The following is a 72,089-nucleotide window of genomic DNA, read 5'->3' as shown; positions in this document are numbered from 1 at the left end:
GGGACCTTATGAGAGGTAAAAATGAAAGCGTGAGAGCGTGTCTATGAAAAAGTGCCCATTTCATTCCCCATTATGTATTTTCAGAAGGTCTCAAGGGAACTCAATTTGCAGAAAGATCTTGCCTGAAGTTAGAGCGGTTCTTTTTTATATGAGAAACTATTAGATATTCCGTATTCCACTTCTGTTGCACCGTGAAATCTGTCGAGGAAGGGGTGGATAGCAGCAGGCAATGGGGAAAGATGGGAAAGCAGGCAAGGTTTAACAGCAAACCCAGGCATGCTGTTAAAGTGACTTGAAGTCAGAGAGTATCAAAAAAAAGCCTTCGGAATGAGCCTATGATCAAATCCCCCGTCACTGTTCCCCTCAAAGCTCTCCTGCAGCCATCGCTCGCTCATTTACCTGAACCGCCTTCTGTAACAGACCTCAGGCAAGTTTTGGGCTCCTCCTGTCTCTTTGCAACACTGGCCCTCAGTTTGGCCCAAGGTTTTCTGAGGTTTCCTTTGAGGCCGAACTCTCTTTCTGTTCCCTGGCATGTTAGTCATTTTTCTTGAATCGCTCAATCGCTCCGTTCATTTCTCCTGCTGCCTCTTGAATGGCTCAGTATGAAGCACAGCTTCAGAGAGCGCTCTGATATTTGGAGTCTTACATTTATTTGATTTGTAACCTTGAAGGTTTCCCCCGGGGGGGATTTATAGATCCCTGGGCAATGTTAGATTGCAGCCTGATCAGAGAACAGTGCGGTGAACATGTGAATGCAAGACACCAAAGGACCGAAAGGACAAGCAATCCATGCAAAAGTAAATAAAATAAATTTCAGGTGAGAAAGGACATCAAAAAAAGTCAGGATTGAAGGAAGCACACTGTGAAGCGGTGATAAAAGATACATGACAGCTGTAGTCAGGCTAGCAGGAAGCCTGGAGGTTGGGTGGCTCGGTTTGCATAAAAGCTCATGACCATGGGCAGGTTCAGAGGAATTTCCCCTCAAGTCAGGATACGCCTCCAGGCCCAGTAATTACATGTAAGCCACTATTTAATTTAGCAACCAACAGGAAAAGAATAAATAGTGATAGGCTTTCAGCTTAATTTAAGTAAACGTAAGAGAAATGTTTCTAGTAAGCGTGTGTAATAATATCCAGGATAACAAAACAAGCAACAGCTTAAATCAGGTAGACAGTCCTGGCCTTTTAGATTTAGCCCTTCATCATCATTTCTTTCTTTTTTAATCCTTACCTGAGGATATGCTTATTGATTTAAGAGAGAGAGAGAGAAACATTGAAGTGAGAGAGAACATCGATTGGCCTTCTGTACCTGCCCCCACTGGAGACTGAACCAGCAACCTAGGTATGTGCCCTTACCGGGAATCGAACCCGCAACCCTTCAGTATACAGATGACGCTCCAACCAACCAAGCCACACCGGCCAGGGCCATCATTTATTTTGACAATAATAATAATGATAAGTTAATATTATTATTTGATTTGGTTTGGGTTAATCTACAGGAATACCTAGGAGATGTTGTGGGTTTGGTTTCAGACCACTGCAAGAAAGCGAACATTGCAATAAAGCCAGCTGGAATATTTTTGCTGGTGGAGGGTCTTGTCTTCAGTTTGTAAAAAATGCAACATCTGTGAAGCACAGTAAAGCAAAGGGACTGAAACGACGTATGCCTGTGAATGGAAAGTCCTTCATTCGCTCCTGTCGCTACTGATTAACTGCTTATAAAATACCTTCTCAGTATTAGACTAGATGGAGCGCAGAATATAGCATTCGGCAGGTACAGTGGGTTGTCTGCCTCACACCATCTCCCCCTGTTCTTACTCTCAGAACCCCATTTCCTTTTCACCTGGCAATGTGCCCAGCTCCAGGGAATGATGAGATTGGCCTCCATCAATCATGGTTTTAGAATTTCCCTTTGACAAGAATTGGCCTAGACGTGAGACCCACTCAGTTCACTAAGACTTAAGCTGCTGAGGAATTGTGGGAAAAATGTTCCCCTCTAATTACAGGGAGCAGCATCACGAGAAAGGCCTTTTGTTACCTCCCATTCCTTCCTATTTGGATGTAGTTGTGTGAAGACATGAAGTTTATAGCTGTTAGCCAGTTTGTGGTTATAAGAGGAACTATTGCCGACTTATTGGGAGAGGAGAGGAGAGGAGAGCAGAGACATAGCAAGAGCCTATCCTTGGCTGATACTATGAGCTGTACGAATTGCCTTTTTTAAGCGTCTTGTTTTGTGAAATAAACACCTATTATTTGGACTACTTTGAGTCAGTTATTTCCTTTCTGGTAGTTGAAAGCATCCTACCTGATATATGTTGCTGTGGTCTGAATGTCTGTGTCCCCCCTAAATTCATATATTGAAACTGAGTGTTCAGTGGGATGGGATCAGGAGGTGGGGCCTTTGGGAGGTACTGAGGTCAAGAGGGTGGAGCCCTGATGAATGGAATTAATGCTCTTACAAAAGAGACCCCAGAGGGATCACTTCCCCTTCTGCCCTGTGAGGTTATAGAAAAAGATGAACTATGAACTGGGAACGGGGCCCTCACCAAGATGAATCTACCAGCCCCTTCACCTTGGATGTCCCAGCCTCCAGAACTATGAGAAATCAATGTTTGTGGTGTAAGCCACCCAGTCTATGGTATTTTTTTTTTTTTTATAGCAGCCCGAATGGACTAAGACATGGGTAATTTAGTAATTTAACATTTTGCTGTTATAAACGTGAAAATACTGAAGACAACCACCTGGGATATAAGCCATTAATTTGTCCCAGTGTCCCCTGAGACTGAGCTATCTGTCTTCTTTCTGGCATTTCATTCACTTTAATCATCTATTTTGTGCACACACATTCCAGTTTTACAAATAAAGTCCCTGAAGAGAAAACAAAACCAAATTAAAAGTTTGCTTAAACAAATCGATCCTATAAAATCCGTTTGGAGTAGAAGCTGATGAAAGAAATGTGTCTATAGTACTGGGGTGCTCAGGGCTGTTAAGCAGGGCAAAGGTCCAAGAATGGGGAAAACCCCCCAAAAACCTCCAACAAAAGAAGCCCACAGCAGTAATTAGGGACGTAGGAAAGGAAGCTCAGATCTCAACTCCAAAGCTGTGCTTTTGTGCCAATAAAACGCCTCAGAGCAATGGGGCGCATTGATTTCCAGGCCACATTTTAAAAATTGGCACCTCTTCAACTTGCCTGCACTCCAAACAGCAAACTACCAACCAGCACCTTCCACACAAAACAGAAAGACAAAACAAATCTTTGATGTGCACCCTCAATGGACAGCTAAACAAAATGCCACAGTAATGGCCTTGGTGGAAGTTCAGTAATGGCCGGGCTGCAAGTTCTATGTGGGACGAAATACTTAACTAATTAACTCAACAAACAAACTGCCAATGGAGGGCAAGACACCGTATTAGGAGGGAAGATGCCATGCTAGGAGCTATGTGGAATTCCAAGACAAGGCCCCAAACTTTGTGGTTTAGGAGTTTTTATTCCTGACACATGCAAATACCAATTAGCACAAAATGTAAGGTAGTTAAGTTCTACAAGAGAGATACAGGTCGTGTGCTATAGGAGACAGATACCAGGTGGGAGAAATTCCATCTCACCAACAGGAATTCATGGAAGTGTGGGCATTTGGAGTGAGCTTTGAAGGGTGGGTAGTATTTGACCATGAGGAGAGTTGGAGAAAAGGGCTCTTAGAGTAGAATAAATCTGTTGCTGTAGAAGGATACTATTTTTAATTTAGCTATAACATGAAGACAACGTAGTAGGCATTATAGTTAGAAAAGCAAGTTAGTGCCAGATAATAGAAAGCAAAAGATTTGGGAAAGGTTGTCATTCCAGAGGCAATGGGGAGCTACAGGGTGATCAGGAGCAGGACATGGCATGTTCAAAGCTGTATTTTAGCAAGATGGGTCAGCAACAATGAGTGAGATGACTGAAAAGGTAGGGGGAGACCACATGACCAGTTCAGAAGCTATTATGATATTTCAGATAAAATGTAGTAAAGTCCTTATTAGGATTATGAAAATGAAAGTGAGTAGGAGAATGGGTTTAAAGCTTAAATATAAAGATAGAGTTGATAGAAGGTGACAAGTGGATAGAACACAGAGGAACAAGTTCACCCAGGCTTTCGTCTAACGTGAATTTCTGAAAGGACAGAGTACCCTCCCAGCCTACAGGTTTTGTTTTCATTAAAATCAAACAGTTCAAGTGAATGTCTTTCCTGTTAAAAGAGTGAACTAAAGCCCCTTGTGATTCTACAATCTCCACCAGCCTGCACAATGGGCAGCTTTGGAGGAGTCCTGGCTCACTGCCTTTCCCCAGCAAGCTGTCATTGACGATGCTAACAATGGCGCTGGTCTTGGCGACACTGGATATCCTTCCATGGGAACCTGGACCGGGACCAGCAGACCTCTTAACTTCCATATTCTTTATTATTCATTGCTTTCAGCTTTAATATTTCCTAAGCTCTTTTGAAGGCAGTCTCATAGAGAATGTCAAGGAGCATTCAAGAAAAAGGTGTGTGTGTGTGTGTGTGTGTGCTCACCTAGGGAATAAAGTCCTAGCTACTCAACTCTGTGGACAAGGGTCCCCTGTGGCTTTAGTATTGAGAGTTACCAGTGGGTGGGAAAACCTGCAAGGGAACAGTCGGGCTCTGTGAGGTCCTGTTCATCAGGAAAGCATTTTTCCAGGGATAGATTTTACTATCCTGGGCTTTCGTTTTACTAAAGAAAAATGAATTTTCCTTATACTTATCCATACAATCTGATCCTTGCTACTGTCCCAATACTATTTCCTGCCACTATCTGATAAACACCCTGAATTCTGGTCACACCAAATTGAGCCCTCAGAACTTGATCTGCTGGCTCAGCATCTCGGCGCCTTGCATCTGTTGTTTCCTCTACCTGGAATGACCTCCCTTCCTTTGTTGCCTCAAGAGCCAGTGGGGAAATTACCTCCTTGGTGGCCCTCAGGCCCGAAGCATGATTTGCAGACTGCCACAGAGAGCGTATCACCTGTTCTGCCATCGAGCGTCTCCCTTACCTGCCCTCTGCAGACTGCCTTCCCTCTCGGTGGGGCTGCCCCTTCCTCATATCTAGCCCTCTGGCCTAGCCTAGGGGTTGAGTATCAAAGGAAGGCAACACAAAAGGATAAAATCTTGATATATCTGTTCTAATTTTTAAAAATTTGTGGCTCTTCCCCTTATTAAGCATTGACATATCCCCTAGCCTTTGTCCCAGGGATATGTCATTATTATGACATATAATAATGATTTAGATTCCTATAAGCATTGATTTAGATTCCTCTGTGTGTTCTGGGATAGCCCTTTGCTAGTAATGAAAAGAAGCTACTCGAAGGAGGTCAAGGAAAAGGAAAGGTTATTATAAGGGCATGACTATTTTACAACAGCCAAGGGCAGAAAACAAGCTATAGTCACTTCCTGTGAACTAGAACCTGGACCTGGGAAACCATCCACCAGAACCCACTAGCAGCATTTCCTGAGGTCCCACTGCACCAGGTGCTGTCCCAGGGGCTGGGGAGTGAGCATGAAAGGGACAGGCAAAGCCCTGCAGTCTGGGAGACTGCATCCTAGAGTGTGGGGTGGTGGACTTGGAAACGAATGACAAGTTCAGAAGATGGTGCTTTGAAAACAATAAAAGAACATAATGTGGTAATGAGAACCTGGGTGCTATTTCAGATTGGGTGGTCAGGAAAAGTTCTCTTTGAATGGATGGCATTTAAGTGGGTAGTTGAAAGACACAAAGGAGATAAATTGGGGTGGGGGGCATTCCAAGTTAGGAAACAGAAGGACAGGGGACTCGGACGGAAACACACTCGATGTGTTCCAAGAACAGAAAGAAAGCCTGTGAGGCCACGCTTCAGGCCTCTCGGGGGCCATGGGACGCTTGTCTCTGTTTTGCTCTTTGCCTTTGCTTACCTTCCTCCTGCCCTGAGGCCTGCCTGGCAGTTAGTTCTAGCGGTGCATTGTGACATCTCAGCTATATCCACTTCCACCATCTGGTCTCAGTTTCTCCTTTCAGGAGAGATAATCTAATTGGCCCAGTTCCTCCTCCTGACAGAATTCTTTATGGTTGCCCAGAAACCTAGGAGGCATTCTTGGCACTTTCCTCTCCCTTCTGTCCCGGAGGAAAACCTTACTAAGACTTCTTCCATCTTTCTCCAAAATACTTATTTAATCTTTTCACTTCTCTCCATCTCCACTGCTACCACCCATCCTGCTCAACTCTAAATCATCTCTCACTTTATCTGTCGCATTAGTGTACTCATGAGTCTCTCTGTTTTCATCTTGCTCAACTCAAATCCATTCTCTGTAAAAAACAGTCATCTTCAAAAAATTGCCAGTTGAGGGACAGACTCATTTGTGGTAGTGATACATATTAGAAGCTTTGGGGTGGATTTTTCAAACCCTATCTTCTTGTCGGGAGATTTGAAAAGCCTCTGAAGAAATACAGAGTGAGGTATTACTGATTGGAAGGTTTGGTTTTGTGAATGGTATGGAGGCAGAAACACTGAGAACCATCCCTCTACCCCACTGCTTTGGGACTCAGCATTAGTTTGCTTTTGTTAGTGTGGCCTTGATCTTGTGCCCAGTTCTAATGACAGTGGTCTTCATCTCCTCAATCTTGCCAACATCTGCCCCTACCCCCTTCACTGACCACTAACCTGCACTACCCTTAGAGCCGCTGGCTAAGATCATGTTGACTGTAGGTATCGTTCTGCCCATTAGAATGGGCTCTTCCTCGGAGCTGCATTTGCACCTGTTGAAACCCTCCCTGTGCTCTCTGCCTAGGGTTCACTGATTTAGCAAATAAAAATAGAGGATGCCCAGTTAAATTTGAATTCTAAATAAACACAAAGAATAATAAGTTCTAATATCTGTAATTCCCAAATATTGCACATCCTGTGTTTTACCTGGCAACTCTACCTGCCTTTTGCCTGGAGTCAGCTCCACCCCACTGAGCAGAGCAGAGCCTGTTTCAGATCTCCACTTCTGCCTAAATCTGCCACAGCTGGCTACAGCTGACAAGCCCAGGTCTGGGTGTTTCCTGGGACCTGTGCCTACCTAGCAAAGCAAGGTAGGCTCTCAAAGTGATGGTGAGGCGTCAGTGGACATTCTGCCATGAGTCTTTCCTTTGACACAGTGTACCTCATCCACGAAGAGCCCGTGTGGTCACAACCACCTTCGCTTGCCTTTGATGGTGTGCAATTATTCATTTATGATGTTCGAAATATCTAGTCACAAAGAGGGCCTTTAAAACAGTTTTACTATTATAATGAAGTGTAGAGCACGGTTTCCCTTTGATACCTCTTCTAGTCTCTCACTCCAGTAGTATTATGGCATCAGAGTCACACAGAACCTTTGATCAATGAGCTTTACTGAACAATCTAATTCAGACTTATGAAATCCTTTCCTGGGGATAAGGGCAGGCTTCAACACCCTCATTTTATAGATGAGAAAACTAGAAACAAATGATTTCCACTCTGCTAAGAGCTCATTTGCAGCTGTGTCAGGAATCAATAAGTAAATAAACTATGAATTTAAAGCAGATAATATTGGAACTAGTTCATGTTCTGACACATTTTTGCTACTGAAATGAGATAAACTGTGAGTGTGGAGAAGGTCTGATGCCAGGGAGCCCTAGAAAGAGATGAGAACCTCTAATTAATGACCCAAGAAAAGGAAGCAACATCTTTACATTCCCTCTCTGAATACAACATTTTCAACACAGCCGAAAGTTAATTTAATTAAAATAAAATTTATTTAAACCATATTAAAGCACATCAAAAGTCTACTGCTATCTGATCAATATCAAATTATACTTTTGGCTGAGATATCATGTTGGATCTCTCCATAGGGAGCTTTTGGCAAAGAACTGTGAAGCATTTGTTTCTTTAACTCTCTGTTTCCCTGCCATTTTCCTCACTGGCAAATAAGATGTATATATTTTTAAAAGGGCTGCCTGATAAATACAAGGAGATAAAAAGCAATGAGTAAGACAGTCGCTCTCAATCCCATCGACTTTTGGCTGTGTTCTCTAGGATTCTTAGAAGACACATTTCTCTAGTTAGCACCACCTTTCTCACACTGATACTGGCTGATGTGTCAGATAGCTCGGTGGTGAAACATATGGCCACTACCAATTATTGACAATATATTTTGCAATACTTGGTTAAACAGCAAGGTAATTTCAAAATTCTTCTTATCTTTGTGGACTACATTGCAGTGAGATGTTCATTTCCTTCTGTTCTATAAGCAATTATGGAACCGTTTGGCATTGATAAGAAAGCTGTCTTTTTATTTCTTTACTGCTAAGGCCATTAGGTAGTGCATAGTCTACTGTGAGCCAACACATTATACACGGAGCTCATTTCAGGTTAGGGGAAATTCTTGTCACTTAGCTGGATCTTTTATTTCTCTAAGAGATTAACTGTGATGTTAATTGGGTATCTCTTGGAGATGTTGAAACAAATATGATTTAAACTCTCCTGTTTGGCCATAGGCTTTTTAGTCCAAGGGACCAATATGCCTTCTTTGAGCCAGGATAGCCATACTGCTTAGGAGCAGCGTATGATATTGAAAGTCATTATCTGCCTTGTAGAGCAGATTTGCCTACTGCCCTAGGGAGGGCTATAGGGAGGAGAATAATTTGTGAGTTCTGGATTTTCAGCTGCTATAGACTTGGCAGGGTGTTGTTTTTCTTTTTCAAGCCTTCTGAATGGCCAGAGCTGGGTTTTTCCAATCAAATTAGAAAACTATCCATGAAGGAAACTAATTTTAAGACATAGACAACAGAAGTATCTCTTCATGTGTTTTGAGTGTGTTGATATCACCCCATTAAACAGCGTTGGAACATGACTAGAAGGGTTGAAGAAGTTGTTACTTCATGAGGTTGTAATAAGAGAACATTGGAGTTTGCTTTTTTCTCGGCCTGTTCCAAAACTCATGGCTTAATGGGATAAAATATATTTGAACTCAAGCTCTCAAATAAGGTATTTCTTAGTGTGCAGTGATTAATAGTCTAGCAATTCTGCTACTAAATAACTGTGTGACCTTAAACACAGTGTGTAATATATATTAGCTATTATGACTTGTAATTGAGAAAAAAATATGGACTTGGGTAGACCAATTCCAAATAATAGAACACGAAAATTTTTATACAAATGCTTCAGTAGGGAAAGCTTCTTTATTTTACACGTTAGGGATTTGATGATGATAAACAGAATGTAAACCACTTTAGATATGTGTTGCACTTTGCTAAACCTGGAAATTTTAATATTTATCAAAATGAAATGATTATCAATACAGACGCAGTGATTAGAACTTTTCATTTATTTTGCTAACTTAAAATGGATCAAAATATCTCTGCTTTTGTAATTATTTTATAATCAGTTCAGGGGCGAGGAGAGTTAAATTTTGATGACTCAGTCATAGTTCCAATCAGCTTATTTAAAGGAAGATGAAAAAATTATTATAAATATAGGCTAACCTGAATTGGAGGTTAATAGAATGTGACAGACCTGACAAAGTGGAATAATAATAGTAATAATAATAATAGCTAAAATTTATTCAGCATTGTATACAATCAGGCATTGTAATTAGAGTTTTTCATGCATACATTGATCCCATGCTCACAATGCAATGAGGTAAGCACCATTATGATCCCCATTTTACAGATGTGGAAATTGAGGACCAGATGTGGTAAACTGCTTGCCTAGGTCATGTAGCTGATAAACAGTAGAGCTGGGACTCAGGACCAGGTAATACAACTTTAGAATCTGTGGTAAAATCTTCCTAAAATATAAACAAATGTTTGTATATAATATTTTTCTAGTAAGTTGAAATTATTTAACATAAATTGCTATATTATGGCACATCTATGAGTTGGGAAGCATTAATGAGGTAATAATATTTTGTTTTAACTAAAAGTTAAGAATAGCTAACTCTGGATTTCCTAATGATATTTTAGCATAAACACCAATTCTAAAATAGAGCTGTTCAATATGCAGTTTAAAATTTTCTAGTAACCATGTTAAAGTGAAAAGAAACAAATGTCATAATTTTAACTATATATATATTTTTAAACAATATATTTTATTTAATTCATTATATTAAAATATTATTTCTATATATAATTAATATAAACATTATAAATGAGATATTATACTTTTGGGGGGCTATTGTTCCAAGTCTTTGGAATCCGGTGTGTATTTTTCACTTACTGAACATGTCACGTTAGCACCATTTTAAGTGCCCAATAGCCACATTGGCTAGTGGCTACTGAATTGGATAGTAGAAGATCTTTTTAGGAAAGTAGATTCATTATTTTACAGATTTCAAGCATGGTGAGACTAGGAAAGGCCAGTCATGCATCCATACAATAATTTCTCAGCTCTAGAACCTTAATTTCCAAATTAACTAATTGGATTAATGACCACCACTTAACCTGTTGAAATGATATACCCTAGTAGGTAAGGTGACAAATTTTAGAAGGATGGTTTCCTTACAACCTTCTAATTTTGTTTAAGAGCTAGATTGGAGTTGACCTTAAGTTAAAACTAAATCTCCTCGGGAAAAGTGAGTATCTGCAAGAACACCTACCTCACAGAATAATGCTGAACCAGGTCACTAAGGACTTCACCAAGCGAGGACCCAACTCGAACTTTCCAAGCCTTCAGCGTCTGAGGGCAGGACTGTACAACTCAGTAGCTTCTTGCTGTTCTGTATCCAGTTCTCAACCAGGCAGTTGACCAATATTTGATTAGGATCTTTGTTTCTGATTCTTCATTGGAAAAACTATTCCATGCTCATTGGAAAGAAAAGTTAAACAAACCAGACAGTCCTGGGTTGTGTCTTCAATTCTTACACTAGTTCCAGAGATAACCACTGTGAATGATTAGCTGTGGACTCGCCCAGGCCTTTATCTGTACGTCTACATCTATGTTTCTAGCCTATCTAGAATATTTTTTTTTGTACAGAAATAGGATTACCCCATACATATTGTTCTGCAGCCCCTTTTTTTAATTTAAAGGAAATCAATCTCTTTCTATGTGTCTTATGCATTTTATTTCTTTTAATGGCTGCACAGCATTATGTGGAGTGCACATGCCAAACTTATTTAACCTCATCACTGTTGATGAACAAACAAGTTGTTTCAATTTTTGCTGTTGCAAAACTGCTGCCCTGCACATTCTTGTACATCCATCACTGCACACTTGTGTGTTCTGCTTGAAACATTTCTAAGAACTGAGATAGCTGGGTGAAAGGCATGCACATTACAAATTTTGACAAATACTGCCAAACCGCTTAGCAGCCTGCGGGGAAGGCCTTTGTTTCCCGACTTCATCTACAAGTACCAATGTTCCCACTACAGGAAAGTGGCCAACCTTTTTGAGAAACAAGCTGTTTCTATTCTCCACTCTAAAAGGGATCTTATATTTTCATTCATTAATATGTGTGCCTTCGGTTGGTAATAACATTGTCCTGCTTTATGGCTTCTCAGATAGGTAGCAAACACAGAGAACGTCAACTACCCTGGAGCTTCATTGTAAGTTTTTGACATTCCTTGGGCGATTCACAAATGCCAGAAAATAAATGCCACGCTCCCCAGGGTCCACATGAAGACCCTGCAGGTTTTGGATTCAATAATTGATCTTTCAGGAAGGTGTCCTATGGGGTGATGACTCATTCACCCCATGGTAGCTGTCCTCTAGCTCTGTCCTTTAGAGGAAGCATTGCTGTGGGTCTGCTAGTACTTCCCCACCCCCACCCCATCTCCGAGGATTTCCTTAGGAGAGGTGCCCAGCACGCGCCGAGGTTACCCGTGCCCCGCTCTCTCCGGCGCGCCAGGGTCTGCAGTGCGCAGCGGTCCTGGCACGGAGCGCGCGGGCTCGGGGCGGATGCCGAGCAGTCGGGCGGTAGCCGAGCGGCGGCGGCGGGGACTCAGTGCAGCCCGAAAGTTGTGCTGCAGCCTGTGAGGTTACAAGTGCACCCTGTGTTTACAATTAAAAAACTACCCCCCCGCCCGGTCCTACTGGAGACCTCAACGAGGCCGATGCAGGCTTCGGTGGGGGGAGAACGAGCGCGGCCGGGGCGCAGCTCGCGAGGGGAGGCGGGTGGCGGCCCCGGGCTCCGCCGCGCCGGCTGCGGCAGCGGCGGCGGCGGCGCGGGGACCAGTTGCTCGACACTTTATCAGTTTGCGCCGCTCCGTCTTTTCTCTGCGGTGAATTTCCGTTTGGAGGGCTCAGTTCCGTAGAAGAAAGGTGTGCTGGGGGGGCGCTTTCGGAAGGTCCCGCGTGGGAAAGCAAAGGGGGCGCCCCCTGGGCTGGAAGTAAGCCTCGGCCCGGGCTGCCCCTCTCCTCCGCGGGGTCCCCGCCGGCTGGGGGGAGACACACGACTCGGCGAGGCAGGCAGAGGGGCGTGTTTGTGGCCGTGCGGCTCCTTGGGGGGTCCTTGCCCCCCGCCCCCCGCCCCCAGCCTGCCGAGAAGAGCGGGAGTTCCGGCGCCTGCGGCGGCCCGGAGGGTCCCGGACCCTGGGGGTCCAGGGGTTCCCCACTGGGCGCCGGGCCCGGCCCCCCGGGCGGTTGCCATGGTGACGCAGGGTCGGCGGCTCGGCGCAGTGGAAACAAAGCCGCCCGCCGGCCCGCCCGCTCCTCGCCCGAGCTCCTCCTCCGCGGCCGCCTCCCTCCCTCCCTCCCTCCCTCCCTCCCTCCCTCCCTCCCGGCGCCGCCGCCGCCGCCGGAGCGGCTCGGGCCCCGCGCCCGCCGAGGCCGCCGCAGGCCAGGTAAGGCGGGCGTGCCCGCGGCCGGGAGGGGCCGGGCGGGCGCCCCGGGGTGGGTCCGCCCGCCGCAGGGAGAGGGCGCCGGGCCCCCCGCACCCGAGTCCCCGCGGGGCGCGTCCCCGCCGGGAGGCGGCCTCCCCGGCGCCGAGGAGCCCTCCGCGCGGTCGCCGGCGCTGGGACCCGGGACCGCGGTGGCAAACTTCGCGGCCGGCGGCGGCGGCGGGCTGAGCCTCCTCCCGGCCCGACGGCGGGGCCGCGGTCCAGCCCCCCGACGGTGCGCGCCGCGCGGGCTGCGAGCTCCGGCCGCTGCTGGTCCGGTGGGATTTTGCAGAGGCGGTGGGTGGCACCCTCCCTCTCTCCCTCCCTCCTTTCCTCTCTCTCCGTCTCTCTGTCTCTCGTTATCGAGGCTTTTACGAAAAAAACAACCACCTATGGAAATATTTCCCTTTGGGTTCCCATGTTTTGCAGTTTCTCCCGTTCGAGGATGGGATGGGAGGGCTGTCCAGGGGGATGGCGAGGCGTTTTTACAGGCTCTGGACAGTGACCGTCCTCTGCGCCCGTGCCCGAGACATCTCGAGGTGCTCCTGAAGTTCGCCTGGGTGCTGAGCCAGCGACCGCAGGTGCCTCGGAGGGTGCAGCGGCCCCTGTAAGTGGCGGGAGAGGCGGCCGGGCTTCCCACCCGGCCACGCCGGAGTTAGGCGCGGGACCGGCACGTCGCGGGTCAGATGCTTGGCACGCGTGTCGTTGCTATTGTTTCTGGAAGGTGTCGGGCTCGTCCTTTCAGGGGCTGGAAGCTGCCCCGCGTTTTCTGTGCGAGGAAGCGACCAGACGCGCCTCCGCAGGCAGGTGGCTGGGCCGGGGGTGCGTGGTCAGGAGCGTGATGGGGGTTAGATGCCGCTGTGGGGAATTGCTCAAGTTCTGGGGAGCCCTCCCCCTCCTTTCTCAAGGGCCCAAGCCCTTCCATCATTTCGTGATATTTAGTTTGTTGCAGACACAAAGAATGCATTAAAAATATGATTGCGAAGACTGTTTTGTGGCTACTTAGGTATCGTCTTACGTGTCACAAGGTGAAAGACAGAAAACTGTTCCTTTTCAGAAGTATATCTGATCCATTCAGAAGGAAATAATATATCTGTTAATAGTATTTGTTTTAACTGGTGAGAGATGTCACATTGATAACTGGAAAATGAGCCAACTAATTAAATGGTATATCCAGTTCAGTAAAATAATTTGTAAACTGGAATTGATCAGTTAGTGAACATATGGAATACAAGGAATTATAATCTTTGCTAAAAGGTAGTTAATGAAAAGAAACCAGTGGCATGGATCATTTTGAACTGCAGTTAAGTTGATTAGAATTATGGATATTAAAGCTACATGAGGTGCCAGGCATAAAGTGATTATCTAATATTCCTCTTCTCTCTTTTGGGATTTCAACACCTGTTAGCCTGCTGATTACTAGGTTTCTAAGTCTGTTCATATTTGCTAGCAATTTTAAGTAATATCACCTCATTAGAAGATTATATTGGAAACTAAAGGAATAAATTGCAACAACAATTTACAGATTAGTTCACAATTGGGTTTGTTTTTAACTGAATTTTACTTGTAGAGTGATTCACAGATGCCCTGCTAAATGCTTTTTGATGATGGTAATGAAATGGTACATTGATTAGAATGAAGTAGATCTGTTTTGAGAAGATAACCAGGAGAGAATATACGTTATTTTCTCACTTAAACATGAAAGACCATCATAATATTAAAGTGTAGGCAGGTTATATAGACACTGGTTGTCGTTTCATGTTTTGTACTAAAACATGTTTTGTGTTCTTTCTGAGGTACCAAGAGTACAGCTTTATTCAGATCTGTGTTAGCAAATCCAACATTCAAGTGCAAGGACCCTGGACCCGCTTTTCAGCCAGACAGAACTCTATGAGTTTTAGCCTGTACATTTGTTTTGTGGCTAAAGAATGCATTCTAAGAATGGAGATATCCAGTGTTAATTCAGCACAATAAAGACTTGTGTTTTGCTTTTGCTGCTAGTTCATACAGGGCCCAAGATTCAATACCGTTTGGCATTTTAAAGCTGTATTGCTTTTTGCCAAAACTAAAGTCAGGAAACATCATAAACAGTCATGTATTTCAAGCACGGTTTGGTTGTAGCGGTTTATTTACCCAAACTATGAAGCATGAAATGAAGCTTTTGTCAGTACAGCACAAAACGATAATTTGGTATGTTTATATGCATTCTGAGGTATGTGCCTAACCAGTTAATGAAAGAGAAAAATATTGTGATATCCACAGTATTTCCTTAGGAAATACAAATAGAAAGTGTGCTTTATGTCCATGGTTTAGATCAGCCACCTGGTGGAAGCAGGGAACAGCACAGCACGTCCTCAGGTGTGAAACACCATTCGCCACCTACATTGGTTCACAGTAGTATGAGACTTCTGCATTTCTAAGCTTATGAGTCTTAATTTTATGAAGTGAAACTGGTCCCCATTTTTGGTATAAGCTAAAAAAATATGGTCTATAATTATAAGCACAGTCATTATTGCTCTACCTGAAGAATTCTGTAACATATCAAGCATGTCCAAAGATGTAAAATGAGCCAAGAAACGTTCTTGTTTAAGTTAGGATTAACATTATAGTTCTGCCACTGAAAGTCAGTTGTTTGTAACCGTGTGAGCCTGCACGGACGGCATAAGGCCACTGAAACCTTTATTGGCTGTTTCTGGGTCAACGTGCTCCTGCAATTTCTAGTTGCATTGTGATAACATGATGACTGGTTGGTAATTTAGCATCTAGTACAATGTGTTGTAGCATTTATAAAAGCACATTTGGGAAAGATGATAGTTTTTAATGATTTCTTCATTATCAAAACATGTAGGCTTGTATCTGTGGCTGGGGAAAATAATATAGCCCTGAGACCTGGCAGGAAAAGCGCTCTATAAATACAAGGTATTGTTAACTGGCCTGCTGTGCATGGTAGGTGTTGATCACAACTACTTTCCTGAGAAAAGGCATGGGAGACACATGGTGGTGGTGACGGGAAGTGGTGTTTTGTGACATGGATTATTAATAGTGATTGACGGAGGCTGAAAAATTTTGTGGGCATGTATGTTATTTTTGTGTGCTCCCAATTAAAATGAAGATAAGATGTCTTAAGTCATTTTGTAAACCACGACTGCTTGGGGAAAATGCGCACATTTATACTGTCTGGCACATAATTGGAGTGTTTAAATATAGTTTGAGGTCAATGATTGATTTCCTTACATGCCAGTTATTTGTGGCAATTATATACTATAGTTTTGGACATCAGTTAACAAATATTTATCAAGTATTTCCTTCTGTATATTCCATATTGCTTGATGCAAGTTATCTGAGCTCTTATGGCTGAGGAATTACTTCTTTTCCAACTATTAAGATTATTCATTTTATTTTATGTATGTCACCCAAATAATCTCTTTTGACCTACTTTTTAGCCTTCCTTTCTTATGAGGAAAAGTTACCAGTTAATTCCTTAATGCTTTTAAAATAATTTTATATCCCTAGGGCTTTTAAAAAATATGATTTGGTTAATTTGTTATTCAAACAGAAGAATATTGGAAACTTAGTTTATAATGATGTATATTAAACACACACACACACACATACACATACATAGCCCTAGCTGGTTTGGCTCAGTGGCTAGAGCATCGGCCAGAAGACTGAAGGGTCCCGGGTTCAATTCCAGCCAAGGGCACATACCTCGGTTGCAGGTTTGATCCCTGGCCTTGGGTCAGGGTGTGTGCAGGAGGCAACCAATATATGTGTTTCACATTGATGTTTCTGTCCCTCTCTCTCTCTCTCCCTCTCTCCCTCCCTCCCCCCCCTTCAAAAAAGCAATGGAAAAAATATCCTCGGATGAAGATTTAACCCCCCCCCACTCAAAAACACAATACATGTTATAAGCCTGAATTTCACATTTTGGACATTTACAGAGGTTGTATGGTGGATAGGAGAATTTGCGATCCTGTTAGGTGATTGATTGGTCATCGCCCAGAGTGTCTTGAACTAGATCCCTGACTCTTTATCTTATAATCAGTGAAAGTGAAAGCCAAAGGACCTCGGGGAGAAGGCTTCAGTCACTTAAAAAATGTTAGTTAAAAAGGGAGATTAGTATATGCTGGGAGCCTACAGGGCTTGGTGGTGAAGGGGAGGAGAGGAAATAAGACTCTAATGACACTAATAATATCTTCAACACTTTATGGTTCAGAATCCTGAAGCTATTACCCAAGGGTGGTTTCCAGAGGTTGGCTGCTTCTACAACAGACATGCTGGTTCTGGTTGCTGACCCCCCACCTTTTCTCCTGACTAACTAAAAAGTGACTCCCTTGAATTGTGGGGTAAGTACACTTTGAATATTGTAAAGCACAAAATAGGGCTTAAGAGTAAAGGTTTTCCGCATGGGTATATTATGTAAACTAATCCATCAGGTAGACCAGTTAAATAATCAAGGTAGTAATGGAACTACAAAATAAAATGATGTGTTTGTCCAACACATTTGATGTATTTAAGTGAGAAACTGTGTTTCTGACTATCAGTCCTTTATGAATCATCCCTCTTTATAACCTTAGTCATTCAAGGGAAGCATGGCATTTTACAGTTTTATCACTATATCATGTGTCGGGCCTACTCTGACTCTTGAATTGTAAATCTATAATAAAAGGTTCCTGTGTGATCTTCTCCTGCATTTCCTCTTGTTATAGATGTTTTCCTCAGACCCTGTGTAGTATGCTTGCAGTTTCCTATTTTTTCTAGCAGTCAAACCCTTACTGATGCTCCCTATGGGCCAGGCATTGTTTTCAGCACTTCACGAATTTTAACTTATTTAATTCTCATAAGAACATTATGAATTCGGTACTATTATGATCCCCAAATTTGAGGAGGAAACTGATATGATTTATCTTTCTCTCTGTTGTATTAACCTAAAGGTACACAGAATATACCAGGATTCTGACTTCTTTATGTCAAGGAACGCAGCAAGTTTTACTTTTCAATTCACTGATATATTTTAAGTGCAGGGAGAAAAAAGGCACTGATTGTTATGGTAGTTGGGCTTTTTTACTCATTTTAATAAAAAGAAACAAGCTAAAGTCATAAAATAAGTATTCATAGCATATTGTGACACATACCAGTATTTTATGTACAGAGAAACTAGAATAGACTAATTTACAGAAAAGATGCTTTCTGAAGATAGTTCTTTTATTTATTATTTGTATTCATATACTAAAAGAATACATATTTTCTATATTAGCCTTGCTATATACATGTACATATATTTTTTGAATGTTTTGTCTATTTTTCATTGCCTTTTGTGGTTTATCATCAGTCTAGGCTCACCTATTCTTTTCTTAGTTAACTCTAATCTGTCCTAAGGACTAAGTGATATTCCTTTGACACTTGTTCTCTTTTGAGGGAAGTCTTCGTATACCTCTTTTTAAAAACAATTTAGCATGTTGTTCGAAAATACTATCGCTGTTTTTTTGTGCTAGGTCATAAGCTTCTCAAGAACAAGAACTGTGTCTTATTCATTTCCAAAGATAAGTAGGTACAAGTATGCTTTGCTTAATTGAATTTTTAAAGTATTTTTTTATGTGATATAAAATTATTATGCTTTAACCAGTTCCAAAGTCAGTAGTGAGGGCCTTAAGAAAGTCAATTCTAGGGCCAAAGGAAACTGACTTACATTTCTTGTAGTGGTATAACTTCAGTTATCTAAGTTTCAAAAGGTATCATTAGGGCATTATAAAATTAATTTGAGCTTTTAGTTACTTGAAATATAACATCGGAAATCAAATATCAGAAATTAAAGATGGTAGAGGACTGAGTGGAAGCTACACTGACACTCTCCCAGGACCAAACTGGAATTATAACTAAAATATAGGAAAACCATCCTGAATAATCAACTGCAACTGAAGATGAGCTGGAGAGCACCCTCATTACCAAGGAGGAAAAGTGGAGACCACATAGAGACTGGGAGGAAGTGTGGAGGCATGAGAGGGAGGGCTGTCTGGGCTCCCACAGGCAGTGGCTGAAGGTCCAGAGGGATATCTTAGCTGTGGGGGGTGCCCACTGAGGACTCTGGGGCCTAAAACCCAAGCTGGGCTTCCCAGCCAAGAGCACCAGAACTGAGAAAGGTACCCACATAACATCTAGCTGTGAAAAGCAGCAGGGTTTCTATCTGCCAGGGAGAAATGGCTGGAAATGCAGTCACCCTCTTAAAGAGCCAACCCACAAAGTTTCGTGTGCAGCCACTCACCTTGGGCTCCAGCAGAGGGAGGGCAGAGTGGACTGGAGCCCTGTGAAGAGAATCTAGGGTTGTGGGCTCTGGAGATAGAGCTCAGAGGGCGCCCCTCTGGACTCCTGTGCTGAGTTATTTCCCCATACTGCAGAGGCAGACATTTACCTTCCAAACAGCTTTTGCCTGAGGGGGAAGCAATTGCCCCACCCTGCTGGCAAACCTCTTGCCCTACGCTGTGGAGTTTCTACAGCCCGAGGCTCATTAAGAGAATCAGATTAATCAGGCTGCAGGCAGAGGCAGACTTCAGAGTGCTTTGAGTCTTTGCCTGATATGCCTCTGGACTTGGGCCTTGGAAAAGCAGACTTCAGTGTGCATCTTGGTCCTCTCCAAATACACTGAGCCCCAACAGAGGGGACCTCAAGCTGGGGGTGGTTGTTAGTTCCAAACAGGTACTTAAGGCCAGTCACGAACAGCATCTGACATTGGCCTGTACCAGAGACCTTCCAAAAAGACTGAGAGTCCTAGAAGGCTTACCTAATACATAGAAACAAACCTAAATAGGCAGCCAAAATGAGGAGACAAAAAAAAAACAAGCCCCAAAAGAAAGAATAAAAGAAGTCTCCAGAAAAAGAGCTAAATGAAATGGAAATAAGCAATCTCTCAGATATGGAGTTCAGAATACTGATTGTAAGGATGCTCAACAGCATGAAGAAGGATATGGAAGCTGTGAAGAAAATTAAGAATGACATAGCAGAAATAAAGAATACATTGGAAGGAATAAACAGTAGATTAGAGGAAGCTGAGGGCTGGATCAGTGAATTAGAAGACAGGGTAGAAAAAAAATCAATCAGAGACTTAAAAAGAAAAAACAATTAAAAAACAGTACGACAGTTTAAAGGAACTGTGGGACAACATGAAATGTAACAATATTCACATTTTAGGAGTGCCAGAAGAGGTCAAAAGTAAGCAAGGGTCAGAGAATCTGTTTGAAGAGATAATGGCAGAAAACTTCCCTAGCCTGGTGAAGGAAAAAGCCAGATAAGTTCAGGAGGCACAGAGAGTCCCAAGCAAGAAGAATCCAAAGAGGCCCATGACCAGACACATCATAATTAAAATGCCAGAAACTCAAGACAAAGAATATTAAAGGCAGCAAGAGAAAAGCAATCTGTTACCTACAAAGGAGCTCCCATAAGATTGTCAGCTGACTTCTCATCAGAAACTCTACAGGCCAGAGGGGAATGGCATGAAGTATTCAAGGTAATGCAAAACAAAGATCTGAAACCAAGACTACTCTATCCAGCAAGGCTATCATTCAGAATAGATGGTGAAATAGCGAGCTTCCCAGACAAAAAAAGCTAAAGCAGTTTATCTCCACCAAACCAGCATTGCAGGAAATGTTAAAGGGACTGCTGTAATTAGAAGTAGAAATAGAAGCATTGCAAGAAATGTTAAAGGGACTGTTGTAATAATAAGAAATAGAGAAACATAGGCATAAAGAATTAAAATGGCAATAAATAAGGACCTGTCAATAATAACCTTAAGGACTTTAAGGGAGAGACCAACAGCAATACACAGTCATAGTCGTGTACTTGAACACCCCACTGACTTCACTGGACAGATCTTCCAGACAAAAAGTCAACACAGAAACAGTGACTCTAAATGGCACACTAGATCAGATGGATTTAATTGATAATTACAGAACATTTCACCCCCAAGCTGCAGAATATACATTCCTCTAAAGTGCACATGGGTCATTCTCAGAGACAGACCACATGTTAGGACACAAAACCAGTCTCTACAAATTCAAGAAGATTGAAATAATATCAAGCATCTCAGATCACAAGGGCATGAAATTAGAAATCAACTACAGTAAAAACACTCAAAAACATTCAAATACATGGAGACTCAATAGCATGATATTAAACAATGAATGAGTTACCAATAATATCAAGAAAGAAATAAAATACTTCCTGGAAACAAATGAAAATGAACACACAGCAATCCCAAATCTACGGGACACAGCAAAAGCAGTCCTAAGAGGGAAGTTCATAGCACTACAGGCCTACCTCAAAAAGCAAGAAAAATGTTTAGTAAACTATCTAACCCTACAACTTAAAGAATTAGAAAGCTCCCCTGTGAGGCCATCCAGACCAGGGCTTTTGTTTGCTGGGAGTTTTTTTAATCACTGCTTCAATTTCATCAGTTGTTATTAGCCTATTCAGGCTTTCTAATTCTTCCTAATTCAGTTTTACATGATCTCACTCATATGTGGAATCTAATAAACAAAATATACTGAGGAACAAAATAGATCCAGGGACATAGAAGCATGGAACAGACTGATAAATCTCAGAGGGAAGGTGGGGGTGGGTGGGGAGAGATTAACCTAAAAACTTATATGCATATATGCTTAACCCATGGACAAGACAATAGTGTGGTGAATGCCTTGGGGGCGGGGAGGACAGATGGGGGTTGGAGGGGATCAATGGGGGAAAAATGGGGGATATCTGTAATACTTTCAACAATAAAGATAAATTTAAAAAAGACTAATTTGAGCTTTTAGTTACTTGAAATACAACATTGGAAATCAAATATCACAATTCTGTTTTTAATTGTTTGGATTCCTGATGTTATGTCTTAAAATGTTATATATAAAAAACATAAAACACTATCTAGCTTAATTTTATACTAGCAGTTATGAATTAGCTTTTGATTATTCTAGTAAAAAACAGCAAACAAGGGATCTTAAAAAATCATTTAAATTTGTCTTTATAATACTTTTAGTACTTTACCTCCTATGCCCTCTTTTCATCTCCCCTTATAAACACATGTTCTTACTATTTCCACAGAAGGGTCATTAAGCATTTTAATTTTAAGGGCCTTTCTTATTTAAGCTATAATAAAAGTAAATTAAATAAGAGACAGGGGTTCATTAAAGCAAATAATGAATCATAGTTCTGTAGGTTCGTTAAATAACAAATATTGTAATAGCTACCATCCTTTGAGCACTTACCTGGTGCCAGTTACTGTATTAAGTTTGCTACACAAAGTATCTTTTGATCTTCACAATAACTTTTGTTTCCTCATCTATAAAATGCGAATAAATACCTTATCCAAGACTGCACGGAGTTGGTAAATTTAAAAGCATGAGTTGTGTGCATAAATCAGAGTTGACTATGATTGTTTTGCTAATTACCAGCACACGAGAATGCCTTCCTGCTTCAGCAAGGGTGCTTTCGGAGTGTGTGTGCTCTGGAAAGAGTGGCAGATGAGGACTGCCTGGTGGGGACCATTCAGAATGGTAGGTGTGGTCAACTTAGGCAGGGGAGATGGTTCTGAGGAGGGAACCAAGAAGAACACATTTTTGTTTACGCCTATTGCTGCAGCCTCCAGGTGGGACATTGGGGTGGAAGGAGTGGGAGACCTCTTCCCTTCGAATAGAATTTTAGAATTAAAAACAAGATTAAATGAAATTATTTTCTCTCTCCTGAACTTTTAAAAATTTTATACTGTGCCCTGGATTGGGAATTCACACAGAAAAGGACCATAGAGATGATACAGGATGAAAATAAGTGGAATGAAATGTAATTCAGGCTGAACTCTTCTGAGGGCCTCTTACTGTAGGAGAGGCCCTTGTCGCAGGATGCTAGAGGTCTGGAGTGCTGGGTCAGAATGGAGTTAGAAGCCTTGAGAACTGTTCCCATTTGGACCATTCCCCTGTATGCCGTGGGTGTTTCTTAGAATTCTTAGTGCAAACCTTTCTTGATAGCTACTGGGGAAAAAGAACAAGACTGTTAAAACCTTAACAGCATGTAAAAGCTCACTTTCATGAACACTAGTTACTATTTTTGCCACTGTGAGCTCCTTTTCACGTTCAAGGACAGTATGAAAGTAAAGGGCAGTAAAGCACTGTGGTGAAGAGCATGGATTTTGAAGCCTGACAGCTTGGAGTTGAATCCTCACACGCCTTCTAGCTGTGTGACCTTGTGGCAGCTACTTAACCATGCTGTGCCTTCATCTCATTACCTGTAAAATGGGGAGTCTAATATTACTTCTCTGGGTTGTTGTGAGGATGAGACAAATTATATTTGTAAACTACTTAATTATTAGCTATTAAGAGTAAGTTTTAGTGGTGAAGGCCTGGGGTAGGGCAGGAGCCGAGTGGAGGGGAGTAATGGGGGAAAGTGGGGGACATCCATAATACTATCAACAATAAAGATTTTCAAAAAAGAGCAGGTTTTGTGTACAGAAAGGACAACTAGTACTTATATATGTAAATTACAGGTAAAAATAAAAATTTGATTTCTTTAGGCCTTTAAATTCAACGTATTATTCTGTTGATAAATCTGATAAATGTGAGCAATTGCCTTTACTTTTCTTTGATGAAACTTTAGTTCAAATTGAACAGATTCAGTTCCTTTAACTAAGTCTCATTTACAAACTTAGCTAAATTTAAACCCTTAAATATTTTCAATTACATATATAAACAATGTATTTGACTTTCTGTTTAAACAAATCAGATGCTTATTGGGCAAATTTATGACTCAAATGAGTAAAACCTTTCCAAATATTTAGCTCAAGTCCTTTTGACTGTTCATCACTTATAAAATTTTATCTTACATGTTAAATTTTATTTTATATCATATTTTATAGACATAGCAAATCTTCTTAAACATTTCAATCTAAGTGAATCATATGTCTAAGTTTATCACACATTTTAAACTAGCATCATAAAGCTAATCTGTCACTTTATGTCAGATTCATTTAAACATTAAAAACATAATTATTCACAAATTGACCCAATTGATAAAAAACATATTTCTAAGCTTTTCTAAAAAGTGTTAAATATGAGTCCGATTTTCTTAATCATCTCTGTGTTTAATTCTAAACCTTCCCTAGATTGGAAAGCCACTTACTCACTAGAAGGAAGTTTATTATCTCAGGTGAACTGGTGGTACCATTTCGGGGGAACTTTAGTTACCATCCATTCCATGTTGATTTCAGGTTACTGCTTGACCATTTTTCATTGAAATATGGTTCCTTATTGATCACTGATATAAGGCTTGGATACTGCACCTGGGCTGCATATGTCCTGGATAATTCTTCCTGTGACTTGGATGGATAGGTTTGGCCTTCTTTTATAGTCACCATGACAACAGATGACTTCAAACGGTGCTTTTCAGATAGTATCGGTATTTTAATCCTTAGACCAGTGCTGTCCAATATGTAATTTTGTTTCGAGTAGCCATATTAAAAAAGCAAAAGGTAATTAATTTTTATAGATTTTATTTAACCCAATATATCTAAAATACCACCATAATTTCAACATGCAGTAAGTATAAAAATTATTAAGATATTTTACACTTTTAGTTTTTTAAACAAAGCCTTTGAAATCTGATATGTATTTTATACTAAAGAATATCTCAGTTTAGATGCTAAGTTTTCAGCAGTTACAATGAAATGTAGTCCTCTCAAAATAGTAAAGTGGTATTCGATGGCAAAATATTTTACATTGCTTCAGTTTCTAAATTAAAAGGAAATAAAAATAAAATTTTAGTTGCTTGGTTGCAGTAGCTGCATTTCAAGTGCTCAGAAGCCAAACGTGGCTAGTGGCTACCATGCTGAATAGTTCAGCCCTGGGCTCTGTGTTCAGGCTCACTCCTCACTTAATTCTTTGATCAGCTTTAGGCTGTGCTCTACTCCTGCGTCCGATAGCTTCTTTCACTCAGCTGGGTTCTTCATTTCTCTAGGTCGCAGGAATTCTAATGACTTATGATTGGCTTGACAGGCATTTCAGTGTCATTTTAATAAATTCAAATATTCCAGCCTCTGTCTACTTTTCTGAGTTATTTCTCAGACAGTTTAAAAAATTTGTTTATAACAGCGGTAGTGGTTTGGAAGGAGGTACAGTGGGGTAAGCTGATGCCATCCACCTCTGTTTCATTGTAAGTAGTTCCCCCCTTCCACGGCAATGCTAAGACTTAAGTGTAATCCGTGTGGGACTGGCAACCCTCCTTTTCCCTGCTCATTGCCCTGCTGTCCTAGACAGCCATCCGCCCCTTCTCTCCTCCCCACAAACCTATGTCCTCTCCTCCTTCCTTAGCCTCTGAGATGACCTTGCTTCTAGGGAACTTCCACCACTGGGTCTTCGGCCTCACCTGCGCCTCAGCCCAAACTCACTACCATCTCCCGTGGCTCCTGATGACGGGCTCCCCTCTGCAGCACCTCCTCCCCTTGTGCATCGTGCCCTTCCCCTCCTGGCCACTCGTGGATAATGGTTCCTCTGTCATCACTTTCCTCACGATTGGGTCGTTTCCATCAGTTTATAGACAGTAGTATTACAAACTGAATTAATTTAAGCTCATCTTAAAAACAAACACAGCACAATGCTTCCTTAACACCTACATGTTCCTTTAGCTTCCACACTATTTCTCTTCTCTCCTTTATAGCAAAACTTCCCGAAAGAGTTGTCTACACTGCTCTTTCCTATTTCCGTTCTCTTATTCTTGAACGTATCCTAGTTAGGGGTTCACATCCATCACACTGCTGAAAGTGCGTCAGAATGACCTTGCCAAATCCAGAATCAGTTCCCAATCTTCCTCTTACCCAAGCTATCAGTAACATTTGACAGCTGACCAGTCCCTTCTTCCTGAAAGACTTTGTGTATACATTTTGCTCACTTGCTCGTATACATTAACGGTTGCTTTAGTAATACTGCATTTCAAACCGCCCTCAAATTCAGTAGCTCACATTTCATCTTTTGCTCATGGGTCTCTTAGGTTGACTGCATTTTAGCTAATCTAGCATGGGCTGAGTTGGGTGGCCCTGCTGTAGGCTGTGGATTGGGTTTAGATCTGCTCCTCACGTATATTTGTTTTGGGACTTACACTGAAGGGACTGCCGAGGGTTTGCCCTTGTTGTTGCAGATTATTGGGGTCCAAGAATAAAGTCAAGCCACATAGGCACACTGAAGGCCTTTTTTTCCATCTTTCCCATTTACATTCCCATTGGCCAAAAAAATTCACATAGCCAGGCATCAATGGACAGGGAAGCATATTCCATCCACAACTGGGAAATGAATGAGTGAATATTTGCTGAACAATAATCCACATATCCAACAATCCAGGACACCTTTCTTTGTTGATTCTCTGCCCATCTCACTGGCTTTCCTGCTCAGTGTCCTCTGCAGATCTCTCCAAACATTGCCGTGCCTGCAAGTCCAGACTTTGGATTCTTTCCTTTTTTTGTCTACCCCTATTTCCTAGGTAGTTCATCTTGTCTCATGGCTTTAATATCATTTACCTGCTGATGAGTCTCAAATTCATATCTTCAATAGAAAAACTTCCCCTTAATTCCCCACCCATATATCCACTTGACATTTCCACTTGGATGTCTAAATAGGTACCTCAAACTCAACATACCCCAGATGAACTCTGGATTCCCTGTACCAAAACCTTCCCGACCTGCTGCTCCCACAGCTTTTCCCAATATAGTAAATGGCATTGCCATTCTTCGGGTGCCTTGGCCGTAACTTTGGACTTGACTTCTTTCTAGCTTGATAGCACATTAGCTGATTTGTCGACTCTGCCTTCAAATTTGACCTTCTCTCCCACTGAAGTACAATCTGCTACCATTTCCCTTTTGTTTCATTGCAGGTGCCTTCCAACTGGTCTCTCAGCCTCTCCCTTTAGAAGGCAGAAGACAGTCTATTTCCTAGGTAGCGGCGAGAACAGTTCTTTGAACTTGAAATCAGATCCCATCACTTCCCTGCTCAAAAGACTCTGGTGCCAAAAGAAAACAGAATAACCTCCCTGCCCTGGTTCCCTTCTCACTCAGAATAAGCGGCGGCGTCAGTTCAGGGGCCGCCCGGCCCGTGCCCGTCGCGCGCCCTCCCCTTGCTCCCTGAGCACAGCAGGCCTGCTGCGGCCCGTATTTGTAAGCTCACTTCCTCGTTTCTTTTAGGTTTGCACTCGAATGTTACCAGGGTGGCCTTCTAGAAAAAACCACTGCATAAAAAATTGTGATCTTTCTGTCCCCTGTACTCTCTCTTCCCCTTACTGTTCTTTCTCGCAGCATTATTACCACCTGGCACAACATGTAAACAGACAGGAAGTATACATCTGCCTTCCTCTTCTGCTCTGTAAAATCCATAAAGACACTGGCTCTATTTTTTGTTTTGCTACTGTGGTGTCAGCTTCTACTACCAGGCCAGGAATATAGTAAGTGCTCAGGAAATATTTACTGAATGAATAGAAGAATTTGAGATGATGCCTGTTTCCAGCACAGGGTGATCAGTCTTAAGAAAAGTCCAGAATATTATAGAAGAACTTCAGATTTCTATAGTCAAGGCTCTGCGCTTGGTGGTGTCGAGGGGTTGTTTCCATAACTTGTTAAATGGCCCCAGAGAATAGCACAGAAAATGCCACCCTCTATTCTGGTAAACAGATCAAAATTATTTATTTGGTAAAGCTTGAGACATCTGTAATCACTGAGACCCAAACATTTTCCACGGCAGAGATTTCCCTCCCTCCCTCCCTCCCTCCCTCCCTCCCTCCCTCCCTCCCTCCCTCCCTCCCTCCCTCCCTCCCTCCCTCCCTCCCTTTTTAAAAAAATATATCTTTATTGATTTCAGAGAGAGGAAGGGAGAGGGAGAGAGAGACAGAAACATCAATGATGAGAGAGTCATTGATCAGCTGCCTCCTGCACGCCCCCGACTGGGGATCGAGCCTGCAACCCGGGCATGTGCCCTGACCGGGAATCGAACCACGATCTTGTGGATCCTAGGTCGACGCTCAATGCTGAGCTACATCTGGCTGGGCTTAACTGTTTTCTTGAAGTCTTAAACAAAGGTATTGTATAATTCCCTTCTCAAGGGTTTGGAAAATGGATATAAACAATTTGAAGATAACTTTTGGACCCTTGCTAATGTTAATATGAGTTAGAATTTCTTATGTGCAATCTTAGGGCTAAGAAATAAAAGGAAAACACCTAAAATTCAGTTCTCTATAAGCTTGAATTAGCAGTTTGCTTGCAGATTCAAGTACTAATGATAATAACAAGTACTTTAAAAAAACATGATGTCTCAGGGGGTTGGGGAGGTAGAAGAGAGTAAGGGGGGATGAATGGTGATGGAAGGAGACTTGACCTGGGTGGTGAACACACAACACAATATACAGATGATGTCTTATAAAATTGTATGCCTGAAACCGATACAATTTTATTAACCAATGTCAATTCAGTAAATTCAATAAATAAAAAAACAAAGTGTCTCAAGAGCTAGAGGCTGCAGAACTAAGTAAGTCTCATAGTGCTTTGATTTATCTGATTTTTTTTGGTTGAAATAAATGTATATTCTGGGAGGAAGGGTTGGAAAGTTATGCTTTAGCAAAGCTTTAAATGAGCTCTTAGTCATTGAAATATGAACAGACTATACAAAATACAAAATACATCCCCACTCCCAGCCTGTGAGGTTAAAAAATTCTGCTGTTTGTTGTATCTGTTGTGTATGTGTCATTTATGAACTTTTCTTTTTGAGCTTATGCCCATGTTTCCTGAGACGTGAACAGACTATGGAAGATTATTAAATCAGCTGTTAGGTACTAAAGGATGGGAATTAATAAAGAGTTATTCAGTGGTGCATGGTCTGCCTTGCTGGTTCACTCCGCCCACATTGCACGGATGGGAGGAGCGTGGGCTTCCTAGTGGTCAGATCTGGGTCGGAATCCTGGCTTTGCCATTTAGTCAACCACGTGACCTAGAACATGTTCCCTGACTTCCCTTACAAGTTTCACTTACCTCGTTATGAACTGGCGCCTATTATGGTGAAATGTCTAGAGGGTTAAAGGATTAAATTAGGTAATATATGTATTCATTATTATTTATTATTAGCTTATTTATTGTTTCCTATTAGGTATATAACATTATTAACTTGGGGAGATTATAATAGAAGTAGATAATAGTATTACATTTTTTTATGGAAAGATGGTATAACCACCTTGGACATAAACTTCTCTAGTATTGGCAATGGATTTGTGTTGATGTAAAGGTGTATTTTCATTTAGTCCCCTTGTAAGTGACGGCGGTTTCATTGGAGTTAAGATGCACCTGAATTAGTGTGTGTGCTCTTGCAACTGATAATCAGTCTGTAGGTGGGAAGTAATTAGATTTAGCTCAACCTCTGAGCAGAGGGCTGAGATTGAATAATTTGGAGAATGTTGGGAACAAATAGGATAAAGTAGGAAGTTCTTTTTACTCACAAATGATGGCATGAAGTTTTAAAGAGCAGGGTAAACAACTCTTTCTGTTAAAACTCTCATAGGTATAGTTCTGAAGGTGTCTATCCTGTGCTTAGCCCATCAAGTTCTGGTTTTATAAGAGAATATATTCATTTGCAGAGTACAAGATAGAGACCAGGAGCTGATGGACACTGGACTGTAATAATGCCATCGCCTGGTAGGGTTGTTGTGAGTAAAGTGATGGATGGATGGATGTAACGTGTACAACTCATGTGATGGATAAAGTGCACTTAATAAATGGCAGCTCTCTGCTGTTTGGTGTCTTTTTCCTCCGTCACATAACCTCTCACTGCTGCTTTTCCCCCTAGGAGATGAAGGCATAGTGAAAGATCATTTTTAATCATTACTTGAAAAAAAACAATTCTGGCCTTTTACCTTCTTTTTTTCAAGGTCTTTGTTTATTTTTTAGTCAGAGTTCTTTACACCTCTCTTCAAATGCAGAATCCTATATAACTTAAAAACTGCATTGTGAGTCTATTTTAAAGAAAATTAAGTATGATGCATTAAAATGTCAGACATACTTAGTATAGCATCAACAGTATCTCAATGAGTAGAATCAGGGTTTGTTATTAGACCAAATCTACAAATAAATTTTCATTAATTGATATGTTTTAGAAAACATTTTCCATGTAGCAGGTGCTTTTTTTAAAAGATGGAATAATCTGTTGAAATCAGGCCATAAAAATAAGAATAGACATGATTAAATTGTGGGGTTTAGGTTAAATATGTTGTAGTAGATCCTTTTCTAAAAGTATTACTAATTAAATGCATTTTATTGTGTTATTTATGCCTGCTTCGGTTTTATTATGAAATAGTTCTGTAGTGATTTTTAAAGCGTACACCTCTTGTTTTGCTCAAACGTGGCAAGTGTATTAATTGCGTTGAATAATACTTGCCTTTGTATCCTTCAGAGAGCTAGCAGATCCCTCCTAACATCTTTCTGGGCTACACTTTTTTTTGTATTCGGAACTCATCTCATGGGTCTTCTTTTCATCCCTCATTTCTGCAGGGCTTCCTCCTTCCCCTGGGCCTTTGAACTGGCAGTTCCTTCTGTGTGGGGAGATGTTCTTCCCTTCTCTCCTCGCTCAGTAACTCATGCTTGCTTTTCAGATTTCAGCTTAGTTGTTAACTTCCTTAGGGAAATCTTCCCTTACACTCCTAACCAGGCCAAATACCACTATTCATTCAACAAATATTGAGTGGCTACACTAGGCCAGGCAGAGTTCTGTGGTGCTTGCATTCTAGTGAGGAGATACTTGTGCTCATGCACACACACATGCACACACGCACACACAAAATCCAAGTAAATGAGAAAACTAGCAGAGACAAATAACATGCGAATAATTAAACTGTGGCAAATTCTGGATGCTTCCCTAGACTAGGAAGGAAGGGAACATTTAAGCTGATATCTGAGTGACAAGGGGAGCCCTTGATCAGGAGCAGAGCATTTCAGACAGAAGGAATAAGTGCAAAGGCCCTGAGACAGAGAAAAGGCAGGAGAGTGATAAGAGACGAGGTTAGAGAGGGAAGAAATGGCCAGATTGCTCAAGGCTTTGCAATTCAGGGTAAGGGCTTGGATTTTATTCTGTGTACAATGGGAAACCATTGGAGGGCTTTTGCAGAGGTGGGGGTTGGGGGAAATGGGGATAATTTGGTTTACATTTTAGAAATATTCTTCCATGTAGAGATTGGATCGTGAGGGAGCAAGAGTGGTAGCAAGGAGAACTGTTAGGAGCCTATTGCAGTAGTCCAGGTAAGAGACAGCGTTCTTACTACAATTGTAATTTTGCCTTTACTTATGGGATTATTTGATTGATACTGTGCTCACTGGAGTATAAGCTCCCTGAGGGTAGAGACAATGTCTTTTTTGCTTAAAGTTGTATTTCCAGTGCTTAGTCCAGAGCCTGGCACCATATGGACACTCAGTTACCTGCTACTTGAGTGACCAGGTAGGATTTTGAAAAACAATAAAATGTAGTCCCTTTATGTTGATATAACTATCAATTCAGTGTTTCCTTTTATCACATGTAAAAGATAGATGTATGTATCATGGCCAAAGAAATTATTATAGCTAGCAGGAATACATTATAAAGTCATAGTATCAAGGTCCTCACTCACTTATTCAGATTAGATTTTCAAGTTCTTAATGGTTATTCTGACAGTGGAACTGCTACAAGCCACATATTAATAAGTGGAAGGCATTTTTCACAGAGAAATCTGTGAGAACATTTGGTAGTCAAAAAAGGATAGCATGTTAGTTATAACCATATGATGTCACTGAAACTGTTGAGGTTTGTTATGGTCTTTTAATCACGGTAATGTATGAGTAGAAAAGTTACTCGTGTATCTCACACTGAATATATATATAAAAGATGTTTTAAAACATTGATTTCAGAGAGAGGAAGGGAGAGGGAGAGAGATAGAAACATCAATGATGAGAGAGTCATTGATTGGCTGCCTCCTGCATGCCCCCGACTGGGGATCGAGCCCGCAACCCGGGCATGTACCCTGACCGGGGACCGAACCGCAATCTGGATCCTAAGTGGATGCTCAACAGCCGAGCCACACCCAGCCTGGCTAAACATTTAATTTTTAAAAATAAGACATCTGTGATTCTTTTAAGATAGACCTCACTTACTATAATGGGGTATTTGAAATGGACCATGATACTGATTTGTACAGTTTTGGTATGGAACTAGCCACATAACAAAGTTAATGTTTTCCCATTCCCTGTCTTTATAGACAGTGATGGAAGAGTTTGAAACCTTTAAACAGTTTTACTCCAAAACTGGGACACATAATTAGGAGGAGCTTAAAGCATTTTAGAACTCAAAATTATATCTAGATTGAGATTCAATTATTCTTTGGTCCACAATAAATTTAAATGGCTTGATTATTAAGCTCTAGGTCCTGGTTGATTGGTCTCTAAATGATAGATTTTTCTGCCAGAGAAAGCTTAAAAAAAAAAAATTTAGCCCATGTAAAAATCTTGCATTGTAGAAAGGAGGATATTAAAAAATATATTTCTGTTGATTTTTAGAGAGAGAGGGGAGAGGAGAGGGAGAGAGAGAGCATGCGCAATGTTGATGTGAGAGCAATAAATATCAATCGGGCAGCCTTCTGCAGGACCTTAACCAGGGATCAGCCTGCAACCCAGGCATGTGCCCTGACCATGAATCGAACTAGCAACCTTTTGGTGCATGGGACAACTGAGCCACACTGGCCAGGGTGGACATTTTTTTTTTGAGTTAAATGCATTTAAGGATTTTGCTTTCTTTATTACTTATTTATTCAGTAAGTATTTATTGAATACCCACTGTGTGCAACCGTATAGTGATTGGTCATATCACTAGAGTGTGACATGAGGCCATATGATGATGCCTGTGGAGGACATAGGAGAGGCGTCCAGACCAGATTTGGGAGTAATTAATATCTTAACTGAATGAGGGATGTCACAGGCAAGGGGACAAGTGTGGGTTAGGTTAGAGTGTTGAGAGTAAGTAAAAGATCTAGGAAGAGGGAACTTTGCGTAGTAAAAGCCTAGAATCTATTCTAGAGGTAACAGTGGCTTCTTTTGGAGAATAGGTAGACTTGGGGAGGGGATGGAGTGAGGTGGGGGAGCAAGAGGGAGTGCCAAGAGATGTGGCTGGTGAGGAAGGCAGAGGCCAGATGAGGAAGATATTAAAATATTTTCAGCAGAGGAGTAAATGATCAGATTTGAGTTCTAGAACATCTCTCTGGGTGCTTTGTGTAGACTTAAAAACACACAACATTCTTTTACCTGCTTTGTGTTGTATGTGTCATGTATAGACATAAAGAAGCATTATTTTTTTAAAGTAAACTTTGTTATTGAAGGTTAACACACATACAGAAAAGTCATAAGGTTATAGCTCTATGCATTTCCACAAAGTAAGCCACCTGTGTAACTACTACCTACATCAAAAATAAAATATTGTTATCACCCTAGAATTCTTCGGTTGCTTTCTTTCAGTCAAAACCTGTGCTCAAAGAGTGACCACTAGTCTGAATATATCATGATTGATTAGTTTTGCCCATTTTAAAACTTTAAACAAGTGAAATCATATAATCATGTACTTGTTTGGGTCACTAATTATTCCTTTGTGATATTTATCCAGGCTGCTGGATGTAATAGTAGTCTGCTTTTTCTCCCTTCCACATTTTGATATTTCATTGTTGTATATACTACATTTTTTTATTCACTTATAGTTCATAGACATTTGAGTCATTTCCAGTTTTCCTCTGTTACAAACAGTGCTGCCAAGAACATTCTTATACATGTGTATGTGGGCATTTCTGTTGAGAGTATACCTCGGAATGGAATGGGTTGTAGGTTACGTGTATGATTTTCCTTTATTATTTACTAGGGGCGGGCGCATTGATTTGTTGTTCCACTCATTTATGCGTTCATTGGTTGATTCTTGTATGCGCCCCGGCTGGAGATTGAACCTGAAACCTTGGCGTATCTGGATGACGTCCTAACCAACTGAGCTGCGCTGCTAGGGCTCTGATTTACCTTTGATACAGCCACCTAGTTGCCCAAAGTGGCTGCGCAGTTTACATTCCCAGCGTCAGCGTGTGAAAGCCCTGGCTGCTTCCCATTCTTGTTCACACTTGGGATGGCAGTTGTGGTGGATGAAAAGTGATATCTTATTGTGGTTCTTATTTATATTTTCCTAATAAGTGCTGTTGAGCACTTTTTATATGTTTTATTGGCCACTTGAATAGCTGCTTCTGTGAGATGCTGGTTCAAGTTTTTTGCCCATTACAAAAAGGATTGCCTTTTTTTCTTGTTGATTTTTATGGAGTTCTTTCTATTTTCCAGATACGTGTCCTTTGTTAGATAAATGTATTGCAAACGTCTCCTCTTGCGCTGTGGCCGGCTTTTTAATCTTGTAATGTTTCTTCGATGAACAGAACATTTTAATTTGAATGAATTTCAATTTATAAATCTCTCCTGTAGGTTAGTGCTTTTTGTCTTGTTTAAGAAATTTTTGCTTGCCTCAGTGTCATGAAGGTATTCTCCTGTGCTAACAAGAAGTCTTAATATTTTAGCTTTACATTTAGATCTATAACCCTTTTGTGTATGGTGTGAGGTAGGGGGTGAAGGTGATTTTTATCTATGTAAATATCCTGTTCACCCAGCATTATTTATTGTAAAGATGATCTTTTCTCCTCTGGTTGAAATGGCACCTTCTTCATTATTCAAGTAATCAAGTCTATTCCTGGACTGTATATTCTTTTCCTATTGGGTTGTTTGTCTAATAAAATGCCTTAAATTATTTTGTACTGACATGAGGTATACTATAAGCCTTTCGATTTTGTTTTTCTTCTTGATTTTTTTTTTTTCTTGCCTTTTCTAGGTGTTTAGCATTTACTTATAAATTCTAGAATCACTCTATTGATTTCCAAACACACACAAAAAGACTGGCTGAGATTTTGGTTGGAACTGAGTTGAATCTATAGATCAATTTGAGAGAGTTGACTGTTTTATAATATTGGGTCTTCTAATCAATGAACACAGTATAGCTCTCTTATTAGGCTCTCTTTAATTTCTCTAAGTAATGTTTTCAAGTTCTCTCTGTATCCTCCTTGCACATCTCTTATTAGGTTGATTCTTTTTGTTGTTACTGCAGATTACATCTTTTAAAGTTTCACCTTCTAAAGTTTTGCTGCTTTATATGTATAAATGCAATGAATTTTGGTATATTGACCTTGTTTGCAAGGGTTTTGGTACATTTACTTCTTAGTCTTAATAGCTTACCTGTAGAATCATTTGGATCTTCTATGTTCATAATCATTTTCTATGATAAATAGTTTAATATTTTCTTGTCCAGTTCTTATACTTTTTTTTTTTTTTTTACTGCCTTATTGCACTAGCTAGGACCTCGGTTATAATCTTGAATACTAGTGATGATAATGTGTTTGTCTCATTCCCAATTTCAGGGAGAAAGCGTTCAATTTTTAAAGTATGGCATTTACTTAGGAGTGTAGTTGAAGCTTTTTTTCAGATTAAGAAAATTCTCTTATTTATAATTTGATAGTCATTTAAATCATGACCATGCATCAAGTTTTAGCAAATGCTTTTCTGCATCAATTGGAATTATCATATGATTTGTTTCTCCTTTATTTTATCAATGTGGTAAACACATTTTCAAAAATGTTAAAACAATTTTATATCCCTATCGTAAACGCAAGAGATGTGCTGTGATTTTTGTGTTTTGTTGGGTTCAGTTTGCTAATATTTTGTTTAAGAATTTTGTGTCTATGTTTAAGGGAGAAGAGAGTAGCTTATAATTTTCTTTTGTGCATGTGGGTGTAATGAACTTGTCTTGTTTAGGTATCAAGGATATGCAGGCTGTATAAAATCACTTGAGAAGTGTTCCCTTTTGGTCCAACTCTCTGGAAGAGATTGGTATTAGTTCTTTCTTAAATGTTTGATAAAAAATTTATTATTGAAGCCATCTGGTAACCACGCCTGATCTTAGCCAAAAGGCCGAGAAGCGATCAGTGAAGCCACCTGATGCTGGATTTTCTTTGTAGGAAAGTTTTTAGTTATGAATACAATTATATTAAGTATAGACCTACCCAGATTTTTCATTTCTTCTTGTGTCAGTTTTATTAGATTGTGTTTTTCAAGGAATTTGGCTACTTAATATAAATTTTCAAATTTACAAGCGAAAGTTGATAATACAGTCCTCTCCTTTTTAAAGTCTGTGGGATCTGAATAGTGTCCCCTTTTTCATTCCTGATGTTGACAATTTGTGTTTTTTTATTTTTATTTTTATTGGTCTTGTGTATCGTTTATTAAGTTTGTTCTTTCAGTGAGACTATTTTGACTTTGTTGGGGTTTTTTGCTATTGTATGCGTATTTTCTAATTCATTAATTTCTGTTCTTGTTTTTTCCCCTTTCCTAATATTTTTGGCTTCAATTAGCTGTTCTTTTTCTAACTTTGCGAGAACGTTACTTACATTATTGATTTTCATTCTGTTTTTCTAATATATACAAACAAAGTTTTGCATTTCCTATTAAGCCATGGTTTTAATAGCATCCTACAAGTTTTGGTGTCATAGCTTAATTTTTCTGCTCAAAGTATTTTAAAATGGCCCTTGTACTTTTTTCATTGACCTATTAGGTTATATAAACACATAATGCTTAATTTCCAATTATTTGGGATATTCTAATGATTTTTAAAATTGATCTCTAGCTTAATCCTATTATTATCAAATAACATGTTAAGATTTTAGTCTTTTGATATTTTTGAGACTTGTTTTATGGCCTGACTATGGTCACTTTGGGTAAATGATACATGTACACTTGATAAGAGTCTACAGTATATTCTGTAGTTATTGGTGCAGTGTTCCATACATATAGATTGGATAAAATTTATTGGTTGTATCAATCAGATTTCCTATCTATCGATTATTTTTGTCTACTTACTTTGTCAGTTACTGAGAAAGGTAAACTCAATCTCTCACTGTGATAACAAATTTTTATATCTCTTTTTAATTCTATCAGTTTCTTTCAAATATGCTTTGAGGAAATGTTATTAGATATATACAAATTTATAATTGTATCTTCTTGTATCATTCCTTTTTGTTATAATTAAATGCCTCTCTTCAAATCTAGTAGTGGTTCTTGACTTGATATTGGTATTACCAATACTAATATCAGCTGATATTAGTAATACCAGCTTTCTTTTAGTTTGTGTTTGCATGGTGTATCTTTTTCTGTACTTTAATGTTTAGGACTTTTATTTTTGAGTTCTTTTATTAGCAGCATATAGTTGAGTTTTGCTTCTTTATATCACCTGACAATCTTTGGAGCATCTCATAGTCCATATACAGTTAAAGTAATTGACAACATACTTGGGTATAAGTTTATCAGTTTACTATTTATTTCTAATTAGCCCATCTGTTTTTTGTTCCAACTTCTCCTTTTCTTGCCTTTTTCTTTTTGATGAATAAAGTACTTAACACTCAATTTTCTTGCCTGTTGGCTTGTTAATTATATCTCCTGCTATTCTTTTAACCATTTTCCTACAACATCCATCCTTCACTTATGAATTTACTCTAAATGAGTACTTCAGCCACTTCCCTCACTGCATGATTCTGAGAATACTTTAACTCTGTAAAAGCCCTGGCTTCCTTTTGTACTGTTGCTGTCATTTATTTTAATTTCACATATAAATAGACCACATGATATATTATTATTGCTATTTTATGCAGTTAGTATTTATCTGTATTTACCATTTCTCTTCATTCCTTCATGTAAGTCTGTATTTGCTTCTGGGGTTATTTTTCTTGTGCTAGAAGAACTCCCTTTAGTATTTCTTTGTATTTTTTAAAAATATGTGTTTTTTAAAAAAATTGCTTTCAGAGAGAGGAAGGGAGAGGGAGAGAGAGGTAGAAACATCAGTGATGAGAGAGAGTCATTGATCATTGATCGGCTGCCTTCTGCACGCCCCCCATTGGGGACTGAGCTGGAAACCCGGGCATGTGCCCTGACCGGGAATTGAACCATGATCTCCTGGATTATAGGTTGATATTCAACCACTTAGCCACACTGGCTGGGCTGTATTTTTATTTGTTTGAAATTTTCTTTATTTTTCTTTAATTGCTTTTTTGGTTTGTTTTTGTTTTTGTTAACCCTCACCCGAAGATATTTTTCCATTTCTTTTAGATAGAGTGGGAGTGAGGGAGGGGGAGTGAGAGAGAAACATTGATGTGAGAGAGAGACACATCAATTGGTTGCCTCCTGCACACACCCCAACTGGGGCTGGGGATCAGACCTGCAACCCAGGCATGTGCCCTTGGCTAGGGATCGAACCCGAGACCCTTTGGTGCATAGGCCGACACTCTAACCACTGAGCCATACTGGCCAGGGCTGTTTTTTTTCCTTAATTCTTGAAGTGTATTTTGTAGAATTCTAAGTTGTCAGTGTCTTTCAGTCCTTTAAAGATGTAATTTCATCATCCTCTGTGTAATTTATTTTTATTTAAAAAATAGCTGTTATTCTCATTGTTGGTCCTTTGAAGATGATGTGCTGTTTTTCTCTGCTTTAGCATTTTTTTCTTTTTCTTTGATATTGAGGAGTTCTGTTATTATGTGCCTAGGTATATTTTTCTTACAACTTATCCTGCTTGAGGATCATAGAGATTCTTGAATCAGTTTTAAAATATTCTTGGCAATTATTGCTTCAGATTTTACTTCTGGTTTAGTCTCTTCTCCTGAAAGTACAATTTTATATGTTTGTTAGACTTTTTCACTATGTCCTATTTGACTATTTTCTATATTTTCCATTGTCTTTTTAAAAAAAAATTATCTTTATTGTTGAAAGTATTACACATGTCCCCTTCCCCACCCCACCATTGACCCCCTTCACTCCACTCCCACCCCCAGCCCCAGGCCTTCACCACATTATTGTGTGTGTCCTTGGGTTATGCATGTAAGCATATAAGTTCTTTGGTTAATTTCTTCCTGCACCCCCCTTCCCTCTAAGATTCCTCAGTCTGTTCCATGCTTCTGTGTCTCTGGATCTGTTTTATTCATCAGTTTATTTTGTTTATTAGATACCACATATGAGTAAGATCATGTGATACTTGTTGTTCTCTGCCTGGCTTATTTCGCTTAGCATAATTTTCTCCAGGTCCCTCCATGCTGTCCCAAAGGGTAAGAGATCCTTCTTTTTTTTTTTATAGCTGCATAGTATTCCATGGTATAAATGTCCCACAGCTTTTTTATGCACTCACCTACTGATGGGCACTTGAGCTGTTTCCAGATCTTGGCTATTGTAAACTGCGCTGTCCATTGTATTTTTCTTTTTTGCTTTAGTTTGGGAATTTTTTAATGATCATTCTTCGGTGCCTAATACTCTCTTCTTAGTGTTTAATCTGCTTTTAAAAGCACCTATTGAGTTTTTATTTTGTTACAGCTTCATTGAGGTACAACTGACATAAGACTCACCCATAGTAAGTATACAATTCAATGATGTTAGTTAAATTTATAGAGTTCCGTAACCATTACTACAGTCCAGTTTTAGAACATTTATCCACCCCCAAAATTCTCTTGAACCTATTTGGAATCTCTGCCCCCATCCCTAACCCCAGACAACCACTGATTCCATAAATTTGCATTTTTACTCATTTAATATAAATTGAACTGTACAACATATAGTCTTATTATCTGGCTCCTTTCATCCAGCATAATGTTTAAAAAATTTTTTTTAAATTTTTTATTAATTGCTTTTTTAGAGAGAGAGAGAAAGAAATATTGACTTGTTCCATTTATTTATGCTTCTTATATGTGCCCCACCTGGAGATTGGACCCTCACCCTTGGCGCATCGGGACAACGCTCCAACCAACTGAACTACCCAGCCAGGCCCAGCATAATGTTTTTTGAAGTTTACAAGGCTTGTCACTATTGTAGCAGGCATTGGTATTTTGTGCAAAAGGATTTTATTGCTGAAACTTTTATGTTATATGGATCTGGTGTAGTCTGTTTATTAACCAGTTAATGGAAATTGGGTTGTTTCCAGTTATTGGCTAGTAGGAATAATGCTGCCGTGACGGTTCCTGTAAGTCTTAATGCACACATACATTTTCATTTTTGTTATGTAGGAGAAGTGGTGTAGAACTTCTGGGTCATGTGGTGGATGTGTGTTTAATGTTTTAAGAAACTACCAAACTACTTTCTACAGTGGCTGTAACATTTTACATTCCCAACAGCAATGTTATGGAGGTTTCAGTTTCTTCGTACCTTAGTCAACAGTTACTGATTACAGCCATTCTAGTGGGTGTGTAGAGGTTAATTTGTTATTAATTTGCATTTTCCTCATGTTTAATAAAGTTGAACACCTTTTAATATGCTTATTGGCCACTTGTATGTTTTGCTTGGTGAAATGTCTGATTGGTTCTCTTGCCCATTCTTAAATTGGGTTGTCTTCCTATTGATTTATAAGAGTATTTTATATATTCTAGATACAGACTCCTTATCAGATGTATGATATACAAATATTTTCCCCAAATCTGTGACTAGTGTTTTCATTTTTTAATAGTGTCTTCTTTTGAAGTACGAAAGATTTTAATTTTGATGAAGTCCAACCTGTTAACATTGTCTTCTATGGCATGCTTTTGTTGTTGTTCCTAAGAACTTGTCTAATCTGAGGTTTCTTATATTTTCATGAAAATAGTGATTTTCTTCTAGAAGGCTTATACTTTTCACTATTACATTTAGGTCTGTGATCAATTTTGAATTAATTTTTGCATATGGTTTGATGTAAAGGTCTATTTGTTTATTTACCTTTCTGTTTATTTATTTGCATATGGGTTTCTAGTCACTTACCAGCACCATTTGCTGAAAAAACTATGATATCCTCACTGAATTAGCATCTATGTCAAGAATCAAATGACAATAAATGTAAAGCTTTATTTCTGGACTTTCAAATCTGTTTGATCTTCCTGTCTGTCTGTCTGTGATAGGCAGTTAGACAGACATGAGCAGAGCAAGAACGGTGGCCAGGTATAGAAGGTCACCAGGATAGAAAGCCCTGGATGCCTAGCAAAGGACAGTTGTAGGATGGAACCTCACCCACAGGGTGGCCTTTCCTCTCCTAGCATATAGCTGGTCATGTGGTTTGCACCCCTGACCTTTCCTCCCTAGAGATAACATCTAGGCCTCAGTTGTATTTCAACTCCAGGCCCAGAAAAGCAATAAAACCAGCCACAGCTGACCTTAGAACCAGCTGCATTGAATGATTCCCCCTCCCCCCCTTCCCCTGTGCCAACCAATCCATCACTGGAGACCACAACCCTGAAAGGACACACCTGGAAAGCTGCTGAATATTATAATGAGATCTTTCCCTAAGCCTCCCCTAAGATCTCCACACTTAAAACTGTTAGGATGGAGGACCCAGTGTTCTCCCTCCTGGGAGCACACCCGAGCCTTCCCTTCCACCCCTGACCCCCAGGCTGGTTAGTGTTAACGTTACCCTTAGCTTCCTCACTCCCAAGCTCCAAGGGCCCTTCCTTTGCCTCTATAACTTCTTTCCCAAGCCCATTTCTCTAGGAATTGCTTCTTCCATCTCTGTGATTTTATAAATACATGTTCCCTTAGAGTTTGGGTCCTGGCTCTGAATTCTTTCCTAGTCAGAACCCAAGTACTGGGGTTGCTGAACCCAGGTCCAGCCTGACCACACCAGACTAACACCCAGTGCCATTCCCACTGCCTACAACCTATCTGTCTATCTATCTATCTATCTATCTATCTATCTATCTATCTATCTATCTATCTATCTATCTATCATCTATCTATCATCTATCATCATCTATCTGTATATCATCTAGCTATCCATCTATCCATTCATCCTTACCTTATATCATGCTTCAGCCTTACATTAAATCTTGAAATCAAATAGTGTAAATCTTCCATTTTTGCTTTTGTTTTACAAAATCGCTTTGGTCATTCTAAATTCTACACATCCCCATATAAATTTTAAGATAATTTTGCCAATTTGTGCCAAAAAACACATACCACCAAACCAAACCAAACCAAACCAAAATGAAAAAACTCCTCCTGGGATTTTGATAGTGATTGTGTTGAATCTATAGTTCTGTTTGGGAAGAATTACCATTTTAGCAACATTGAGCCTCCGCTGTGAACTGGGAGATGGGAGAGCTGTCTCCCTGTATATTTGCATTTCAAAGAGGTAATTCCTAGGCCCTTGAGGAGACATTTCTGGTTTGTAGAAGAGTTACATCTTAAAGGGGCAGAGAAAGGATTTATAATTGCAAGCTTTCTCTAAGAAAAAGTAAGGCCAGTGGCCTGTAGTCAGGGTTTGGCTGAAAGAAACAGTAAATTCTTTTGCCAGCATTGAGCTTTCTCAGGCATGCATTTTAGGGAACTGGGCCATCTTTCTAGGAATGTGGCCTTGAGCTGATAGAAACTATCTAGTGTTTGCTTAAGTCTCTTTGCGAGGGAGGTAGATGGAACCCATTGTGCTGGAAGTTGCAGTTCTTATAGGCCAAGGTCGAGGCCTAGTGGAGTGGAGGGCTCAGAGGAGCCTGACTAAAGCTTGCTGACGGAGAAAGCCTTTGTCAGTAACACAGGGCAAGCAAGGGTGTTTCACGAGTGGAAATCCAGGATGAAACCAGAAATGGGGTGACTGTCAGGGATACCTAGGAGATTTTAATCTCCAGGAACTGGCTAGGGGAGAAGGAATTAATATTTGTTTAATCAGGCACATTATCTTTTTAAAAATTAATTTCACAAATTTATTTTTATGTATTTTCATCCTATCTCCACTCTATCCAGAGTTCTGAGGTTCCTGTCTTTTGTGAAGAAAAGTCTTTATAAAAAAATTGTTGACACTATTCAAGATGTCCCCCATTTCCCTACCTTTGCTCCCCTCCACCCAGCGCCCACCCCACCCCAGGCCTTCTCCACACTATTGTCTGTGTCCATGGGTTGTGCATATATGCACATACATTCTTTGGTTAATCTCTTTCAGGCCCCCCAGCCTGTCTCCATTGAGATCTGTCAGTCTGTTCCATGTCTTTGATCCTATTTTGTTCGCCATTTTATTTTGTTCATTAGATTCCACATATAAATGAGATCATGTCTTTTTCTGCCTGGCTTATTTCGCTTATTATGATACTCTCCAGGTCCCTCCATGCTGTCTCACAGGGTAAGAGATCCTTCTTCTTTACCGCTGCGTAGTATTCCATGGTGTGAATGTCCCACAGCTTTTTATCCACTCAGCTACTGATGGGCACTTGGGCTGTTTCCAGATCTTAGCTATTGTGAATTGCCCTGCTATGAACATAGGGGTGCATAAGTTCTTTCTGATTAGTGTTTCTGGTTTCTTAGGATATATTCCTAGAAGTGGGATCACTGGGTCAAAAGGCAGTTTCATTTTTAATTTTTTGAGGAAGCTCCAGACTGTTTCACCCAGTGGCTGCACCCGTCTGCATGCCCACAGCAGTGCACTAGGGCTCCCCTTTCTCCACACCCTCGCCAGCACTTGTGTGTTGATTTATCTGTTATTTTTACTTAGTTCTTCTGACAACCCTGTGAGGTCAGTACTATCTCCATATTAAATCAAGAGACAGAGGCTCAGGCATTTAATTACGTAATTACTTTTTAATCCTCATCAGAGGATATGTTTTTATTGATTTGAGAGGGAGAGAGGGAAGGGAAGAGGAAGGGAGGGAGGGAGGGAGGGAAGGGGAGAGAGAGAAAGAGAGAGAGAGAGGAAGGGGGGGAGAGGCTCAGATATCTTAAATAGCATGACCAAGGTTGTATGGTTAGTGATTGGTAGAGTTGGGATTTAAACCCAGATTATTTTTGACTTCATAGTGCCATCTTCTGATCATCAGTAATTCATGTTAATCTTGTTATATAGCAATTTTCTCTTCTTAGAAGTAATTTACACTATTAACAGTTACTTGCTGTGTGCCAGATCCTAAGAAGAAAATTTGACAAGGTTTTATCAACACTGAGTAGTGAGAAAGTAAAGTGTTACTTTGCTTTGTCAAGATGTAATGCTCTCATTTGGCATTTGAATTCCTGCTAACATCCCTGTGCATATGGAAAGCCTGCTCCTAATCATAAGCCCCTGTAATGTTGGGACAGGAAGGTCTTTAGCCATCAAGTCTGGAATCTTAATTTCTCACATGAAAAAGCCATGACCCAGAAAGGGTAAGTGATTTCCCCAAGTGATTTACTCAGGATCCCAGAGCCTGCTCATCAGAGAAAGCCGGGATTTATTTAACCAGAAATGACTGTGGCCCAGTTTGGGGACTTACCCTCAGATGTTGTTATCACCGTATATATCAAATGCCAAACCGCCCCAGTGTCACCATTGCGTATTTTTAGAAAATAACCTTAGAAGGTGAAATTGCCCGTAGGTGGCTATGGCAGTGACTCAGCAGTGTCCCCGTAGCCCCATCAGGTGACTTAGCAGAACTCTCTGTAGTCAGATGCTCTGAATCTGCCAAATCTCTCTTGAGTTACATCCACACTGTAGTTTAGGCAAAAATAAGGTAACAGCGACATGACAACAACGAAACAGCCAACACAGATCTAAAAAAATCAGCAAACCTTTAAAGTTTTTTATTAAATGTGACCACTACAGTGTTTAAAAAATTTCAAAGATTGAAGTATACCACTTCTCTTCCTTATGTCAAAACCGAGGAACTCGTGCTGTTTTGAGTGTCAAATGGTAAGTTGGGTTTTGTTCCCTTGGCCATTTTCTCTGTTATTGCTATGCCTGAATGTCATGTCGACAGTTTTCCTCTACTTTTTTTTAGTAATAAGTCATTAAAAAGTTGTGGTAAGAACACTTAATATGAGATTTACCCCCTTAGCCGTTTTATGTGCATAATACCGTGGTGTTGACTGTATGCAGGCTCAGTGTTATGAAGCACATCTCCAGAACTGACTCATCCTGCTTAGCTGAAACTTTATGCCTGTCCATTTAGTAACTTCTCTTTTCGCCTTCAGCCTCCCCCTGGAAACCACTATTCCATTCCGATTCGATGAATTTGGCTACTTTAGATACTTCATATAAGTGGAATCATGCAGTATGTATCTTTCTGTGCCTGGCTTATTTCACTTAGCCTCATATCTTCAACACTTATCCCTGTTGTCGAGAATGACAGGATTTCCTTTTTATGGCTGAATAATGTTCCTCGGTGCGCATATATATATATATACCATATTTGCTTTATCCATCCTTTGAAGGACACTTAGGTAGTTTCCACATCTTGGCTATTGTGAATAGTGCTGCAGTGAACACAGGAGTGCTAATATCACGTCAAGATCTTGATTTCAATTCTTTTGGATAAAAAATACCCAGAAGTGGGATTGTTGGATCATATGGTAATTCTGTTCTTAATTCTCTGAGGAACCTCCATAATGTTTTCCATGATGCTGCACGATTTTGCATTCCCACCAGCAGTGTGCACGGGTTCCAGCTTCTCCACATCCTTGCCCAAACTCGATAACGTTCTGATTTTTTTGGTAACAGCCATCCTGACAGATGTGAAGTGATGTCTCATTGTGGTTTTGATTTACATTTCCTTGATGGGTAGTAACGCTGAACATTTTTTCATATACCTGTTGGTCATCTGTATGTTTTCTTTGACGAAATGTCTAGTCAAGTCCTTAGCCCATTTTTAGTGGGATTATTAATTTTCTGCTATTGAGTTGAGTAGATTGAGGTGTCAGAGTAGGTGACAGAAGTAAAGGGCCTGTGGGGAGAAGAGTAGAGGCAGAATGTGATGTCTCACTTACACCGAGTCATGGAACAGGCAGTAGGAAGCCTCTGGGTTATAAAATGGGGTAAGTCAGAACCACTTAGAGAAAGGAGATCTGTTGCTTAGGAGAGAAAAAGTAAAAAATCAGGATCGATTAATATACTACAAAAACATATTAAGGGGTGGGAATGAGGACCCCCTTCTCTGCATTCCCTTTGCATCCCTCTCTGCAGCATTTGCTGTCAAGTACTGTGATAGCTGAGTTACTTATTGGGCTCTACCTCTAGACTGCACGTTCCTTGAAGGTAAGGTTATTGCCAGCACCTAGCAATTGTTCAGTAAATATTTGGTTAATGAACAGAGATACATGGCAGATGGACAGGGGGAGAAACAAAACATCTATGAACACAACTGTTGGAAAGTAGAGACAGAAAGCTTTGCTAATGCTTTTTAGTTTTATGTTTTTATTATGGAAAAACTTTCAATATATTCAGAAGTAGAGAAAATGGTAGGATGAATCCCTTTTTACTAGTTATTCAGCCTTGACAATGATCAGCATATGTCTAATCTTGCTTCATTTGTCTACTCACCTCCCCGTTGGATTATTTTAAACAAAGCCCAGATGTTGCATTATTTCATCTGTGAATACATCAGTGTGTGTCTGTAAAACAACAAAGAGACTTGCCTTTAAAAAATATAACCACAACACTACTAGCACACCAGTAAAACAGCACAGTAATTCCTTACTGTCATCAATTATCTGCTCAGTATTCAAATTTCCCTGATTGTCGTGTAAATTTTTTGTCTAGTTGATGTGCCTGAATCAGAATCCAAATAAGAACTACACATACATTTAGTTGCTAAATCTCTTAGGCCTCTTTAAATCTAGTTTCACATCTTTTTTTTCCCCTTGCAATTTATTTATTGAAGAAACCAGATTCTTTGCCTGTAGAATTTCCCAGTGCGAATTTTTACCAATTGTGTCCCCATGGTGTAGTTTAATTTGTTTTTCTGTCTCCTATATTTCCTGGAAACCGGTAATTAGAGCCAGAGCTGTGATCAGATTTTCCATTTTTTAGCAAGAAGACTCCAGAGGTGGTGTACGTACTTCTTATTTCAGGGCATGAGGGGACACGTAATACCCTGTCCCCCTCTTTGTGAGCCTATGTTTGGCCAGTAAGCACAGATATTGTCAGCCTGGTCCATCCATTATAAACTTCCCCATCTGCTTTTTGCTTAATGGTGTTAGCAACCATTGATAATTATTGTCTAGATCAAAGGGTTGACAAACTTTTTCTGTCGAGGGCCGGATAGTGAATATATTTCGGCTTTGCAGGCCATGTGGTCTCTGTCATTGTCGTGCGGCTGCAGCCTTAGGCAATGTGTAAATGAGTGGGCATGGCTGTGTTCCTATAAAACTTTATTTACCAGATCAGATTTGACCTGCTGGCCATTATTTGCCAACTCCTGACTACATCCATTATTTTATTAGGGGATGCAAAATGACATAATTCTATTACCCTTTGTTTGTTTATTAATTGAAATATGTCTTTAAAGAATAATTTTGCCTTATCAATTATTTGGTTACTCTAAGGAACTTTTTATAAAGGAAAGAGGATACATGCTGGAGTCTTTCCTTTTATTTATTAGTATCCATTTTCAGAATGAGCTGGCTTCTTAGCATCTTCCAGTGTTGACAAGTTTGTTTTTAAAGTATCATCATGACATTATGGGTTTTTCACATATTTGATGTTTCAGTCTTCCTGGACATAGGCCATGTAGATACGTAGGAGAGACTGTGGCTGGTGGTGTCTGTAGCAGGTACACTGCGGCCACGAGGCACTGCGGAGGCGCTCTTAGCTCCATGGCGGAATGTCTCTGCTGTAGTTATTAAAAGTAAATCAGGGGTCTCTGTCTGCAGATCTAAAATCCATGATGGGGGCCCGGCTAGTGTGGCTCAGTGGTTGAGCATCAGCCTAAGATCCAGGAGTTCACGGTTCGATTCCCGGTCAGGGCACATGCCCGGGTTGTGGGCTCGATCCCCAGTCGGGGGTGTGCAGGAGGCAGCCGATCAAGGACTCTCTCATCACTGATGTTTCTCTTTCTCTCTCCCTCTCCCTTCCTCTCTCTGAAATCAATAAAGACATATTTAAAAAGGATTAAAATAAAAATGAAATCCACGATGCTACAGTTTTTATTAGGTAAGAAACGCAGTTAACATTCTTCACATTCAGAAACTAAGTTCTTTCTCACAATTTTACATAGTTTTTTATCTATGTTGACATACTTTTTCTTATCATGACTAGGTTGCTGTTGTTAAGCAAAATTGACATTAAAATGTTCATAGTGCAATGTTATTTTGTTACCCTACAACCTGAAAGTTGATTTAATACCCTCTGGTTTTTCATTAGTGCCAAGTGGGAAAAACTGGACATATTTAAAGAGCTCAAACTTAACATTATTGGACATATCAAAATGCTCTCTCTGAGTTTTCATCCATATTTGACTTAAATCAGTTGACTATTCTAATGTCCCTCCTTGTTTCTGTTTTCTATTATTTTTACTGTTCAAATTCATTGTCTGTATTTTCTCTCTGACGTGGTCAAACTCTCACCTGAAACCCATTGTAGTCTGCCTTCCCCTTAGACGTTTGTAGTTGTGGGTGGTCTCCTCTAAGTGTTTCTTTCTTTTTTTTTTTTTAATTTATTGGGATGACATTGGATAATAAGATTATATGGGTTTCAAGTGGACATTTCTGTGATACATGATCTGTATATTGCACTGTGTGCCCACCACCCGAAGTCAAATCCTCTTTGGTCATCGGATATTTGGCCCCTTTTACCATCCCCTTCCCCCTTTCCCCTTCCCTCTGGTATCCACCATACTATTGTCTGTATCTATGAGTTTCTGCTTTATATCCCACATATGAGTGAAATCATATGGTTCTTAGCTTTTCCTGACTGACTTATTTTTCTTAGCATGATAGTCTCAAGGTCTATTCATGTTGGCGCAAATGGCAGTATTTTATTTTTTCTTATGGCTGAGTAGTGGTACACATCTTTATCTAAACATCTATCGAAAGATACTTCTGTTGTTCCAGGTCTTGGCCACTGTGGATAATGCTGCAGTGAACATAGGGGTGCATATATCTTTGCGAATAAATGTTTTCAAAATTTTCTGGTAGATACCCAGAAGGGGGGTTGCTGGGTCATATTGCTATCAGTGGGGAGTCCTCCGTGTCCCCACCAGTTGCCTGTGAAAGTGGACTTTGAGGAAAGGCACTTTCTGAGACTCGCATGGGAGAACGAGTAACATTTATTTGCATGGAATTAAACGTCTGAGTTTCCAAGGCCCCATTTGCCTCGGTCCTGCCAAGGAAGAAGTCCTATTTCATCTTCAGCAGAGCTGGGATTAAAGCCACTGCCCAGAGTTTCCCTCCAGATTTGCACAGTCCAGCCCAGCATCAGGCTAGCTTAGCCTGTGTTCCCCGCTGTAGTCCATTGTGTGTGGGGTCTGCATGGCCATGGGCCATGCAACTTCTAGGGCCACATGGCTATGGATGGAACTCGGGGGTGCGCAAGGAAGCAGGAGCAAAGCTAGAGGAACTAGAGAGAGAGAATTCCTTTGTCTGGGGATTTTAACCTTCTAAGATTTCACTCCCTTGTAGTGGCTCCACCCCCTCTGGCCAGTTATCTTTGTTTCCAGGTTAGACTGACAGGCAGGTATTTTCCCTAAGTCACCCTGACTTTATATTATTTTTTTTAATCCTCACCTGGGGATATTTTTTCCCTTGCTTTTCAGAAAGAGTGGAAGGGAGAGACAGAGAGGGAGAGAGAAAAACATCAATGTGACAGACACATGGATTGGTTGCCTTCCACACGCGCCCTGACCAGGGCCAAGATAGATCCTGCAACTGAGGTATGTACCCTTGACCAGAATCAAACCTGGGACCCTTTAGTCCACCGGCCAGTGCTCTAACCACTGAGCCAAACTCGCCAGGGCTGTCACCCTGACTTTAATGCTCATGTGTTCATCTTCCCCTTTGTTGGACCCCTACCCCCAGTGATCTGCTGAGAATGGACTGGTGGTTCCCTGGGGAGTGTGAAGTTGCAGGTTCCTGGTGAAGCTGCCCAGAATGCCATGCTCATGTCTGGCCTTCCTCCTGCTCCTTTCCTATTATTAATATTAATAACTAGGTAATTACAATGGTAACAATACGGTAACTCTATTCTTAATTTTTTGAGGAACTTCCATACTGTTTTCCCTGGTAGCTGTACCAGTTTACATTCTTACCAGCAGGAATGAGGATTCCTTTTTCTCTGCACCTCTCCAGCAGTTACTACTTGTATTGTTGATAATAGAAGAAAACATAGGTACTAAACTCATGGACCTTGGTCTTAGAGAAGATTTTATGAATTTGATCCCAAAGGCAAGGGAAGTAAAGGCAAAAATAAATGAATGGAACTATATCAACCTAAAAAGCTTCTGAACAGAAAAAGAAACTACCAACAAAACAAAAAACAGCCAACCAAATGGGACAAGATATTTGCAAACAACAACTCCGACAAGGGATTAGTATAAAAATATATAAAGAATTCATACAACTCAACACCAAACAAACAAAACCGTCCAATTAAAAAATGGGCAGATGACCTAAACAGACACTTCTCCCAAAAACACATACAAGTGGCCAACAGATATGTGAAAAGATGTTCAACTTCACTAAGTATCAGGGAAATGCAAATCAAAGCTACAATGAGATACCACTTCACACCTGTTAGAATAACTGTTATCCTCTAAGCGTTTCTATCCTTGACCTACTTGGTGCTTTTGACACCTCCTTGTCACCCCTTCTTTCCTTGGATTTAGGCATGACTTATCTTAACCTCTTGATTCCTTTTCTCTTTTCCCAGCCCATGGACAGTGCTTCCCAGTGTTGTTTTATAAATCCTCAGCACGTCTCACTTTCTCTCCAAGCTTCTCTAACTTCCTTGGGAAGCTCATAGTCTGCCAGATTTAGTGTCATGATTCCCTTTATATATGCCAGTGACTTTTAGAACTCTGTCTCTAATTCTGAGTTGTGATGTTTCTATATTTATTATCAAGTATAAGATGTTTAAACTTTGACTTTTTTTCTAACAACTGAAAATAAAATCTAAGAGACGAGTGTACATCATGTTCTTGAGGTACTTTTTAGATATATTTGTGTCACTCATTGAACCCCTGTTTGCTAGTTGAGTAATGAAAAGATTTTGAAGACGGGTTTAAAGCCTTTGAAAAGTTGTTTTCTATTCTTACCTTCTGCTACCCCCTGTCTCTGCTTTGGCCCAGTATCTGCTGCCTGTCTTTTGCTTTAGACTCTTCTGTGACATTCTTTGCTTAATATATCTTGTCCCACTGCAAGTTCCCTTCTTCACAGGCAGATTTTCCAGACTAATTCTGACTGTCCTCAGGGCTCTTGGCAGTTGAGCTTTTTTGTCAGCCATAAAATGAGGAGGAATTGCTTTCATAACTTAGACGCTTCCCAGACCCATTATTTTTTGGTTTGATAAGAAGGGAAGCAGTGCTCTTCTGGGTTTGCCTTTGGAGGATAGGAGTGTTTGGTGTGTCTGTCACACAACAAAATCACTTAACCTTAATATGTATAAACATTTAAAAAAAATATGTTGTTGTTTTTTTTTAAATTTCAGAGAGAGGAAGGGAGAGGGAGAGAGAGAAACATCAATGAAGAGAGAGAGTCATTGATCTGCTGCCTCCTGCATGCCCCCCACTGGTGATCAAGCCTTCAACTTAGGCATGTGCCCTGACTGGGAACCCAACCGTGACCTCCTGGTTCATGGGTTGACGCTCAACCCCTGAGCAACACCAGCCGGGCTTAACCTTAATATGTAATAAATATAAAATCATCTTTCCTGACAATGTGCTTTTTTATACAGATATCATTTTTATGTCATTAAAAATATATTGCAACTTTTTACTTTCTCCTAATCATCACAGTTGAGTATGTCCATCAATAGTGCCACACTGTGTGGCTGTGTTGCAAAGTGACCCAATAAAATTGAGTCTGAAAGGCCTATTGAGAAAAGCCATTCAGGGAAAATAAATTCAATACAATTCAATCTATATTTCTGTATCTCCTTGTAAGTTTGGATTAGGGCCTATAGTAAATGTGGTAGAATTTAGAAAATGATGTGTGTGTTTTTGCCCATCATTAATTAAAGTATTTCATTAATTGGATTGGTAACATTTTGCTGAATCAGAGTACAGTTGGACTTCTGTAAGTATAAATATACTCCCTTTCAGGCGGTGTTGTAGCCATGTTTATTAACGTGGGAGAACAGATGATATATTCTTTAGAATTATGGGAGGTGAGCAAAACACTTCTGGGAGAGATGAAAAGGAAAAATATTCTTGTGTGTAACTTGGTTGTTTTTTTTTTTAGAATAATATTACAAAAAATGACATCTTTCTAGCTCTTACTGTATTTATAATTTTGAGAAAGTGGTGAGCATTGAGATATAGTAGTGGTGACTATTTTGCTTAGTATATAAGGGAACATTCAGAGAAAAATTTATTTTTAATATATCTTTATTGATTTCAGAGAGAGGAAAGGAGAGAGAAAGAGAGAGAGAGAAAGAGAGAGAGAAAGATAGAAACATCAATGATGAGAGAGTCATTGATTGAGCCCACAACCCGGGCATGTGCCCTGACCGGGAATCGAACCCCGATTGCCTGGATCCTATGTCGACGCTCAACTGCTGAGCCACGCCCGGCCGGGCTCAGAGAAAAATTTAAAAGCCTTACATGCAAAATACACCTCCTCAGGTTGATATCTAGATATTTACAGAGAAGCGATTCTATAAGGGTTATATTCTATGAATTTTATTAATGGATATGTTTGATGAGCCTAAACCTGAAGCTGATATGGACAAATATTTATAAAAATTGGAGATTTTCAGTGATGAAGACAAATTCATTCATTTGTTCAGCATATATTGAGAGCTTTCTACATGCTATGAGTTACGTATCTTTTTACAGATTTTATTTTATGGTTAAAGATTTCCTGGGAGGTTTAGCTGATCAGAGTCACTATTTTTTTATGGAAATTATGGATATTAGATTTATAATTTAAAAAGCTAGATTAAAAATGCATAGTATTTTTCAAGACAAAGTGCTGACTTTAACACACTTAGAAGGGTGTGGTATACTGTCGCAGATTAGTGGAGATAGGAGGAAGTTGGAGACAGTCAAGTATATTTATTTATATAGCAGGTAATTATGAGTATTGACTCTGGGCTGGCTTATGATAGGTGCTTGTGCTGCCACAGTCAACATATTAATGGCTCTTGTATGTATTCTTATAATTTATATTCTAGTAGTAGAAATTGAGAGCAAACAAGCAAGTTATTTAAACTGTGCTGGTGGGAGTTTGTTGAAGAAAGTAAAAAGGTGCTTTAATAGAAAATAAATGGAGAGGGATATTAAAAAATAAGGTAATTATGGAGAACCTCCTTGAGGACTTTGTATTGAAATTGAGATCTATGAGAAGGAATGAGCTCAGTAAGGACATTTCACATCGAGCAAACAGCCCAAAGCAGGAAAGAGTTTGGTTTGTTTGTGGAACTTAAAAAAGGCCTCTGTGACAGGAAGGTGACATGGACAGTGGTTCAAGATGGGCCTAGAAGGATGGCAGGGCCAGACTGTACAGTACCTCGCTTTATGGAGTTTGGATTTTAATCTCTATGTAATCGAAAACTATTGAACAATGATGTCATTAATTTATATTTTTAGAAGCTCCCTTTCCACCGTTGCAAAGAAAGTAATTTGTAGTGGGGTTAGATTAAAAGCAGGAAGATCAGTTAGGCAGTTTTGTAATGGACAAGGTCAAAGACAGGGTGAAGCTGAAAGACTGGAGACACTTTGGAGGCAGAAATGGGTAGGGCGCGAGGAGTGAGACAGCGTAGAATCAGAGGTGACTTAGTTTTTGACCTGAAAACCAGAGAGAATGGTGGTGCCCTTTGTTATGAGGGCTTGTGTGGGGGTCTCTGGGATAGACTTAAAGCTGTAGTCAGTGCAAATTTTGCAGCGTTTAGATATTTTCATTATTTAAGAATAAAGACAGCCTGGCCAAGTGTGGCTAGGTGGTTGAGCATCCACCTAGGATCCAGGAGATGGCGGTTCGATTCCCAGTCAGGGCACATGGCCGGGTTGCAGGCTCGATCCCCAGTCGGGGGCATGCAGGAGGCAGCCGATCAATGACTCTCATCATTGATATTTCTCTCTCCCTCTCCTTTCTTCTCTCTGAAATCAGTAAAGACATATTTAAAAGAAAAAAGAATAAAGACACAGTGTACTCTTATGAAATGAGAAAAAAGGGACAGAGCAAACTAAAATACATTAGAAAGAGGAAATAATCAAGATGAAAGCTGAAGCTAATGAAACAAGATTGTAGAAGGATAGAGACCTGTAATAGCTGGTTCTTTGAAATAGTAAAGCAGAATAAGATTTATATGTCTTATTAGGAAATTCAAACAGAGCAAAAAATTTACAAGACTAGAAATGAGAAAAAGACATAGTCAGAGATGTAGGAGTGATTCAAAGACAATAGAAAGATGACTGCATTCCGCTTTATGGCAAAGGCTTTGGAAAACCCAAAGAAATGGATCATTTCCTGGCCAAACCTAAATGTCCAAATTTGATCTAGGAAGAAGTGGAAAACTTGAGTAGATTGAAAAAGTGGTTAAAGATCTACCTTTTAAAAAGGCAGTGGGATCATACGGAGTTATAACCGAGTTTTATGTAACCTTTGAAAAACAAATAATTGTATCATTACTTAAACTGACCCCGAAGATTGTGAAAAGCTCCTACTTCATTTGTAAAATAAGCATACATTTAACTACAAAGCCCAATACAGTACAAAACAAGCAAGGAGACCAATTTAATGTTGACTGTAGAGGCAAACACTCTAAATAAAATATTAGCGGATAGAGCCCATCGGTGTATTTGAGGACCCAGCTATGACCAGGTAAGTTTTATTCCAGGAACAAGAGAGAAAATCTATCAGTACAGTCCCCCACACAGTCATATTAAAGATAGAAAATCATATGATCACATCAGTAGATGCTGAAAAAACATTTAAGACAATGTATAGGCACTACTAATAAAAAGCATAAATTAAGAACAAAAAGAATGGAAACTAATAGACCATTTACCAAAACCAACGAGTATCGTCCTAAACAGCAAAACACAATAAAATCACAACATCAGAAACTAAGCAGCCTTGCTATCACTATACAGTCAGTCATTTAACAGATATATTTTCAGTATCTCTTTGGGCCAGGGTATTGTTCTATGTCCTGAGGAATGAAAAAGGAAGACAAAAAGCTGTGACTTGTGGAGCTTATATTCTTTTTTAAAAAAGTAGGTTTTTATTGATTTTAGAGAGAGAAGAAGGGAGAGGGATAGAGATACAGAAACATCAATGAGAGAAACTTCGATGGGCTGCCTCCTGCACGCCTCCCACTGGGGATTAAGCCCACAACCCGGGCATGTGCCCTGACCGGGAATCGAACCACTACCTCCTGATTCATGGGTGAATGCTCAACCACTGAGCCACACCGGCCAGCTGGAGCTTATAGTCTTGTGGGAATTATTATTTAACCTTGTTTCAGAGTTTCTAGTGAATTCAGTAAGATGAGAGAAATGAAGTAACTAGACTAAATATTGGAAAAGACAAATTTAAACTATCTCTGTTTTTCCTAATTATATGATTACGTATCTTACAATCCAAGAGACTCCCAGTGAAACCTATTAGAATGAATAAGGGAATTTGGTAAGTGGCTGGGTTCAAAATAAACAAACAAAACCACCCACCCTGTAATAGCAATAGGCCCTTAGAAATGAAAAGCAGGAAGAAATTACAATAGTGAAGAAAACAAATACTAAAGAAGAAATTTAAAGGAGAGGCATGTGACGTGGAGGAAATGAAAATGTCTTATTGAAGAACATAAAGGAAGGTTTTAACAAATGGGACATACTGTGTTCTTGGATTGGAAGTCTTAATATTGAAGTATACATTTGATGCACTTCCAGTACCAATCCCAGCATTTTTAAAAATCAATTTGATAAAGTTATCTGAAAGTTTATAACAGGTAAGTGCCACTAATAGCCGAGAAACGAATTTCTGCACTGCTTCCCTCCAAACCCCTGGAATGTAAACTCCATGAAGGAAGGGATTTGGCTCACTCTCGCATCCTCAGCACCTGTAACTGTGTCTGGAAATAGTAGACACTTAATAAATAGTTGAATGAATTAATAAAAAAGACTACTAAGGGGAGAGTTACCAGGTATCAGAATTTACTAAAAAGCCTTGGTATTCAGATTATTAAGGTCAAGGCAGATGTCTGACAAATTAATCCGTAGAGTACAATATAAAACCTGAAATAGATCTCAGAATGCAGGAAGCTTTAAATATGACAAAGATTATATTTTAATCAGAAAATAATTATTTAACAAATGGGATTGGCACAGGTGGCTGTTTGCCTAGAAGAAAATAAAATTAGAATTTTATCTTATATATAAAAATAAAAAATAAAGTAAAAAATAAAGGAAGTCAAATTTTATAAGAAAATAACATGTATAATATTAAGAGCAGTATTAACTAAGATTAGAGTCTCAGAAACTAAACATATGACTACAAAAAGAAATCTTTTGTATTTCAAAGGATATTAAGCAAAGCCAGTAAGTAGTAAATTTTGGGAGAAGTGTTTGCAATACAGAGGACAGAGTTTAGTATCTGTAATGACAAAGAGCATTTACAAATTGACTAGAAAGGCCCCAAAACCCAATAGAATAAGAATAAGACATAGTTCAGAGAAGAGCAAGTGCAGAAGGCTAACAAATAAGACTCTCAAACTCAGTGATCCATATCTGTTGCTGATATATCTGTTGACATATCTGTTGTTGTTAGGGGGAATAGTACTGGTTGCTGTATGTGTTATATATAGTCTGTTGGAAAGCAATCCGGCAACACGTTAGAAGTAATACTGTCTGACCCAGGAATTCTGTTCCCTGTTCTCTTAAAGAAACAAAAACACCTGTATGTAAGGATATGTATTTGTATTACAAGGTTGTGTTCTGCCGTAATGTGTAAGGGGGAAAAGTAGAGATAAATGAATATTTACCAAGAGAGGAATGGTTGGCTATATCCAAATGGTGAAATATTATGCAGCCATTTAGAAAGGAATTTAGGGCCCTATCAATTGAATTGAAAGATTTTCATGAGCCATTTATTGAATGGGAAAAGCAAGATGCAGAAAACTGGGCATGATATAGTAGTTAGAAAACAACGGGAAAAGGTGTTTATATGTGTCTTTACAGTTATGTGTACCTGGATAAATAAATGCACATAGAAATATATATGGAAGAAAATATACCAGGTAGTTAATATGGGTTACTGGGGGGGGAAGGGGTGGCACTCGGGCTGATGAGGGTGGAGGAAAGTGAAGAGAAATTAACCAAATAAAAGAGAAAACACACACACAGAGACCATTAATAAAGAAACAACAATATGCATGACGACTTGTATACTTATGTATATACATTTGTGTGTATATTGTGGGCACGTGCATGTGCAGCACGCACGTGCAAATGACACTTTAAAGAATTCCTGTTGGCTTTGTTTTTTTGTTTTTTTAATTATTCATGACTCCTACTTGACTACTAAGTGGGAACCTGGATCTAAAAACAGTAAATTCTCAAAATGGTAATTGTATCATGACTCTTTGTGTTGTAAGTAGCAGAAATCCAACCAAAAACTAGCATAAGCAAAACCGGAGATTTATGGGCCCCCGGGAGCCTTCGCGTGCAGTTAGACCCAGAAGCCCAGTGCAGCCCTCATTAGGTCCGTCTGTTGCCGCTGTCTGTGTCTCTGCCTCTTGCTTTCCTTTACTTCTCTTTTTATTTTTGGCTTTTTTCTCTCTCTGGGTGGTGTGGCCAGTTCCTTGATACATCTCTTTTTTTTTTTTTTTCTTTCTGATTCTGTGTTCCCTCCCCTGACTTCTGGTATGTTCCCTCGTCCTCTAGCTTCAAATCAAAAAAGCCGGGAAGGAGCACCGACAGGCCTGGTTTGAGCCACATGCCCCCAGACTGATCCTCAGGACCCGGTCACCGATCCTCATCTTTGGAGAGAAGGGAGTTACAGTGCAGCGGTGGCGCTTGCAGGCCAACCAGGGTCACATAATGTGAGCGCGTGGGGAACTCCCCCAAACAAGCGGGGCCGCTGGAAGGGAGCAGAGCGGCCTGACGCAGAAGGACGGGCCCCAGGCAGGCAGGACCACAGGCGCGCACGAGAGGCGCCTGGCTTCAGATCCTGTAGGAGCCAAGTTAACATCAACATCAAAAGGACTGAGTTGTGGAGGAAGTGAATTTGAGTCAAATAGTAAGTACTGTACATTTAGGGCGGTGAAAATAGACATTTGTGCAGCAGTTTATGTTGATTTTTGAGAATTATGATAGGTAATTATCCATTTGTATATCCTTATCCTCGTAGATCATTTATGATAGGATTAAAGACTTAAGTGATGAATAAGGAATACTAGCTTCATACATTTGAATGTGATATATTTTTCTAGTAAAAGAAAAGCTTTTGTATTTGTTTTCCCAGCTTTATTAAGATATGATTGACACGTAACGTTATGTAAGTTTAAAGTAACATGATTGGATACATGTATATATTGCAAAGTGATCACCACCATTAGATTAGATAACACAACCGTCACCTCACATCGTCGCATATTTGGCTTCTGAGGCAGCTTTAGTGTGCTGGACGCTTCCCCCTGCACCTGGTGAGGCATACTTTCAGCAGTTGTTTTTATCAAGGAATACTCCAGACTTGCTCATCTCAAAGATTTCATCTCTTATAATATTGTAATGCCTGGATATTTAGGTGATAAATGGATGACTCACATTTCAATCTTGTGAAGAAAACTAAGGAGCTTACAGGTCACAGAAGAAGAAAATAATAAGTTGATCTAAATATCCATTGACAGGACAATCTGAGCTATCAAATAGCTGACGTATTTAGCCACAGCTTTTTTTCAGACTTGTTGCTGTGGAAGATAAACTAGTACAGAGTACACCGCCCGATGGTGAAGCACAACGTGAACATGCGGGCCCCACCCAGGGCAGGCGGCAGAGCCTCCCGGCCTCCCTGCAGCGCAGCCGTCCACGCTCTCCCCCAGCCCAGTCCCCTCCGCCCAGTCCCCCCAGCACAGTCCCCCCAGCACAGTCCCCCAGCCCAGTCCCCTCGGCACAGTCCCCTCGGCACAGTCCCTCCAGCCCAGTCCCCCAGCCCAGTCCCCTCTGCACAGTCCCCCAGCCCAGTCCCCTCGGCACAGTCCCCCCGGCACAGTCCCCCCAGCACAGTCCCCCCAGCCCAGTCCCCCAGCACAGTCCCCCAGCCCAGTCCCCTCGGCACAGTCCCCTCGACACAGTCCCCTCAGAGGCGGCTGCTGTCCTGACTTTATCTGATCACTTCCTGGCTCTTCCTTTTTGTTTCTATTTGAACTCGCACGCCCACTGCAGCTTAGTTTTGCGTCTTTCTGGAAATGAAGTCACACAGTCTGTGCTCTCCAGGGCCTGGCTGTCGTCATCGTTGTCCACGGTTGTGGAGCGAAGGGAGGGTGGGCACAGGCCGGAAGGCGTATCTTCCTGAGGACCGCGTAACAACTCCGACGGATCGGAGCCCTATAAAGTTACAGAGTTTAGGTTCTTGCTGGAGTTATTTGAGGGACCTTGGAGTCATAATGAGGCAGATGAAGTACTTATTGAGAACCCTCGCAGTTGGGACCCAGCCTCCGAGAGGGACGATCCGCAGGCTGCGTCAGCCGCTCCACAGGGGCACCTGTGCTGCTGCAGCTGTTGGCCAGCCCCGCCCAGAAGTGCCTCTCAGAGGCAGGAATTGCTGAAGTGTGTCAGGCTCATGCGGGGGTTTTCTAGAATTGGCCTTAGAATTAAAGTGGGTATCTTTCTTATTGTGTATTTGAACATTTGGCATTTTCTTTCTTTGTTGCCGGGAAGCCTCCATATGAATTTTATATATATGAACATTATGATTATTTAATACTGTATCAACATATTCCAAGGTCTAACAGAGTGTTCCTGTGATGAAGAAAAGCTTTGTTTCAAGTAATAGCTCAATGTCATCTAAGCAAGTAATTTGTGTTCACTGAATGATAAACTAGAAATTGTGGCCAGCCCAGCATAAAGCATTCTCGCCACTCTTCTAATGGTTGGAAGCTTGGTGTAGAAAGTATTCTTGTGACCAACTGACAGCATCGTGTATTCTCAGATACAATTAAGCCTTTTAAAAATTTTCATTTTCCCAGTTGTATTGGGATGTAATAGCACCGTGTAAGTTTAAGGTATACAGCACAATTATCTGACTTACATTTAAAAAAATATGTTTTTATTGATTTCAGAGAGAGGAGGGGAGAGGGAGAGAGAGAAGCATCAGTGATGAGAGAGTCATTGATCAGCTGCCTCCTGCACATCCCCCTTCTGGGGATTGAGCCCACAACCTGGGCATGTGCCCTGACCGGGAATCGAACCACAGTCTCCTGGGTCGATGCTCAACCACTGAGCCACACCAGCTAGGCTTGACTTACATTTATTGTGAAATGATTAAAATGATTACCACCCATAATAAGTTTAGTTAACATTCATTATCTGATACAGATACAAAAAAAGAAAAAAGAAACCTTGGCCTGTGTGGCTCAGGGGTTAGAGGGTTGGCCCGCATACCAAAGGGTCTCGGGTTTGATTCCCTGTCAAGGGCATGTACCTGGGTTGCGGATTGGCTCCCTGCCCCTGGTCGGGGCACATACGGGAGGCAACCAGTCAATGTGTCTCTCTCACATCGATGTTTCTCTCCCCCATCCCTTCCCCTCTCTCTGAAAAGCAATGGAAAAAATATCCTTGGGTGGGGGTTAACAAAACAAAAAAAGAGAAAGAAAGAAGATGCTTTTCCTTGTGATGAGAACCTCTAGGATTTACTCTCTCAACAACTTTCAAATACACCATACAGCAGTGTTAGCTATGGCCATGTTGTACGCTACATCCCTGGTACTTATTTATCTTATAACTGGAAGTTTGCACTTTTGACCACCTTCATCCAATTTCCTGCTCCCCCACCCCCCACTCCTGGTAACCAGAAATGTAATCTTTAGATCTCATTTTCTATGTGTGTTTTTGTTTAGATTCCACATATGAGATCAAACTTATGCCTGACTTATTTCACTATAGCATGATGCCTTAAAAGTTCATCCATGTTGCCAAAAAGGACAAGATTTTTTTTTTCATGGCTGCATAATATTCCATTGTGTGTGTATGTGTGTGTATTTATCACATCTTTACCCATTCATCCGTTGACAGACACTTGAGTGGTTTCCACGCCTTGGCCTTTGTAAGTAATGCTGCTGTGAACCTTGGAGTGCAGGTATCTCTTTGACATTGTGTTTTCATTTCCTTCGGATATATTCCCAGAAGTGGGATGGCTGGACCATGTGGTAGTTCTCTTTTTCATTTTTTGAGGAAGCTTCCATACTCTTCTATAGAGACTGTACCAACTTACAATCTCACAACAGTGCACAAAGGTTCCCTTTCATCCCCACCTCACCAGCATTTGCCGTGTCTTGTCTTTTCTGTCACAGCTATTCTAACAGGCATTAGTTGATGCCTCATTGTGGGTTTGATTTGCGTTTTATGATTAGTGATGTTGAGCACCTTTTCATGTACCTGCTGACCACTCATATTACCTTCTTTGGGAAAATGTCTGTTCAGGTCCTTTGCCCATTTTAAAATTGAATTATTTGTGTGTGTGTGTGTTTTTGCTATTGAGTTGTATGAGTTCTTTATATATTTCAGATACTAACCCCTGATCAGATATATGTTTTGCAAACATTTTTTCTCCATTCCATAAATTATGTTTTTATTTTGCTAATCATTCCCTGGCTGTGCAGAAGCATTTTAAGTTTGATGAAGTCTCACTTGTTTATTTGGGTTTTATTGCTTGTGCTTTTAGGTGTCACATCCAAAAAAATCATTGCCAAGGCCCACATCAAGGAGCTTTTTCCCCTGTGTTTTCTTTTAGGAGACTTACATTTAAGTCTTTAGTCCATTTTGAGTTAATTTCGTGAGTGGTAGAAGATGGGGATCTAGTTTTCTTACACAAAAACCTTTTGCTGGTGTTTCTGTATGTATATTTTGGCTTTCTGTGCTTTTTAGATGTAATTTTGCTTATTTATCCCCATTGAATACTTTGTTCTCTCTCTTCCTGGTGTCATTATGTGTGTGTTTATATACTTTTTGTTCTTTCTCGCACAACTTCGCACACATCTGTCCCTTTGATGGCAATAGAGGCAATCAGTGCTGGGAATTCTGCTGCTACCGTCGACTTCAGGGTGCCCGTGATCCAGAGGGCATGAGGCTGCGCGGAGAGAGCTCAGCCTGTTCAGTGTGGATGGGCCTTTGCGTGGCTGCTTGGAGGACTGACGGAGTGGGAGCCGTCCAGTAAGCAGATCACCAGAGGCCTGCCCAGGAGGAGGGACCGTCCTGTGAAGGCAGCTAGGACCGGATGTGGTGCCAGCGATAGAGCAACCCGTCCTTGATCACCCTGGAGCTGTTCACCCCACAGGACAGTAAAGAGCCAGCTTTGTGAAACTGTGGGCGAGAGAAAGTCATGTTTTACAGTGACGAGGGCACGTGTATTCTGAACAGGATCAGGATCAGAAATGAAGTAAATATTTAGGGCACCCAGAGGGAAGGAGATCCAGGAGCTGATGCTTGTGTCTGTGTATCCTGTGAGTGTGTGAGAGTGGATTCGTAGTCATTTGCTTATGGTAGTGATTATGAAATACATGCACTTATATACAGCAAACTTTATTTTCTAAAAATCCTACGTACGTGTTTTGGCTGATGTCAGGTTCTGTTTATTGACTGACTGTCTTTTCCCACCAAGAACATCTTGCCACTGATATCCATTATATTCTACATTCTTGTATTATATGGTCAATTAAAAATTCAGTTAAAGTCATGAGTAAAAAGGAAGGTAATATGTACTCATCTGCCGGCTACTCATGATCTCAGAAATTATCCCAGTTTAGCTACCCACTGCCTCTTCTCTGTTAAGGCAGTATGACCCGCAGGAAATTTTAAATTACAGCATAGTCGCACTGTTTCTCGGGACTGTTATGGCAGTTATTATTGCTATTATTGCTTGGGGGGCGGGGCGCTCGGAAATTCAAATACATTTGTATATTTTTTCCAAGCAAAACATAATTTAATACAAATCTACTACCAAAATCACATATATTAAAGCAAAATAAAAATCATTTGGACATTTCCCATATTGTCTCTCCCTTCTATCGGTACTAATAGTTGAGAACTAACTGCACATGAAATGGGCCTCAGCCATTTGTCCAAAGCAACCACAGGCCGACATTAAAGACAGGTGGTGTTTTGCTTTCTGTTCACGAGAGAAAGCGAGTTTTCATGCGATGTGGCAGGCAGGTGGGTACACCCTGAGTGCTTCTCGATAGCCATGCGTGCGGGGCTCTTCATGTCTGCAGACATGACTGTGCATGGCTATTGTGCCCACTCCTCTTTCTTGGGCCTTAGACTTGGCATGTTTATAGTGCTTATGCCAAGTGTCATGCGCTTCACTCTTCCTTGAGTGGATGTGTATGAACAGCTATGGCTCTTCAGACTAGTATTGAGACAAAAAGTTTGAAATTGCATATCAAATGGTAAAGGCATTTATAACGGATTTCTTTTCACTGGGAAGGTGAGAACAGTCTACTGCATTTAAATATGCTGTCATCTCTATCAAAGTACTTTCTGAAAATGCATTTTAAGCATTTGTCCTTAAGGTTTCTCTTCTTTTGTGTGTTCCTGAGCACTGTTGAGGGTGTTTAGATGACTGGTATTTACACCAAGGACACTTTCAGTTAGTCTGTAGTGAATCGAATTTGATGACAAATGTATGTACTTCTGATATGCGTCCCATTCTATTTCCAAAGATGCCAGACTTTGTTACAAGTTTCAGAGAGAAAACCCCTGTATCTAGCTGTACGCACAGTGCTCTGGAGTGTATTTTACACCATTAAGATTCTTAATTCCTTCTCTCTTTTTTTGCTTACAAACAAGAAAAACTTATTGCTCACAGTTCTAGAGGTTAAAAGTCCAAAATCAGGGTGCCAGCAGGGTTGGGTGAGGCCCTTTTCCAGGTTGCAGACTTTTAGTTGTATCCTCACATGGTGGAAGGGGTGAGTTAATTCCTTCTTTATGATCATATTTGTGGACTGAGAAAGCTCAGCATGGAGATAACGCTTTTCTGTCCCGGAGGCAGAAATGTGTCAAAAGTTGAAGGGAATTTAACCTTTTACGTTTACTGCTTCTAATCGTTGAAGCTCAGAAAATTCCAAACAGCACTTTTCAGTAGAACCTTCACTGTATTAAACTCTCTTTTTTCCTTTGCAGACTCCCCACCCATGTGGCCTTTTCAAATATGCCTTTGAGACAGAGAGTTCTATGTGGAAGCTGAAATGCCTGGAAGATTTCTTGTTTCTGTCACTACTTTTCCTGCCTTTGTGCATCTCTGCCTGATTTCGATGATGTGACATTCAGAGGGACACCTTCATCGAAGTCTTTCTCCAACAAGACACATCGGGCCAAAGATTGCCCGTATAATTCAAGATGGCTAGTCAGCCGCCAGAAGACGCTGCAGAGTCTCAGGTCTCGGACGAGCTCGAGTGTAAGATCTGCTATAATCGATACAATCTGAAGCAGAGGAAACCCAAAGTGCTGGAGTGTTGTCACAGGGTTTGTGCCAAATGCCTCTATAAGATCATAGACTTCGGGGACTCCCCCCAAGGTGTCATCGTCTGTCCCTTCTGCAGGTTTGAGACATGCCTGCCAGATGATGAAGTCAGTAGCCTGCCTGATGACAACAACATCCTCGTGAACTTGACTTGTGGGGGCAAAGGCAAGAAGTGCCTGCCGGAAAACCCCACCGAGCTGCTGCTGACCCCCAAGAGGCTGGCCTCTCTCGTCAGTCCTTCTCACACTTCCTCCAACTGTCTGGTTATAACCATCATGGAGGTGCAGAGAGAGAGCTCTCCGTCCCTGAGCTCCACTCCCGTGGTGGAATTTTACAGGCCTACAAGCTTCGACTCTGTTACCACTGTGTCACACAACTGGACCGTGTGGAACTGTACCTCCCTGCTGTTTCAGACGTCCATCCGGGTGTTGGTTTGGTTGCTAGGTTTGCTCTACTTCAGCTCCTTACCCTTAGGGATCTACTTGCTGGTCTCTAAGAAGGTCACCCTTGGGGTCATCTTTGTTAGCCTTGTCCCTTCAAGCCTGGTTATTCTGATGGTGTATGGTTTTTGCCAGTGTGTGTGCCATGAATTTCTAGACTGTATGGCACCTTCTTAATCGATATGCAAACTAAGAAACTTGACACACATTGCCATGTTTCAGAGTTAGGCAATATATCTTATATTTTACGTTCTCCGTGATTAGCGTTCATGACACGTTCTAAGCCATTGGCCCTACGTCTGTGGTCCATTTTCCATCAGGTGTCGACGCAGTTGGTTTTCCTGTGTGCTGGATACAGGTGTCCATTTCTAGTTAGGTGTTAGCAGAGAAGCAAAAATGCGTAAGCTAAGCCTTCATGGAGCTCTTTGCACGAGTCTTCCCAGAGAAAGGGCAGGATTTCCCTCAGCCCTGCTAGACAGACACTAAGGGCGGGGGGGGGGGGGGGGGGGCAGAATTGTTAGGCTACAGTAGAGCCTGCGTGGAAGGTTAGGAATGACCTTCCGCTTCTCATCATCGTCAGTGATCTGTGATAGAGGATGCACGCCAGAGGAGAGCTGTTCCAAGACACATCCACCCGAAACGTGTGCACCCGCGACAGCTCTGCCGTTGGCGCTCCCCTGAGCCCCCTTCCGCTGCTTCTCTTAGAAGTCAGTGCTGCTGTGCGTGGGCTGCTGCTCCAGCTGAGGTCCTTGTTCCCCTTGCACGTGCTCCCTTGTCCAGAGGAAACCAGGCCTCATTCCCTTGTGTGGTTTTAATTAAATATTTGTTTTGCCACAATACTAAAGAGAATTAAAAACATTAAGCTGTTTGCATGAAAATAAACTTCATGACAATATGGCCACTTGTCTTTGAGACACACCCTTCCCCCATATTTATTTCCTCTCCTCCGACGTCCCTGGAATTCTCACAGAGCAGTTATTGTTCATGGACGTCTTCATTTGCGTCTTTCCTGAAAATGTTTCAGCTTGGCTTTTTCTTAAAACCACATTGTTCAATTAGCCCCATCCCTTGCCCTGAGAGGTTTCATCTAAATTGCTTGCTATAAGTTTATGAGAATTTTTTTTTTATTCCCCATTGTATTTTAAACCCTATTGTTGACTCATTTAACTTAACCCTATAACCCTTTGGGGGTAGATTGTGACAGTGGAAACACAGAGAGTGAGCGAGATGTTCTGGTTCACAGCGTGACACACTGAGAACCTGAATGGTTTGCCGCACTCTACCGAGGTAGCCAGAATATCACGGCTTCGGTCTCCGCGCAAGGCTGCAGCCGGCAGGCGAAAGGAAGGGTGGGCAAGGGGCAGCGTGCTGGGGCCCTGCTCCAAAGGCCTGGCAGGGAGGTAAAATGAAGGTGGCAGAGTCTGTTTTAGAATGGATTCAATTTCTTACACAATTTATTTCAAGTAAAATATAAGCTATGTGACTTGAATTGATGAACTCCTTTCCATGCTGTAGGGGAAGTTGAATGTATATATTTATGAGCAGAAATTGTTTAGCGTATTTTAGGTTCGAAGGAATAGAATGTCCACAGAAACTAGACGACAAAAAGCTTTTTAGTCCCTAAAACCCATTACTGATGATTAACATTAAAATATTTATAACTGTTAGAAAAGGGGTATTACTAAGACAACTTTAGCTTGTTTGTGATGAAACATTTGTTGTGTGATATAGTTACAGTGGACAGTTCCAAACTCTTTATTCAGGAGAAATTGACACTTATTTCTAGAATGGTAGTTTGATTTCAGTTATATAACTATTACCTTTGAGACAGCGTACGCCCAAGGTAAGTGGGATATGGTCCAATGAATTTAAGCTCCAAGATACAGCTAAATACCCTTATGATTTAATAAAATCTACTTTAGATAGCATTGTGAATGCAAATTCCTAAAGTCCATTTGTACTTAGAGTAAATACATGGTTAGGAGATGTTTTGTGGTTTGGATTTATATATTTATAAGGTTTTTTAAAAAAATGTTCATTTTGTCTGAACAAAAAATGTTGTTAAATTTGATATTAGAAATGTAACATCAAATAAATTGGGGAGTTATATGATGAGTTTTCTAGAAAGCTCTGGACATGGGTACTATGCATTTTGCTTATTTGTATAATATGTCTGCAGTTTTAAACTGTATCGCTCTGTGTATTGTGATAGTTTTGTTGTGGTTGTTTTTTAAGTTGCTAGTAAGTTGATTTCGTTGTAAAAAGTTTAAATGTATGGCAACAAAAAGCTCTTTATGCTGTTGAATGAACTTGGAGAATGCGTCAATATTTTCTTCACTGTGATGTTTTGTTTGTCCATTAAATTGTTATTATTTCCAAACTAGTAGTTTGGTTTCTCTGACTCATGGTTGGGATTTAATGGTTACTTTGAACCTCTGTTTATGTTAGATCACTGCAAACATGAACTCTCCGAAGCATTGATTCAGCTACTGCCTTTATCATATGCATGAAGATTTCAGAACCTTCCTGCAAAGCTGATCTAACCCATCCCACTTCTAAAAGGCTTTCACACTTACAAGAAAAAAAAAAAAAAAAGCAGAGGAGAAAAATTAGGGAAGATGAAACAGAAATACCTTCGTTGAGTACATGTTTCAGTTTTAATTTGTTGTCCAGATTTTGCCTAACTGCTCACCAAAATACAGTCCATTTTGGTCGGGGAGTCACTCAGCTCGTATGGTCTGGGCAAATTCTAGAAATTACCTGATATCTGAATATGACCACTTTTAAGAAAAACAGAAATAATTTAGACTATGTAGCAGTTATATGCTTATGATAATTAATGAATTGGTACCACATAGTAATCAAAAGTTATAGTTTCATTCACTTCCAAAATCTGTACATAAACCAGCAGAGACTCAGGTTAAGGAGCGCAGGTCCCTGTGCCGGCTGGGCCGTGAGTGGGAGCCCGTGCCCACCGCTGCGAGGCCCTCCGATGATGGGCGTTTGCCTGGTTGTACACAGATGCTGGGCTTCAGGACACCCTGAGTTGGAAGAAATTTCCTAACGTGTCAAGTAGGTCGATGTGGAAGCCAAAGGGACCCGTGTAGATAGGCAAGCTGATTTAGCTGTTACAAATATGAGCTCTGTGACCACGGGGACAGAAGAGGTGCCTTGGGGGTAAACTACAATCCCACGTGTTTCTGCATTTTTTGAAACTTGTTCTTTTTGTGTATTCTTCTTGGTAAAAAATAAATACTGGCCTTGATTCTTTGGAAACCCTGCAGAAACACTACGTTTGATTCTAGAGCTTTCCTCAAAGCCTTAAAGGTAAGATCCCTGAGAAAGTTTAATCAATTGCCCTTCAAGCTTGAGTTTTGTTTTCCGCATCTCTGCCCCTTTGATGTGTGTACTTCTCTCTGCCTCAAACCCTTTATGAATTTTTACTCCTCTGTGAGAAACCTAAGGCTTAGTATTGAGTCTTCCCTTATAAGTTCACTTTTGTGTTTTTTAAAGTAAATTTTGAGTAAATTCCAAGTGAATCCTGAGGCGATACAAATTCAGCTCAATTGCTTATATATCCTTCGAATTTTGGTATAATCCAAATCTAAGTATACTCTATACAGATACTTATGGTTTTGACATAAAGGTGCTTTCAATTTAGGAATAAAAAATAAAAATTATGTTCTGAATATTGTGTATACTAAGTAAGCATAGGTATTTTTTTTCATTAACCCTCACCTGAGGATATTCCCCCCCCCCCATTGATTTTTAGAGAGAGTGGAAGGGAGGGCTGGAGGGGGAGACACACACACACACACACACACACACACACACACACACACATCGACGTGAGACACATTGGTTGCTTCCCACATGCGCCTTAACCAGGGCCAGTGATAGAACCTGCAACCCTTGATCGGCGCCCTTGATCGGGAATCGAACCTGAGGCTCTTTGGTGCGTGGGCCAACTCTAACCACTGAGCCACACTGGCCAGGGCTGTGCAAAAGTATTTTTAAAAGTAGTTGAACCTTGATTTAATGAAAGCATTCAATTACTGGGAGCAATTATTCTGCCAGCATTTTAATTAGTCAGGAGTTTATTAGACTTGCAATATAGTACCATTTCCTCTTTAAATTAAGATGGTTGGGGTCTCCTAAGAGTAAAGGATGTGCTCTGATTTAACAGGTTGATTTAGGTCTCGGTTTGCCCATGAAGTGCGATGCTTTAGAAAAGGCAGTTTCTATGTTCAGGTCCATTAGGTCAGATAAGCCGTCTGACATGAAGACACATATTTGGGGGCCTCTGGTGTTTCAGTAGCCGCTGAGGGGAAGGGAACAGAGCACCCGGCTGCCCTCTCCAAAGCTGTAACTTCGAATGAGCAGGAGAAGAGCAGGCAAAGGGGTTGCCTTGGATCAGCCAGAGCTGGAGGGAAGTGGGACTGGAAACTGGGGAGAAAGGAAGTGGAATTGGAATGACTAGGTAAACGCAAATGGGGGCAGATTTCAGATTAGTTTACTTAAAAAAATAAAAGGTTCTGGGGAGGGTGTGGGAGCCGGGCAGAGGGAGCCACTGGGAAAGAAAAGGGGACATCTGTAATACTTTCAACAATAAAAATAGATTTTAAAAAGAGGTTCTTTAAGATTTTTCATGAAGGTTTCCAAATGTACAGGAAAGTTGAGGGAATCATCCAATTATCACTGGTACAGTTACCACTTAGAGTCAGCAGTTAACCTTTCACTATATTTGTTTTCTCTCTCCCCTAAAAATACAAGACATTCTCTAATTTGACTATGATATTATTATATCTAAGACAGTTAAAAATGTTTTCCTAATATTATTTAATATGCAATCTACTCAAATTTTTCTATGTATTATCAAAATATCTTTTATAGTTTAAAACCCAAAACACAAACCAGGATCTAGTCAAGCTTCATGCATTGTCCTTGGTGGTTATGTGTTTTATTGTCTTTTATTCTGGTATAGACACTACACCTTGTTTTTCCCATGACACTGACTTCTTGAAAAAAGCAGCCAGTTATCTTATACAGTGTCCCACATTCTGGATCTGTCCATTTCCTCGTGGTGGCATTTAACTTCTGTCACTTGTATTTCCCATAAATTGAAGGTTAAGTCTAAGAGCATGATTGGATTCAAGAAGTTTGGGGCAAGAAGTTTTCTTAGATGATGCTATGTACTTCGAATTGTATCCCATCAGGAGACGTGAATGAAAGGTTGCCCTGTCAAGTGAAATACTGTCTGATCACTCAGGATGGTGGCCTCCGGGTCTCTCCATTTCCCCTGTGCAATTAGGTAATCTGTGCCGTGGTGCTTCGGAACCGAGCAAAAATCATCTTCCCTAACAATTGTTACCTGACGGCCTTAGCATCCAAAGATGATCCTTGCCTGAATGGATTATTTAAATCCCCAAAGACCCGAATTGTGTTATCCCGTGAGAAATAACTTCCTCCTCACTGAAGGTTCTCAGAGAGGGCGGCCCAGTTGCGTCTGGGCAGGTATGTTGCGGAGGAGCTAGAAGCGTAGGGGCCTACACCTGTCTAAGGCTTCGGCAAACCTCAAGTTTGGAATACATATTTTATTGAAGGGATAAACTGAAACAATCTTTTATCTCCTGAGGTATACCTCCTATAATCTCAGAGAAGAAAGGAACCCAAATCTTCTGTGAAATAACATCATTTAAACCGGTAAGTAATACGCTTGACTCTGGCCTCAAACTGTCAAAATACCAGTTGGGTTTCTCAGCCACCCACCTGAAGCGTGTTATTGGGCTCTTGCTTAAGTTGCTTAACTGGCTCTCTGGTTATCTTCCAGTCGTGTTTGGATTCCTTGTCATTTCCATTACGATTTCATGTTCCTTTGCCTCAGTCTTTTTTTCTTTTTTAAAAATATATCTTTATTGATTTCAGAGAGAGGAAAGGAGAGGGAGAGAGAGAGATAGAAATATCAATGATGAGTCATTGATCGGCTGCCTAGCCCACAACCCGGGCATGTGCCCTCACTGGGATTCAAACCCCAATCGCCTGGATCCCAGGTGGACGCTCAACTGCTGAGCCACGCCCGGCCGGGCTGCCTCAGTCTTTATTAGACCTTCTGGAATCTTCACATCAGACAGCTCTGTTCTCTTATCAGTCTAGTAACGAGTTTGCTCCTCGGTTTATCCTTCAGAGTGATTCTGTTTGGCCTGGATAATTTGTTCATTCCCTTCCGTCCCTTCCTAAAATCCCTTCCAGGCTGTGGGTTCTTCTATACAGTTCACTGAATGTTCTAGTCTTGATACTATTCTGGAGCTTCCTCTATGTACACTCTCACTTTTAGATGCTTCAGTCCCTTGAGTGGCACATGGAATGTGTGCAGAGCTTCCATCAGCTCACGTCATAAAATCTATAGTCTTTATATATAATGTTTTAAAATTATTAATAAGCTTCATTCTGAAGTATAATGTATGCTGTATAATTCTAACTTAATGTCTCACTAATTTTTTTTTTTTAGCAAGAGAAAATGACCGAATTTAATACATACATGTGTATGGGAATCCCACATACATGAAGGTGTTAGAGCCCCACCTGCATGAGAAGTTCAGAGGTGGAAAGGGGGCTTGAGGTATAAGACATCCTGAGCTAGGGAGGAGGTGCTGCACTTTAGGGCTTCACAGGGTCATTGTTAGATGACAGGAAAGCACAGACCTTTAGTAAGTAGAAGTTTGCTCTGCCCTATAGATAGGTCAAAAGAAGTTATCTCTTATGGGCAAGGCCTCTAATTCAAATTCTTCTAGTTAGTGCAGGGGGTGAGGGGCAGAAGTTTCTCCTGAGCCTGTGGCTAAAGCTGTCTTTAGCACAGAACAATCTGCAAACCACAGAGGCACATCCTGGGGTGACTTGTTCCAGTTCTTCCTGCTTGCCTCCTCTGAACCTTCCCTGGAAGTTTCACATTCCAGACGTAGGGCCGGTAGATTGTTCTATGTCTCATTAAACCACCTCCCCCTAATTCTTGTCAATACAGTTCCAATTTGGTTGAGCCAATCATGAAGTACGGCTTGGCTAATAGAAGTAAACCAGGCTAAGTCTAAGTCAGGTCTTTCTAAGAGCTGGCTTAATGTTTCA

The 72,089-nt window shown here is 40.6% G+C and overlaps 1 protein-coding gene across 5 annotated transcripts; it reads left to right on the top strand.

The window, feature by feature from the left end:
• The first annotated feature begins 12,743 nt into the window (after positions 1–12,743).
• RNF182 (ring finger protein 182) lies at positions 12,744–67,351 on the top strand. 5 transcript variants are annotated; one of them, XM_081145533.1, is made up of 4 exons: positions 12,744–12,806; positions 17,059–17,188; positions 31,064–31,131; positions 64,191–67,345. In XM_081145533.1, exon 4 carries the CDS (start codon positions 64,407–64,409, stop codon positions 65,145–65,147), a length of 741 nt encoding a protein of 246 aa, XP_081001659.1. In that variant the 5' UTR covers positions 12,744–12,806; positions 17,059–17,188; positions 31,064–31,131; positions 64,191–64,406; the 3' UTR covers positions 65,148–67,345. The 5 variants fall into 5 exon arrangements, with proteins under 5 accessions (XP_081001659.1, XP_081001657.1, XP_081001660.1 ...); XM_081145531.1 differs by lacking the exon at positions 31,064–31,131 and having other exon boundaries at positions 64,191–67,351; XM_081145532.1 differs by lacking the exons at positions 12,744–12,806; positions 31,064–31,131 and adding an exon at positions 13,122–13,139.
• The last annotated feature ends 4,738 nt before the right edge of the window (positions 67,352–72,089 follow it).

This window comes from Miniopterus schreibersii, assembly GCF_964146895.1.
Source record: "Miniopterus schreibersii genome assembly, chromosome: 8".
Taxonomy (NCBI): Eukaryota; Metazoa; Chordata; class Mammalia; order Chiroptera; family Miniopteridae; genus Miniopterus; species Miniopterus schreibersii.
Note: the sequence above shows the minus strand (reverse complement) of the source record. Positions and strands in the feature narration are given on the sequence as shown.

Coding starts and splice junctions, on each gene's coding strand:
- RNF182 (XM_081145531.1), top strand. CDS start 64,407: ATGGCTAGTCAGCCGCCAGAAGACGCTGCAGAGTCTCAGGTCTCGGAC.